Here is a 69,365-nt window from a genome sequence, read left to right as displayed (position 1 = left end):
GATGTCTGGTTCCACTGAAGCTTGTGTTCGCTACTTCTATGGACTCTGATGGCTGGTTCTCCAGTCATCAACTCGTGGCCACTGGTGTCTCTCTGGACAGTGGACAGGCTGTGCATGCCCATCACAGGCATCCAGACTTCACTTGGTGGTTCTTATTTGAATCATTGAAAGGTTTCGAAAGCCAAGCCCAGGCTTTTGTGACCTGGTTCACTTTGGGAGCAGCCTCTTCAAAGAGTTCTACTAGGAGTTCCCTGAGGTCCAGTAGTTAGGACTTGATGCTTTCCCTGCCGGGGCCTCAGGTTCAATCCCTGGCCAGGGAACTAAGATTCTGCAAGCCATGTGATGCAGCTAGAAAAACAAACAAAAAGCAAAGAGTTCTACTAGAAGTTTAAGGTCATGACGTTATTTTTCTGCTAGAATTTGGTTAGGCCTTTAGAGCGTTTTGTACAGGAATTCACCCCTCTTTAGGTAAAGTGTCAGTTGAGGTATGCGTTTGTTTGGCACAAGAATTCACCATCCTGTCAGATGCCTTCTCTGCTGTCTGAGTGCAGGTACAGGGTGACCCTGTGTGTTTCTTGGGGACTGAATCCCAAGCCATTCCCTTCAGCCCAGGAGCAAGACGGGAGCAGCTTAGACTGCTCGCTGAAGACTGCTGTGGGAGCACCCGATGGCCTGGTGTTAGGGCTTGGTGCTCTCACCGCTATGGCCTGGGTTCAGTGTCTGGTCAGGGAGCTGATACCCTGCACTCGTGGTGCAGCCTGCTGCAGGACAGCGGCAGTGGGAAATAATCGTCTTACCCTTGCATCAAAGGTAGCTGTGGTAGACCGAAAAAAATGCCCCCCCCAAGATGTCCACCTCCGAGTCCTTGGACCCTTACATGGAACAAGAGACTGCAGATAAGATTGAGTTAAGGATCTTGAAACGCGATGATTATCCTGGATTATCTGATGGACCCAGTATAATCACAAGGGTCCGCATAAGAGGCAGCAGAGCAAGAATCAGAGAAAAGAGTTTTGACTACAGAAGCAGGGGTCAGAGTGAGGCAGCCACCACCCGAGGAATGGGTGACCTCTCCGTGTTGGAAAAGGCAGGGAGCAGATTCTCCCCTCGAGTCTCCGCCAAGCGTCAGCCCCACGGACTCGTTTTCGGCTTCTGACCTGTGAGACAGATCTGTGCTGTGTTAGGCCACTAAGTGTTCGTACCAGACTCAGGACTCTCTCTGTAGTTGTGACTCTGGATGTAAGAGCAGCCCACACCGCGGAGCCAGGCGAGGGGCGCAGAGCTGGGCAGAGGTGAGGATCACCTACATGAGGACGCCCTCAAGAGACCAGTTTGATCGGAAACAAAGGCTGAGAGGGCAACACCAAAGGGCGGGCCAGCGGGTAGGTGTGAGTTCAGGAAATGGGACCAAGTGCCAGATTTTAGAACTAGGCTATGCCCTTGGATACCATGTGGAGGTAAATTTAGAAAGAAATGAAAGAATTTTGCTGCTGTAAGCAGCAGTAGAGTTTCCAAGACTCATTCTTTTAAGAGGTGATAGAAATAAAATATAAGTAGTTGTGGAATAATTTGCCTCAAAGTTAGAGTGAAAGAGCCATTATAAATATTTTGGAGACATAGCCCTCATCTCTTGGGTGGATGACCAAAACCTCTAATTGGTTCATTGAGCCTTGGTTTTGACCCAGTATGGTAATTTGTGAGCTCTTAGGAGGCCAGAATTACTATTCTAATCCTCGTGTGAGCCAGGGAACCTTGGACTGTGACCATTTTGTAATGTCTGCTTTTAGTCATAAAGGAGACTGTTGGAGTCCCAAACCAGAATTTGAAAAAAGAACGAATAGAGCTATGTTTAAAAAGGGAAAAGAAACCCTTTTAACCAGTTAATTCACTTTGAAAAAACATTGAGGATCAGTTGTATCTCTTCTTTTGCAAGCTGAGAATAGAATTTCCTGCAGTGTATTATTAAAATTCCATTATAGCAAAACAGGACGACCTTTTGTTGTTTTTAATAATCGCATTAGACCTGCAGGATGCTAAATCTGATGAGAGAAGAGTGGCATTGTAAAACAAAAAACTTTCAAAACTTGCGGCCATGCTCCCGTTTAAAAGCATGCCACAGGGAAGTGTGTGAGTGCAGGCACACGTGCTCCCCTGTACCCCACATCCCAGCACGAGGAGTTTCCATAGTGTGTCACAACGAATACTGAAATAACAGTGTTGAAGGGCTTGCCTTTGAAAGAGGCTCGGATTCCCATGCTGCCTCTGTTTTCTGGCTGTGCAAGCTTAGACCCTCTCTGAGCTCTTTAGTTTGCTATCTGTGAAGGATTGATTTTAACAATCTGAAGGCTTGTTCAAGCCCCAGAGGGCCTCAGTGCTTCATTTTGTCAGAGAAAGTGGATAACACTGGTTCCCCCTCACCCATGGCACTGCACCCATTTATTATGTGTCTGCGCTGGAGCCTTCTGCTGGGACTAGGGGAGGAGGACATTCCTAGTGTCCAGCCTCACACCCCACCCCACCCCCCGGCCATTGCAGGCTCCTCCTCTGTGGGAAGACACCCCACCTCCAAGAGAGGGGGAGCCTACGCTCTTTGCTTTCTCTGACCTCCTGTGGACTGTGGAAAAGCTAATTGCGGTGGCCTTCCTTCCCCTGAACACCCATACACCCTTTTGGTGTGGGTTTGTTTTTTTGATGGCCATACCACCACCATAATGTGGTGGGATCTTAGTTCTCCAACCAAGGACTGAATCTGGGCCACAGCAATGAAAACCCAGAATCCTAGAAATCCCATGGACAGAGGAGCCTGGTGGGCTACAGTCCATGGGGGTCGCAAAACTAGGACACAGCTTAGCGACCAAACAACAAAGGCCCCCAGGAAACTCCCCAATTTCGTTCTCATAGGCAGGAGGATACAGGAGTTCTGTTTGTCTTGTCCCAGCATTTGGTTGAGGGGGGGAGGTTCCTCTGTTTATTGAGACTTGATATTTAAGGGAAAAGCATTCACCTTTTCTTCCCAAATTTTGTTCTCTTTTCAGATTGATTCGTGGTGCAAAGATAATAGCTACGTGATTGCTGGTTATTATCAAGCTAATGAACGAGTAAAGGATGCCAGGTATATCCATGCAAAACCCCTTGAAACCCCTCAGTGGGCTCCGGGTGCAGAATCTGTCAGAACAGAGTCCCTCCATGCTTGTAGATAGTACTCCAGGGGTACTGGGGCACAGTCTGTGGGAACAGTGCCCCTCTGTGCTGTTGATAGTATTCCAGGAGGACTGGGGTACGGGTCATTCCAAACACCAGTCATTCTAAACACTCATGTGAACGTTGGGATTCTGTCCTGTGTTGTCTTTATTTTGCTAAATGGGAATTCTTAAAACGAAAGCAACAGTCAAGGGCCTCCTGTTCAGTCCCCCCTCTGCTGTGCCTTGCTTCCCATTCCCAAACTGGGATTGATGTAAGGCAGAGCACCAGGCAAGAACTCTACTCTTTTTTGGAGTAAAAAAAAAAGCAACTTTTAGGTTTGGTGTTCTTTGGGTCTGCTGCTTTGACAAAAGCATGGTGTTTGCTACTTCTCACATATAATAGGTCTCATTTTCTTTTATCCAGCTAGTTGCCCCCACGGTGGTTCTCACTAATGAGCAAAGCTGAGATCTTTGCTTTGTTTCTACGTCAATGTCCTAGCAGAAAAACTGATGACATCCTGACGTTAGGGTAATTTGAGGTGGGCTTAATAAGCTGGTTGTCTCCAGAGGTGTGAACCGTATGTCAGAGAAAGGAGGGTGGTGCAATTACCCAGAGCTGGTGACAAAAGCTGGCACCTGCCCTGCCTGAGGAAGGAAGATGGGTCGGGTCAGGAAGTCGTGTCTCCCTTCCCACCCTCCCACCCCCGCCCCGAGAAGAACAGTGTCCTTTGGTCAAGGGATGTGGCCAGCAGCCAGCCTGATGTGATCTCACGGAGAGAGTCCCAGAGGAGTCGGCACCCTGAGCAGCCAGAGGCATGAGCTGGGTCACCCTGAAGCTTTCCTCATGTGGCCAGGCAGAGCTGACGGGCTCCAGTGTCCAGGCAGTCAGGGGGTGCAGTGAAGGGCCCCAGACCAAATGCCTCCCGGAGTCATGTCCACGCGCCCAGCATAGGCAAGTGGTGGGACTCAGTAGCATTTGGGGAAATAATGCAGTAAGCCAATGGAGCACTTCCAGACATATGAACTGTTTTATCCTAGAGGACTGGGCCCAGTCGGGACTGAGGGCGACAGGGTCCCCAGCACAGCGTGGGCTCAGAGCGGCTTCTGTGCCAGCCTCTCTGTGGACGACATGCAGAGCTGTTCTCTGATTCCTGATTCTTCAGCTTTTCCCGAGACATCTCTGACTGTCTGGCCCCTGCATCCGTGCATGCCTCTGGTTTCTGCTCAGTGCGTTTCTTACCAGCCCCTCCTTCGAGTCCTCCTGCCTCCCTGTGTTGATGAGCTGGAGCCTGTTCACGGCGGGCATCAGTCTTGGTCCTTCTACACGAAGGAAGCTGCCAGAGTGTGAATCCCCTGCCCCAGGCCAAGCTCTGTGCTGAGCTGAGCCTCGGACTCCTGGCCCTTGCCCTCAAGTTGCTGCACTGAACTTGAAAGACACTGGAACCCAGGCCTGTGGTGCAGGCCCTGGAGCCCGTGCTGTGCGGGTGGTGCAGGGGCTGTGGGAGCAGGAGGTGCTCCACCCACGGCCGCGACCGGGGAGCCTTGGGAGGGTGCAGACAGATGAGCCGGCGGCTGCGGGACCCCAGCCCTCGAGACCCCTGTGCAGCATTGCCTTCACTCTAAGGGCTTTCCAGGCTGACCTGGGGGATGAGAATCCCTGGGGCCCTTTCTCTATTGCATTGTTTTTTGTTTCATTTTTCTTAATACGATGCTGCAGATAATTACACATCTCTGTAAATTTTTCAATTTTAAAGGTAAAAATAGAAGACTTGGCTAAATTTATTTTTATAAATCATTAAGCCTGCTTTTTTCACCTCAATCACAACGAAAGGGTCGTAACTATATAGTGTGTTTCTTTCTGGTTCAGTCCTTGCTTCAGAAAGCTGAGACTGATTGCACAGAGGGAAAGAAGCACAAAAAGACAAGGGCCCCTGCTCTGCCCTGAGCTCCACACGGTCCTCAACAAGTCACTGCAGCGGGATCACAGTCCCCAAAAGCTACTTAAACGGGTGTGACCCCACCCGGCGGGGTAGCTCACTGGTGCTGTTGGTCTTTGTGTCGTTGCTGTTTACTCTGCCACAGGCAGACAGTGTTGCCCAGTGTCAGCTAAAACTTGGTAACCTCGCTGGTTCTTCTCTCGCAGTCCAAACCAGGTAGCAGAAAAGGTGGCCTCCAGAATCGCCGAGGGCTTCAGTGACACGGCTCTCATCATGGTGAGTCACTGTCGCTCGCTCCAGAGTCCTGTGTGTGGGGACAGCTGCTGAGCAGCCTCTTGCTGACGGGAGCTTTGTCTATGAGCGGTTTCCTTTCTGCAGGTACTTACTTCATTAGGCCGTGGCCGCCTCCGGCCATCTTCTTCCAACTGCAGGCTTCAAGTTGCTGAGTCAGGGCTGCTGTAGTCATGGCACACGGTGTCCAGAGGTGGGGGTCTTTCAGCTCCAGTGGATCTCAAAGTGGGATCCCCATGCTGACAGTATCAGTACCACCCGGGAATCTATTGGAAATGCAAGTTCTGGGGGCCTAGGAATCTATGTCTCCATAAGCTTCCAGATGATTCCAGTGTACGCTCAAGTCTGAGATGCATTGAATTAGGTTAACCAGCACAGCTGAGGGAGCAGGGAGGGACAGAGCTCATGTCAGGAGCCCTGTTCCTCTCAGTTCAGATGGAATTCTAACAGGGAAGGCAGCGTAACGTTTGGAAGCTTCGAGTTTGGGAGAAAGCAGGCAAGTACTCAGTGTTTCTCTCCCGTGATGCGGGGTGAGCCTGGGCTGTGTTGGTGTGCACTCTGAGGCGGGGTTTCTGCCATAGTGGGCAGTGTTGAGCCCGTCCCTGACCATCCCTGTGGAGTCCTCCCCGTGGGAGAGCCCCAGGGAGGGACCTGTAGGCTACTGCAGAGGTCCTGGCTCTGTTCACGAGTGCACCCTTTGTCTCGTTGCAGGTAGACAACACTAAATTCACGATGGACTGTGTGGTCCCCACGATCCATGTGTATGAACACCATGAAAACAAATGGCGCTGCAGAGACCCGCACTAGTGAGTGCCTGTTCCCAGGGGGTGGCCCGTGTGCCGCGTGTGCTGGGGCCAATCCTGGCATGCTGCTCCCACGGGAAAGCTGACCCCCAGCTTCTGGGTTTTTAAGCTACATGTTCTCTAGAGAAGTGTGCACACCTCATACAGCAGTCACCGGTGTTCCTCAGCCCCCGGAGGACAGGCCTGTAGGGTTTCCAAGCAGTGGAGACAGCCTGTCACTCACGGATCTCCCCTCCCAATCCCAGGCCACCTTTCCCTAAGCCAGGCTTGTGTGGTTTATTTGCAGTCAGTCATCTACCTCCAGCTTTTTCAGAATTTCATTTGAAGGTTATCTCTTCCATGTTTCATATCCTTTATATGCATCTTCATGTGTTTAGATGTGTTTGCTAGAGTTCACCCTTGGCTTACTTTATACTACTCTGCACGCGGCTGGTTTCCTGTTTACTCTATTGAAAAGCCACGCGTTTTGAGTAAGAGGCTGACTTCTCCTGTCTCACCTCATAGTGATTACTGTGAAGACTGGCCAGAGGCCCAGAGGATCTCGGCATCGCTCCTGGACAGCCGGTCCTACGAAACACTCGTGGATTTTGATAACCACCTGGATGACATTCGGAATGACTGGACAAATCCAGAGATCAATAAAGCTGTTCTGCACTTGTGTTAGGGAGGGGTTTCAGTGACTGGTCTCTGGGTATTTCCACTACACTGAAGAAGAAAAGTTATTTTTAAATGTAAATAAAATATCACAGCCGGTGTGGAAAGCTGACAGTTTTCAGAAGTGGCGTGTGCCTTGAGAGAGGGCAGAATGTCCATCAGTCACCTGTCTAATGCAGAGTCTCTAGACCAGGTACAGACCGTCCCATTCGACCACCCTGTGAAGCCTTCCCAGTTGTACGTGGCTGTAATTCTTCAAATCAAAGCTATTTCTGCTTGTCCAAGATTGTTCCTATTAAACAATTTTAACTAACCTTTTATAATCTGGAGAGAATACTTTTTAAGGCATATGAACTGTCTTTAAAAAAAAAAAAAAAGCCCAGATCTTATACCCAAAAGAGAGTGTTTGTGAGTTTTCATCCTGTTTGAGTTAACATCGTCCAGCCTGGGGATCAGGCCCGTGCCTGGTGTGCCTGTGCCAAGATGTGTCTGAGAGCCGTATGCTGGTGTCCACAGCCGGGAGGCTCCCCTAGCTGCCGCGCCTCTTCACATGGGAATAATGCTGCTGGTGCCTGGGAAACCTTCACCGTCAAAGGGTAAAAACAAACACATTGGGAAGGCAGCTTGAGTGGGAGCACTGTGTGATGCTCCTCAACCAGACAGATGGGAAACCCACAGAACTGAAGAAAAAGGGGACCGGTGTGCTAAGGTTGTCTTAAACAGGCAAGAGTCGGTCCTGACTCCTGATCAGCTTGCATGATTACCCAAGTGGCTCTAATTTATTTCTTCACAGCAATTATTTCTTTTCGTATATGAAGCCACACAAGCTGAACAAAACATAGGCTCCTGGAGTTTTACAGCGCCCAGTCTGTAATCGTTAACGCTTGAAACAGTTAAGCTTTTTAACCCCATTGTAGGAAATTGATGGAGAAAGGACTCCATCGCGTTTATTCTTTTTCATATGAATTATCCCATGCAGAGTGCAGAGATCTGTACCTTTGCCACTATTGTTTTTTGGATCATGTGAAGGAAGCCTGTGACAATTGGGTTATCTGTTGAAAAGGCTTATGATGCAGCATTTCCCTGTTTTATCAAGCAGGAAACCTTCCAGCATTGCTTACAATAGATGTGCTTCCTTTGGTCCACCAGAGTCTCTCCCTGCCTTCAAATCCCGCTCACCCTCGGCTCTGTAAGGCGACCATGTGTCACGCGGGGAACGCAAACGCAGGGCTGGCGTGCCGACGCACTGCACCTTCTCTTCGCCTCAGCAGCTGCGGCCAGCACGGGTGGAGTGCAGCGGGCAGTCTTGTCCAGATGGGTCTGGGTTTTATTTTGAAAAGGAGAAGAGTCAGTCTCTAGCATTTGCCACAGAAAAGGCTGTCTTTTCGTGAAATTAGAATGAGCATGTGCTGCCTCCAGGTCAAGGTCAAAGGTAACTGGCAGAGCTATTTGAAGCCAAAGGTATGGCCAAGTCTAGTTTGGAAGCATTGCACAGATGGTCTTATTGTCCCTCATTTTTACCTCTCTCTGCAATTCTTGTTCTTGGTTCCACCAGCTTCCCAGGAATGTGTTCTGTTCTCCAGTTCGGATTTCAGCCTAGAACCAGGTGCCCTCTCTATAGCAGAGTCAGGCTCATGTTTTCAAAAGAAAACATAATAAATACTCCAAAGAGAAGAATGTATCTGTGAAGAAACAAAAGTTTCCAAAGTGCAGACGATTGCTTCTGGATGCTTGTGAAAACAGCGAAGCCCCCAGGCCTTGGGCCGGGCTCCCCTCTGACTTCTCTCCAGGCCTGGCTGTGTGGCCTCTGGGCCTCCAGTCTCCCGGCCCTTAGAACAGTCATCGTTTTTACCCACCCAGGATGAGAGTGAGAGCCCATCAGATAGCCACTGAAATGGAGTCGTACTGTGATTTCCCTAGAAAAGATTTAGAGAAGCAACACAAATTATATTGTACATTGAAGAGAGTCTTGTCAGTGAGAACGTTCCTAAGTGAGTCCTGCTTCAGTCTGAAGGGGCTGGAGGGGAAGGGGTGGGAAATGTGTAGAGACATCCCCTTAGAACCAGCCATGTGCTTAAAATTCTGGTGGAGTTTTTTCTCTGTTCCATACATCCATCCATCATGAAGTGAATGGGACAAATGAATTAATGGTTTGCCTAAAAATGCCGTCCAAGTCTAGTAGTTGCTTTTAAGAATTGAATGTGAAAAGGTAGGCTGTGACTTCCTAAATGACAAAAAGGAAAGTGCACACTAAGGAAAAATTGACTTAAGCTTTCCAGGGATCTGGTATTTTTAAGCTTCCTCAGTGTGAAAAGTTCTGTATAGTTAGCTTGGACTCTGGCTTATTTTTCTGATTGATGTGCTTGCAAAACTGTTGTTCTCTCTTAGAGTAATTTTCAGCTTTTCTGACTTACCGTCTTTGTTTTGCCTTCAAAAGAAAAATATTGGCTTCCCAAACTGCCCCTTTTTAGTATTATATTTATCTTAACAAAGTAGCTACTTTATGACATCCTGGTAAGTGAAAGGAAGAAAAAGAGCCATGAGCATTAATCTCCATACCCTGCAGACATTTTTAGCAATTTTAATGAAGAGAACTGAATTTAAAAATAGACTTTCATTTTACTAATTGACATTTCTTTAGCCTTTCCATCAACTCAGTGCCTCTTAAGCACTGGATTCTTTCCTTCAGTTCAGTAGAAAGCCTGGCGGCAAAGACTGGTTTGTGTTCCCCCTGCCAGCTTTCAGACAAAGTGAAGGTGTCTTGGTCATGTCCAACTTTGTGACCCCATGGACTATAGCCCACCAGGCTCCTCTGTTCATGGGACTCTCCAGGCAAGAATACTGGAGTGGGTAGCCATTCCTTTCTTCAGGGGATCTTCCCGACGCAGGAATCAAACTGGGGTCTCCTGCATTGCAGGCCGATTCTTTACCAGCTGAGCCACCAGGGACGCCTTTAGCTGTCAGATAGGTGGTGTGTGAATCTGACTGCGTTCCCATACACCTCAGAATCTGGGGGATACCAGATGTTTGTATTCTTGTAATGCTGACTTGTTGTTACTACTTACAGTGTTTAAGATCTTGAATAGGATGCAAAATCTGATCAAGGTTTGCATTTCTCTGAAATGAATCCCCATTCTTCTAGGAGCCTTTTTTTCCCCCGTAAAGATTAACTTCTTGGGATCGAGTCCAGCTTTAGAACTGCCAAAAACTGTGTTCTCCTTGGCCTCCTGCTTTCTCAGTAGTGTGTCAGGTGCCAGCGTGGAGGAAACCTTCGGCTTGAGCTTGCGTTGCCATATAAAGCGGAGTAGCATCCTGTATTTAGTGCTGTCTGAAAAAAGTTCCAGATCCCATCAGGACGGCCATGGCAAATAACCCCATTTCAGAATACAGGCGCACATCGGAGACATGGTGGGTTTGGATTCAGATCACTGAAACACAGCAGTAAAGTGAGTCGCGTGAATGCTTTGGTTTCCTGGCACACACAGCAGTTCGCTTACACTGTACTGTAGTCTGTTAGGTGTGCAACAGCGTTGCATCTGAGAAAGCAATATACATACCTTCATTTTAAAGTAATTCTTAGCTCAAACATGCTAACCATCATCTGGGCCTTCAGAGAGTCATCATCTTTGCTCAGTGTTGGTGACTACTGATTGATCAGGGTGGTGGCTGCTGAAGGCTGGGGTTCTTGTGGCAATTTCTTAAAATGAGACAGCAGTGAAGTTTGCTGTGTGGATTGACTTGTGAACAGTTTCTTTGTAGCATGCACTGCTGTCTGATAGCATTTGACCCACAATAGAACTTCTTTCAAAAATTGGAGTCATTTGTCTCAAACCTGCTTTATTGACTAAGTTGATGTTGTAGTCTAAACCCTTTGTTGTCATTTCAGCAGTCTTAACATCTTTATAGGAGTAGATTCCATCTCACGAAACCACTTCCGTGTCCTTCCATAAGGAGCAGCTCCTCCTGCATTCAAGTTTGATCATGAAGTTGCAGCAATTCAGCCACATCTTCAGGCTCCACTCCTAGGTCCAGATCTCTTGCTGTTCTCCCCACATCTGCAGTTACTTCCTCTGCTGAACCCTTGAACTCTTCTGGGTCATTCATGAGGGCTGGAATCACCTTCCAGACTCCTGTGTATGTTGATATTTTGAGCTTTTCCCAAGAATCACAGATGCTTTTAATGGCATCTAGAATGGTGACTCCTTTCCAGAAGGTTTCAATCCACTTTACCCAGATCCATCAGAGGAATCACTCACTACCTATGGCAGTTGGAGCCTTACTCTCTTGAAGAAGACTTAAAAAGTCAAAATGACACTTGGATCCATGGGCTACAGAATGGCTGCTGTGTTGCTGCTGCTGCTAAGTCGCTTCAGTCATGTCCGACTTTGTTACCCCATAGACGAGAGCCCACCAGCCTCCGCCGTCCCTGGGATTCTCCAGGCAAGAACACTGGAGTGGGTTGCCATTTCCTTCTCCAGTGGATGAAAGTGAAAAGTGAAAGTGAAGTCGCTCAGTCGTGTCTGACTCTTCGCGGACCCCATGGACTGCAGCCTACCAGGCTCCTCCATCCATGGGATTTTCTAGGTAAGAGTACTGGAGTGGGGTGCCATTGCCTTCTCCAGGATGCTGTGTTAGCAGGTGTGAAAACCATTAATCTCATTGTCCGTCTGCATCAGAGTTGTTGGGTGACTAGGTGCATTGTCATTGAGCAGCAGTCTTTTGAAAAGAATCTTTCTGAGCCTCGGGTTACAACAGTGGGATTAAAAATACTCAGTAAACTGTGTCAACAGATGTGCTGTCATCCAGGCTTTGTTCTGTTTATAGCGCACAGGCAGAGTAGACTTAGCATCATTCTTCAGAGCCTGGGATTTTCGAAATGAGCACTGGTTTCAACTTAAAATCACTGTAATATTAGGTATTAGCCCCTAACAAGAGGGTTAGTTTGTCCTTTGAAGCTTTGAAACCGGTCATTGACTTCTCAATCCTAAAGGAGATCAACCCTGAATATTCACTGGAAGGACTGATGCTGAAGCTGAGGCTCCAGAACTTTGGCCACCTGATGCAAAGAACTGATTCATTGGAAAAGACCCTGATGCCGGAAAAGACTGAGGGCAGGAGGAGAAGAGGGGGTAGCAGAGGATGAGACGGTTAGATTATATCACCAACTCAATGGGCATGAATTTGAGCAAACTCCAGGAGACCGTGAAGGACAGGGGAGCCTGGCATGCTGCAGTCTATGGGGTCGCAAACAACTGGACATGACTTAGCAACTGAACAACAACAACAACAAATCAACTTCTCTCTAGTTATGAAAGTCCTAGATGACATCTCCGATTAGAAGGCTTCATCACCTACATGGAGCATCTGTTGTTCACTGCAGCTGCCTTCATATGTGATCTGAGCTGGAATTCTGGAGAACTCACTGCAGCTTCTCCATCAGCACTTGCTGCTTCAGCTATCACTTTCGTGCTCTGGAGGCAGCTTCTTTCCTTCAGCCTCCTGAACCATCTCTGCTGCTTGACACTTCAACAGTTTCCTCACCTCTCAGCCTTCGCAGGATTGGGGAGAGTAGGGGCCTTGCTCTGCATTAGGCTTTGGCTTCACAGAATGTGGCTGGCCTGATCTTCTACCCAGACTGCTCACACTTTCTCCGTATCAGCAGTGAGGCTGTTTCGTCTTCTCATCAATGTGTGTCCTGAAGCAGTGCTTTCAGTTTCATGCAGGAACTTTTCCTTTGCATTCACAGCTCGGGTAACTTAAATACAGCAGGCCTCTGGCTCTGCTTTCAGCGTCTCTTTCTAAGCCTGATCGTATCCAGGTTTTGATTTAAAATGAGACGTGAGACTTTTCCTTTCTCTTGAACACTTAGAGCCTGTTGCAAGGTTATTAATTTCAATATTACGTCTCAGGGAATACAGGGGCCCAAGGAGAGAGAGAGACAGGTCAGTGGAACAGTAAGAACACAGTTTATCCATTAAGTTCGCTGTCATAGGGCTGTGGTTTGTGGTGCCCTGAAACAATTAACAATAGTAAGATCACTGATCACAGATCACCGTAACAAATATAACAACAGTAGAAAAGTTTGAAATATTGTGAAACTTACCAACATGTAACACAAAGTGAGCAAATGCTATTTGGAAAAGGGTGTCGAGAGACTCGCTCAACACAGGTGCCAGAGACCTGCAATCTTTTGGAAAATACAGTGTCTGCAGAGCGTGATGAAAGGGGATCTGCCTGTGCTCGTGAAGCTCTATGGGCAAGGCTTCTGCCCAGCACAGCCACAGGTGTTGGGGAGTCTGCCCCAGCTGCAAGGCAGGACATGCACGCAAGCTTGCCAAGACCCCTGGGTGACCCTGCGCGCTGAGGGTCTCGTGACATGTTTAGAGTGGACCTGGCTGTCACCCACCAGCTTCCCTTCTCCGCTACGCTGACCTCACTTCTGAAGAGGTGGTCGTTCCTCAGATGTTGTAAAAAACTAACCTTCCTGTTGCCTCAGGTCTTCCGGCGGCAGCAGTGTGGGTGGGTCCAGCGGGCCGCTCTCTAGCTCTACGGTCGTGGGCAGGTCACCTCTTGTGTCTCATCAGAAAAAGGAGAGTGATGGCGCCTCTTGCAGGGACGTTGTGAAGACAGAGGGGCTGGCACGTGTGCTCTCAGCAGAATGTGTTTGGGCTGCAGTCCTGGAGCCTGCTGTTTCCTGGGCCGACCCCCAAGGCAAAGGACCATGTGTGTGCGTGTGGTTGTGTCTCCTGCTTTGGGATGTGGGTTCTTTACCACTGGTGCCACCTAGGAAGCAGAGGACTACTTAGTCCTTTGCTAAGAAAGATCTATTAATAAGTGCTTATTCGTAGTAGACACTCAGCACTTATTGAATGAATGAGTGAATAAAAAAGCATTTGTTCTCAGAAATGACAGCAGCTTACCTTTCTTTAACCCTTTGTTCACATTCTTGTTTCCAGCCCTGGATGCAGCAGGATGACGTGGTCTGCATTTTGCGGGTGGGGAACCAAGGCCTGCACCAGAAGCGACTGCCTGAGGCCTCCCACGGCTGGGTCAGGGGGTGTGGGCCTGTCCTGGAGATGAGAAGCAGGGAAGCCATGCCCCTCCTCTTCTGCATGCTGCCCGGCCTCACTCCTGCTCCCGCCCCAGACCTAACGCGCTTTCCTTCTCACTACAGTGACTGTGCGTCCACAGCAGGAGGTCGGAAGACCAGAAGAGGCTCCCGTTCTACCCCCTGTTCACAAAGACAGGTGGGGCGCTGTGACATCGCCAGGGGCCCCTGAGGCCTTTGGTGTCCTGGGTCCTGGGATGCAAAGGAGTGGGAAACACGGAAGGCCTACATTTGAGGGGTAAAAGGCGTAATTGTAAGTAAGACATTAGAAAATGTATGGAGATTCCCAGGCTCAAGCCCTGAGAGTTCAAATTCACTGAGATTCTGGACCCAAAAGTCAGTGTTTAGCTGGTGATTCAGGTCATACTTTTAAAAAAGCCCTAGTCTCTGACCAAAACCCATACATTATTATGAAGAATTTGAGACCTTCAGAACTGAAGTGACCACCCCAGTACACACAGCCAGTGCCAGAACATTCGGACCACCAGGCCAACACTGGGAAGTTGGTAATTCTGCAGGTCAGCAGCTCCAGCATCTGGATTCTGTAGGATTCGCCCTGGCAGGACTCAGGTCTCCTAGGTGAACTCCGTTTCAGCCAGAAGCTCTTTGATTTTTTTTTCTTTTTAAAAATACTTTGTGCCCAGAATGCATGTGTGTGCTGTAAACATCTGAGCAATGGGAAGCAAGCAGGTTGATGCCTAGCTCATAGCTTCTGAGCCATCTCACAGCCCTGGACTGAGGACGGCAGGGCAAGAATAACATCCCACAATTTCTCTGCTTCCCAAAGTGTCTTACACCTAGGAGGACCTATTGATTATTTTTAAGTTGTACCTTGAACCCGTCAGTACTTCCCACTCTCAGGAGGTGGCTCTGTAGCAAGAGCCCTCCATGCAGCTGCCTCCTATGTCCGCAAGGCCCTGACCTAGTCCCCATGTGTGTAGGGCCTGCCTCCAGAGACCTGTTGTAAAGTCAGACAGAGGTATGAACTGAAAAAAGCAGAGTCATCTGAAATCTCCCCATCTGCTGAATATTCTTTCCTCCAAGTGTTGGGATTCCTTATTTTTGGATTCTGAAGTCTTATATTTAAATTTGCTGAAAGAAATGTGATTGATATTTTCTGGATTATGAAATCATTTCCAGAACCATTAAGTTCACCCTTTTATAATCACATCCGATGTTCTCTGTGTTCCCATTTCAGACATACTTGGCAAGAGGTTTTTGGTTTTTGTTATTTTTTAATAAAACTTATTGAAGACTAACATATAGACCAAAAAGCAGACAAATCACAAATATGTAACTCAGTGATTTTTCACAAAGTGGTCAAGATGGGCAGGTTCAGGTTCTTGTAACCACCACCAAGCTCCAGCACCCAGGAGCCCCTCACGCCTAAACCCAGGGTAACTCTCCCCCTGGTTTTTGGACTTCATATGATTGAAGGTGTGCAGCATGTGTCCTAGCTGTCTGTGGGATTCGTTCACATGTGCAGCAGTGTTTCACACATTTTCCTTGCTGTGTGTCATTTCACTGTATCATCGAACCCCAGTCTCTCCATTTTTCTGTAGATGGATATTTGGGGTTCTTCCAGATTCAAGCTGACAGCAGATCTTGGTGCAGTAAGTGTCCTTGTATGTGCCCTTTCGTGCACGTGTGTACATGTTTCAGGATCGTGTGTCGAAGTTGGGATGTGCATGTTCAGCTTCTTAGGGGACGTTGCTAGTGGAACACCTGCCCTCACTTCCGCTGTGTCTTTAACAGCTCTGTGTTGTCGGTCCTCTCAGTGGTAGGTATTTGATGGTGTGTAGGGGCTTCCTTGGCGGTTCAGACAGTGAAGAAGCTGCCTGCAATACAGGAGACACGGGTTTGATCCCTAGGTCCGGAAGATCCCCTGGAGAAGGCAATGCTATCCACTTCAGTATCTTGCCTGGAAAATTAAATGGAGAGAGGAGCCTGGTGGGCTACAGTCCACGGTGTCACAATGAGTTGGACACAACTGAGCAACTAACACTTTTCACTTTCAGCGGTATATCATGGATTATTGGTTTGAATATGAAAAGCAAAATAATAAGATAGATGGAGGATATACACATGTCCTCAGGCAGAGATTTTTAAACAGGACACATAAAGAAGCGATCAGTTATACTATATTAAAATCAGGAACTTCTGTTCAATAAGAAAAAAACCACAACTGTGAAAAGATCACAGCACCAGAGAAGATGTTTATAATATGACCACCCAACAAAGATTTCAGTATATCTATCCAAATATATTTTTAAAATTAGGCGAAAACAAAACAAAAATTTTGGCCAATTTTTGAAAAATGACAACCCAACTGATCAGGTGTTCCCCCAAAGAAGATATCCAAGTAACCAGTAAATGTTGAAAACATGCTCAACTAACGTCATCAAAGGAGAAGCAAATTGAAAACAGGAGAGTGTTCTCAAGGGAGGAAAACGTGAAGAAGCAGAATCCCTTCCCAGCCTCGCCTAGCTCACTGTCCCCGCCCTCCCAGAATGGTCTCACGTGACCTGACGGCATCCGGCACCCAAAGCAGCAGCTGGGCTGGGGTATTCTTGCGACTCAGCTCTCTTACTCGGCCTCCGCGTGCAGGGAGCAGCAGTGCTTGATCTGAGGAGCTCAGCTGTACCTCTCTCCCCGCCCGCTTAGGACGTGACCCTCGACGAGACTTCTAAGGAAGATGACCATCTATCGACTGTCCTGTCACCTGCTGCCTCTAAGGCTCTGGCTTCCCACTTCGTCCAGCCCCGCAGCTCAGAGCTAGTCCTTCCAGAATCGCATTGTTCTGTTAATCACCCCTAATGTCTGGAATTTACTCAGCAGGCCTCTGAGGAGCTCAAAGCCATTTGCTGATCCTGCTGGTAAAATGGCTGTCCCTCAGCAGCCAAGCTCTCTGCTAAATTACTTCTAGGGAAGGAAGCCATTCTCAAAACTCTAGGAGACTCGGGGTGCCTTAACAAGCAGGCGCTGACCCCGCCGGAGCCCCAGGAGGAAAGCACAGCTCCTCCGGGCATTCCGGGCATTGCAAGATCATCCAGGAGGGACAGTAGTCTCCGTAATTATGGGAGTGGTTACCCAGGTGGGCTGACAAACCTGCAGACACAGCCCCACGCCAGGGAGCACTCACATGTGAGGAGAGGGAAACTGAGGCAGGCCAGAACCTGGCGAGGGGAGCAGGCTGGCAGCAGAGAAGAAGGAAGTGCATTTTGGTTGGGGAACTGGAGGAGCAAAGCAGGTGGAGAGAAACCTGGGATGCAGAGGAACTGAAGTCTTTCTCCATTTTTGGCAAGGGGTCCCCCGGTGTTCTTCCCAATATGTCTACCAAGCCTTTGAGACCAGCCCTGTGTGGGCACGGCCTCAGACACCCTGTGGACCCTGCTGCTTCGCTGGGCCTACAGGAAGATGGGGGCTGGGTGCTCAGAGCTGCCTCTGCACCTGGCAGCCTCTAACCCAGCTGACCCCTGGTCCTTCCCTCACGCAGCCCTCTGGACGCTGTGTGGGGAGCAGAAGGCAGCGGCCTGCGGGCCCTGGCCACAGGCCCTTCAGTGCAGGTGCACAGATACAGGAGGAGCTTAGTTCCTAGGGAGGGCGGCCCCTCTAAGGAAATGCGGGAAGTGGGAGACAGAGCAGGGCGGGGTAGCCAGGACACCGTGGCAGGGGTTGACCAGCCCCCCAGAGTGTGAGCAGGTCGGGACAGCTGTCCCTGGCCAATACCACCCCGTGGCTCGGCTATTCCCTACAATTCCCTCCCCCGTCCTTGTGGGTCCAGAGATTGGGTGGTGATCAGAGACTGGCCGTAGGTGCGGGAACCCTCAGCTTGGGGGCCTGGGTGACAGCTGATTCATCTTGTCCTTTCCATTCATGCCTCTCATGTACCTGAGTATCCAGACCAGGCTGTGAGCCCCCTGTCCAGTGTCAAGAAGGTGTGGGTGCTGTCTGTACAGGCTCCACAGGGAGCCGTGTTCAGAAAGAGGAGGAAGAGAGCCTCCCTGGTGGCTCGCTGGTGAAGAATCTGCCTGCCAGTGGGGGAGTATGGTTGGATCCCTGGGCTAGGAAGATCCCACATATTGCAGAGCAGCAAAGCCTGGGCACCACAACCACTGAGCCTGTGCTCTAGAGCCTGGGAACCACAACTACAGGCCCACGTGCTGGAACTGCTGAAGCCCACACGCCCCAGAGCCTGTGCTCGGCAACGGGAGAAGCCACGGCAGTGAGAAGCCCGGGCACCGCAACTAGAGAAAGACCCTGCACAGCCAAAACTAAATAAACAAAGTTTTTAAAAAAGAAAGAGGAAGAATATTCCAGTGAATCGTGGAAAGGGAGGTGTTCCTCTGTGCACACAGGTCAGTCTCCTCTGTGCCAGTGAGCAAGGGACCCCTGTGATCAGTGAGAACGGGGATGCAAGTGCCCACGCCCACCCACTGCCCACCCTGCCTAGTTCTCCTGTGAAAGGCCTCTGATGATGCTAGCTTCCTGAGCCACCTGGGAGCACCTGTCAGACCCCCAGAAACAGACACTGCCGGGAGAGACCTGGAGCCACGCATCTCTGACCTGCTCCTCTAGCAGAGCCTGTCTCTCGGTGTGCTTGGGCTGGAGACTGACGGTCACTGACTAAGCCTGCGTGTGTGCGTGCTCAGTCGTGCTACTGCTGCTGCTGCTAAGTCACTTCAGTCGTGTCTGACTCTGTGCGACCCCATAGACGGCAGCCCACCAGGCTCCCCTGTCCCTGGGTCCAGGCAAGAACACTGGAGTGGGTCGCCATTTCCTTCTCCAATGCAGGAAAGTGAAAGTGAAGTTGCTTAGTCGTATCCAACTCTTAGCGACCCCATGGACTGCAGCCTACCAGGCTCCTCCGTCCATGGGATTTTCCAGGCAAGAGTACTGGAGTGGGGTGCCATTGCCTTCTCCAGCTCAGTCCCTCAGTCATGTACAATTCTTTGCAGCCCCGTGGACTATAGCCCACCAGCCTCCTCTGTCCATGGGATTCTCCAGGCAAGAATACTGGAGTGGAATGGGTTGCCATTCCCTTCTGCAGGGGATCTTCCCAACCCAGGGATCGAACCCAGGTCTCCTGCCTGGCAGGCAGATTCTTTACCATCTGAGTCACCTGGCCTGGAGCTGAATAAATCTTGTTATTTATTGTCTCCTCTCCACAGGGAGCTGTTGGCTAGGACCAGACCTCTCAGCACCCCCAGTCCAGCTGTGACTCCTGTTTGCTGAGTCCCAGGGAAGGCATGCACAGGGCTGTGCGGGTCCCACTTCACCTCAGCTCACCTCTCCAGCCTGCAGAGAGATGGCCTCTGCCCTCGCAGGGCCAGGAGGACCCCATGTTTGTGATGACACACTCAGCTTCCATCAGCCCGATGGCTTGTCTGGGCCACAGGACAAGCAAAGCCTCCCCCATCAACCGAAGAGGGGGTGAGGTTGTAGGCCCTTCCCTGAGACCTGCCCACCCCACCAAAGCACCTCGCCACCCAGGCTCTGGCTGGAGACAGAACCCCCAAACTGTGGGCTCCTTCCGTCAGATGTTGCCTGTGGCAGGAAGGACGCATGGGCACCAGTTTGCCAGCTGGGGGCCTGGCCAGGCCTGCAGTGACGCCCAGCGTTCAGCCGGCTGCTGGCCCCAGGGACCTAGGCCCCAGCATGGAAGAGCCTGGGCTTAGAGCTGTGGGTGTCCTCACCGGCCCCTGTGCAGCTGCCTGGGCTGGGCTTCCCACCGTGAGCCCAGGGGCGAGGGGAGCAGCGGGGCTGGGCTGGGGCCCCGACGGCCTTTGGCGTGTGTGGCGGCAGCAGACCTGTGGGAGCTGGGACAAGGCTGGGAGCACATCACCATGGTCGTTTCCCTCTTGGCCTCCAGCTGCGCCTCGAGGCTCCCTCCTTCTCCAGGGGCCCCGGCTGCAGCTCCGCCTCCAGTCCGCCCCCCGCCCCACCCCCCACACACCGTGTGGTTTAGAGCAGCCCTGTTACAGTATTACAACGTGCTGTGGGCTGGAAAGGGCCAAGCCGAGCTGTCGACATCGACATCGTAGTGGAGCCCTCAGTCTGCGCTGGGCCAAACCGGGGGCCTTGAGGCTCCCAGGAGACCCCCAGTTCCCCAGCCCGATCTGCCACAAAAGGCCTCTGGTGTTCCCATCGGGACGACTGTTTCTCAGTGTGGACGTGGGTACTCCATGCATACCAGAACACACTGGTGCCCTCTACACCCGATTCCCTTTCCTCTGCCTCCCAGGCACCCAGCTTTGCGTTCTAGGAACATTCCTTACCCCCGGCGAGGGGGAGGGAGGGGGCAGTTCTGTTTTCCGGAGCTGAGCCGGGGAAGGTGCTGGCAGAAGGGAGGCCTGTCCTCCCTTCCCAGAACTGGGGTGAGCGGGTGGCTCTGGGTGGGCTTCTCAGGTCCGAGCAAGCGTCCTCGCCTAGGACCCGTCAGCTTCCTGGAAGGGCCTGGGCGCTCTGCCAGGCTGGTCTTAACCCAGCCACACTCTCGGCCACGTGTGAAGCCCTCGCTGCTTTCCACCTGCAGGTCCGCAGTCACCTGCTCTGTCTGGCCTGCTGCGTCGCGAGCTGGGCTCAGGGCTGCTTTCTTGTCCTGAGGCTGCTTGACGGCTGTCCCATGGGGGTGTCGCTGGGACCACACTCTCTCCCACCACCACCACGGTTGGGGCCCCCGCCTGCCGCGGGGGTGCACGGGGTGCTGCGTTCTGCTCACAATGAGGACTCGTGCAGTGACAGTGGGCCTGGACCCCCGTCCTCTCAGGGCATCAGGCCAGACATCCCTGTAGAGCCAGTGCAGTGACGGCTGTGCCCAGCACACCCAGACTCAGGTGGCTCACCCCAGGCCTGAACGCCAGACCTTGCCCTTCTGCCTTATGAACCACTTCTGTCATCCCCCCGCTGTCACCCGAGGGTCACCCGCGGGTCACCCGCTAGGACCCACGGCTGCCTTCCCAGGAGAGCCGTCCTCCCCTTCCTCCCTTCCTCCTGCCACGGTTCGGATCCTCCTCCACGTGGGTCTCTGTCTGCTGCACGGGCTCCAGCTGGCCCATCCCTCTGTCCTCAAGGCCAGAAACTGGGGATGTGAGCCAGGGATTAATGGCAGAGAGTAAGCTTCCGAAAGCCACGGGGACTGTTGGAAGGCCTGAGCTTAGAGATAATTTCCCTTCTCTGTGAAGGCCAGGCATTTAGTCCGACGGGCAGAGTCAGGAGACAGTCAGCCTGCGGGGGACGGGCAGCAGCCACAGCCCGGATGGCCACCCGAAACAAGCGAGCAATGGTCCCCAGGCTGAGACGAGAGATGGCCACTGACCTTTCCTCCTAGAGGTAAGAGCTGGGCCCAGGGGGCCTCACACAGAGCCCCTGCGGACCCTGGGAAGGCTTGGGAGCCCCTCTCCATCCTTGCTGTGGAAATCTCCCGTCAATGCCCAGCGACTCGCCACACTCTTTCCTGTCCTCTCCTCCTCAGTGGTAAGAACCCCTTCTTAGCGCAGCATGCACTCCTGGCTTTTTTACTGTGAAGATTTCGGAGGTTTATATGAGTGAAGGAGGGGGCTGCTGCTTCTCACTCCCACCCCTCACCAAACCAAAGCCCATGCTGGTTTTGGTCAAATGAGGTATTAAAATTGACGCAGGAAAAGCATGCCCACTTTCTTCTCACCGTCAGCTGGCAGCGCCTGGGGGCAGGAGGATGTTTGCAGCACAAGTTTTCGTGGAGGAGAGCTTGCTGCCAGGAGAGCATTTCATTTCCGAGCATCTCAGGTTTTGCCTTCAGGCTGCGGGGAGGCTGTGACCCCCTCACTACCCTGCCCAGGTAGCCAGGGGTTCCAGGGAGTTGCCCCAGGGCAACTCAAAGGAGGATTTGGACTCAAAACTTCCTGTCTGCTCTGACCCCATCCTGTTGAAGATTTTTGTAGCTGGGGGACGTACAGATGGGCCTGCTGGTGGCCAGATCCTCAGTGTGTTTAATAAGCAAATGAAACATGGTGTGCCTAGAGGGTCCCCAAAAGTCAGTGGGGTCACTTTGGTCTTCCAGGTCCATGCCGGGGAGAGGGCTCAGTAACAGGGCTCCGCTGTGGGCCGTCCACAGCCAGGGACCTCCTGCCTCTCCAGGAATCTACCTGGTTCCTAGGGGGTGATTTGGCACCTGCAGCTATGAAAAATAATTTTCAGTCTCTGGAGGAGGAAAGAGTTAGCACTGGTCAGGCACAGCGAACTAAAGGGGTCAAAGTGCCAGGTCTGAACCCGACATTCCAATCCCAGCCGTACCACACACTAGCTGGGGATGCTGGAACTTACTCCACTCCTCTGCCTCGGCGTCCTTGTCTGTAAAATGCGGGTGAGGACTCCTGCCCTCTACCTCGTGTCACTAAGTTGGTTCATCCGTGTCTGGCGAACTTTCACGACCATTCCTGATTAAGAGCTGCTGTTACCAGACGCTGGCCATGAGAAAGTGGCCGCAGTTTCACCCACATCGGTTCAGTGACATGGGTACTATTAGCCCGTCTTTCAGGTGTGGGAACTGAAGCACAGAGAAGACGGGTGGCTTTCTCAAGGCTGCTCATTCACTCATTCATTATTTTTAATTCAGAGAGATTTTAATATGAAATATTTCAAGTAGGGAAAAGTACGGAGAATCCTTTAACATGCACTTACGTCCTACCGTTTGCTGTATTTGCTGAATCTTTTAACAGATAAGGTGTTGAGCTAAGAGCCCCCTCTGTCATCCTCTCCTATTCCATCTTTTTCTCCCTGCTTCCCGAACCGACCACTCGTCTGAAGCTGGTACCTCCCGCTAGATAGACCTACTGTGTACACTTAGGGACGGCTTTCTCTTTTCCAAAACGCTACAGTCAACTTCACGTCATACAGTTTTGCTTTCTGCCACTTGGTATACTTTTGAGTGTTTCCATGCAGTCATGCGCAGACCCGGCTCACCTACAAGAGCTGCTGCATGGCCTCCAGCGGACGAACAGGTCATGACGACACCCCACAGCACTTCTATGCCTTCTGACCGGCCATCAGAACCTTTCCAAGTTCGCTGTTCACACAAGATACTACAGGGAACACCCTCTCCACGACCACCACCCGCCCCCGGTGCTCCCTCATGCAGTCGTTCCAGGACCCTTTCGTGGGGTAGCTGGCTAGCTTGGGTGAGCTTCCCTAGATGCTGCCCAGCTGCCCTCCAGTCATCCCACTCCAAGCCCTGAGCAGCTGTCTGTCCAGGACCAGCACTTTTCAAGTGTTCAGTGGGTGTGGAGTGGCACCTCCTTGTGGTTAATTCACTAAGTACTCACCAACAGCCGGAGCTGGCCGGGCGTTGTGGTGCATGGCTACCAAGTGTCACCGCAGGGACCAGGAGCCCAGGGAGGGAACTCTAAACAGCGTCCCTGGTCCTGTAGCTCTTACCAAGCTCTGATTCAGAGTCGGTCGTTTGCAAGTGCACACCCCCTCCCCGTGAGCAGTGATCTCCTCCAGCCGCCGGTCTGGGTGTTCCTGTTTTGGCCTCTCTAGATCCCAGCTGTCCCATATGGCAGCGGGCAGCCGTGTATGGGTCCTGAGGACTTGAAACGGGCCTGCACCAAGTGGAGATGTGCTTCGAGTGTAAGATACACACCACCTTTGGGAGCATTAGCCCAGAAAGAAAGAGCCTGTCTTATTAATAATTTTTATATTGACTGCATGTCAAAGTGATATTTTTGGATAAATCAGGTTAAATGAAATATGCTACTGAAATGAAATTCACCTGTTTCTTTTTACTTTTTTTAAAAAAAAACAAGGCCACTAGGCGATCATAAATGGCACCTGTGGCTTGAAGTAGATTTCTTTTGGATAGAAAGAGCCCGAGACTGTATCAGGCTGGAACCTTGTGGCAGGTGCCTGGGGAAGGTTTGATGGGTGGATGAGTGAGCGACCCGGCACTGTGAGAACAGAACAATGGGACGTCTGGGCCCCTGTGGCCCAGTCCTGATGTTCTCAAGATGGTGTAGAGCAGCAGGTCCCCTGCTCCAGAGCCCTGACACCCTTCCTTCCTGCCTTCTTCTCCTGTCCCAGGGGAGTGAGCGAGAGGCCACAGGAGCCGGCCGCCTGCAGAGAGGCTGCCTGAGCAGGCCCTCCTGGAAATCCCCACACTAAGCAGGGAAACAGCCCTGCAGAGCAGCTCAGGCCACTTCAGGGTCAGCCCTCTCCCAGCTGCTGCCCCCACCCTGCTGGCACTGTCCCTGAATGTTCCTCCAAAGCCCCCGGGAGGCCAGGACCACGCTGAGGGTTCCGGGCCAGCACTCTGGCTGCCCAAGGCCTCCTGGAAGAACACAGAGCTGCTCTTGGCCCCCAGGCATGCCGCCCGGGGCCCTACTCACCATGGCGCCTGCTTTGATGCCTTGAGAAAGGTTAACTTTGAAGCTGCCTGTCTGGGCGGCCGAGCTGCCCAGGGCTTGATAAAAGAGCCCAAAGGCTCCGGCCTGCAGCGTTCTGTGGAGTTACCCCAGCAGATGGGGAGCCTGGGCTGAACGGCTGGGGAATCCCACCCCCCTTTCCAAAGATGTGTGGAAACCTGACCGATTTGGAATCTTTGGGAAGAAGCAGAGTTGACTTAAGCTAAGGTTTTGGGTAACCTAGTCTGACCCACAGGCACAACGCTTGGACATGTTTTAGTGGTTGTAGGTAGGAAATATTTTAACAACAGTTTGATTCTTTTCTCTGTGACAAATGGTGACCGTTACGTCTGAGCCTGGACAGTGACCGGCAGTGCCCTCAGGCTCTGTTGGGCAGGGAGGACTGTTTGACCCTCCACCACCCGCCCGTCCCCAGCAGCCATACCTCCTGGGCCTTCCTTCCCCTTCCTAGTCCCAGGCTCCTCACCAGCTCGTGCTCTGGTGCCATCAGGGCACCGGCCTCATGCATCCTTTCCCTGACTCACTTCCCCCAGCCCATCTACGTCCCCTTTGGACTGCTTCTCCTAAGCTGAGCCAGGAAGGCCCAGCTCATTCAAGTAAGCAGAAGGGCAGCGCTTTGGGCCAGGTCTTGCCTCTGGCCTCTGGATGGACTTTGGCACAGGGCTGTGGGGTGTGCACAGTTGAGGTCCCCAGTGTGTGCATGGGTGTGCTTAATCTCTCCGTCATGTTTGACTCTGCGACCCTGTGGACTGTAGCCTGCCAGGCTCCTCTGTCCATAGGGTTCTCCAGACAAGAATACTGCAGTGGGTTGAGACTGCCTCCTCCAGGAGCTCTTCCTGACCCAGGGATCGAACCTTAGTCTCCTTCATTGCAGGTGGATTCTTTACCACTGTGCTACCTGGGAAGCCCGGTGTCCCCAGACATGGCCTCAAATAAATGGTGCTGTTGTTTTTATAAGGACAAATAGGTTTACGAACAGGAATATCTCCCAAAAGCCACAAACTCCCTACTGGTCACAAAGTACCAGTCTTTTTTTATCTTCAATATGGTTCCTAGGTCTGCCATTTCCCTGAACCTGGCAAGATCAGAATTCATTCAACAAAGCAATTCATCCACAAGATTCCTTGACTCCTTCTGCCCTTACCACATCCCCCTGGTCTCAGATTGGTGCCTACTCCTCCCCTCTTAAAAACCACCCCATACCCATGACCCCATACCCATGACCCCATACCCATGACCCCATACCCATGACCTCAATCCCAGCCCAGGTTGCGACTCCACATCTGCCACGGGACGTCCCATCTCAGAGCCTGGAGGACTGATGAGAAATCCCACCCACACCCAACATAAAACACCTCTGGTTCAGAACATTTTTCAAATAATTCTTTCAGTTTGGCATTTGAAGTTGTTTGGCTATAACTAACATATTAAATTTAACAAGCACCGTCAAGCCCACTCAGGAATGCTCCCGAAGCTAAACTTCAGTCTGCCTTCAAAGCACTGGAACTTTTGTGAAGCCCAGATTTAGCACCAAAGAACGTGTCCTTGTCTCAAACTTCCCTTAGGCTCTGTTTTGCAGATTTCCCTATACTTTAAAACCCGTGGATTTTTTTCCCTTTAACTTTTGAACCGGGTAATCCATTCTCCTGATTCAGGTTTCAAAGGGGCTCAAGGGAAGGGAATAAAAAGCCCCTGGGCCTCTGGCCCCAGCCCACTCCCTCCCTCCAAGGCAGCCCAGCACTGGATTCTGCAGAACCCTCCAGAGTCAGTCCAGCACATGCGTGCACCCGTGCTCAGTAAACGAAGTCGTGTCCGACTCTTTGCGACCCCAGTAGCCCTCCAGGCTCCTATGTCCACACGAACAAATCCAAGGCCGTATTCCCCTCCGCAAGGAGGACTAAATGTTTGTGCACACTTCTGCCGCTTGCTGTCTTCCACTTGGGGATCTCTCCCCATCAGGACATGAAGGGTTTCATCATTCTTGCCACTGCAGTCTTGTTTGTTTTCACTGGTGGGTTTTTTTCTTCTCACTCTGGGACAATTTGGGAGATCATGGGAGCCCACCGGCCCCAGTGCCCCTGCCCCATCTCTCTGATTGCACTCTCTCTCCCGCCCCATGCCCCAGCCACGCTCGCCCACCCCACTGGAGGCTGGAGCCAGCCATGCAGCCTCTCTGATCCCCCCACTGCCCGGCCACGACGACACCTCCATGACCAGCTGCTGCCAAACTCTGAGCCCTCCACAGCCCCTGGTCTAGCCGCCTCTGACCCCGCCTTGGCTCTCAGGCACTCACCCCCTGGACTCCTCTGGCCGGCCTCCCGAGGCAGGGCTGCCCTGCTGTCAGTCCCACCCTGCCACAGTGCCTCAGGGACAACTTGATACCTTGCCCCTGGACCCTGCCATCTGCCCCTGAACCCCTGAACTTCGCCCCTGACCCCATCATGCTTGTCTCTGCACACATTCCCCCGCTCCCTGCCCCTGTGCTGCTGTGTGCTTCCCAAGCTGCTGGCCCCCTTGTGAGATGCTCCAAACGTGAGGAGCTGAAGGAAGGCAGGACTGCCCTTCTTCCAGTCCATCTCCATCGTGAGTGTGGGCTGGAAACCACAGGGGCTTGCTCCCTCACTGCCAGCCGCCTGCCTGCGAGGGCGAGGTGCTCTCCAAGGTGCCTCCCTCCTCCTCCACCTCCCTCTCCAGTCGCTCCTGATTTCTGTCTTCCCTCCTCTCCCCACACCCTCCCGCCCTTCATTTCCAGGGCGCACCCTTTGCTCCTGTGCGCAGGTGCTCCAGCTCCCCCAAGAGGGTCCCAGGCTCCCCTTTCTCTCTGCTGCAGACCCAGCCCCAGGCTGGTGGTGCGGCTTATCCACCTCCACTCTTTCCAAAAGCCCCAGAGCCCAAGAAACCTCTGCCCCTGCAGCAGGCTGTCATCCATCCAAGCATCTGGTCATTCCAGGGCCTGGCCCCTGGGGATACCTGCCTCTTCCTCCCTCGATCTTGTGGCCACGCCTCCCAGGAGGTATAGGAGGTGTTAATGGCAACTGGGGTTGTTGTCGTATTATAGCTTTCACGAGGTGTAACTCACATGCCATAAAACTCACCTGCTTTGCAGGCACAACTCCAGCAGTTTTAGTAAATTTACAGATCCTTGTGACTATTGCAGTCCCTCTTCAGCCCCAGCCCTTGCAACCCAATTTACTTTCTGTCTCTATCTGGACACTTCACATACATGGAATCATTCTCTGTGTGGCCTTCTGTGTCTGGCTTGCTGTGGATTGTTGCCACCTTTTGGTTTTGTGACTAGTGCTGCTGCTGTGCACAAATGTGCACAAGTCTTCATGCACACTTTCATTTCTCTTAGGTTGCTGTTCAGTCGCTCAGTTGTGTCCAACCCTTTGCAACCCTATGGACTGCAGCACGCCAGGCTTCCTTGTCCTTCATCATCTCCTGGAGTTTGCTCAAACTCATGTTCATTGAGTCAGTGACGCCATCCAACCATCTCATCCTCTGTCGACCCCTTCTCCTCCTGCCTTCAATGTTTCCCAGCATCAGGATCTTTCCTAATGAGTCAGCTCTTCGCATGAGGTGGCCAAAGTATTGGAGCTTCAGCTTCAGCATCAGTCCTTCCAGGGAATATTCAGGGTTGATTTCCTTCAGGATTGACTGGTTTTATCTCCTTGCAGTCTAAGGGACTCTCAAGAGTCTTCTCCAGCACCACAGTTTGAAAGCGTCAATCCTTTGGCACTCAGCCTTCTTTATGATCCAACTCTCACATCCATACGTGACTTCAGGAAAAAACACAGCTTTGACTAGACAAACCTTTGTAGGCTAAGTAATGTCCCTGCTTTTTAATCCTCTGTCTAGTTTGTCATTGCTTCTCTTCCGAGGAGCAAGTGTCTTTTAATTTCATGGCTGCAATTCTCTTGGGTAGAGACCTCAAAGGGGAAGTGATGGGCTGGTGAATGAATGTTCGTCTTTCTAAGAATCTGCCAAACTGAATTCCAAAGTGGCAGCATCACTTTACACTCCCGGCAATAATTTAAGAGTTTCTCCACATCCTCACCAACATTTGCTATCTTCTTTTTACCTTATTTTGTTTGATTAGAGCCATCTGAGTACATGAGAAGTGGTATCTCATTGTGGTTTTGACTTGCATTTCCCTTAAGACTAATGAGATTGAGCTTCTCGTCATGTGTGTCTTGGCCATTTTTATATCTTCTTTGGTGAAATATCTATTCTAGTCTTTTTAAAACTTTTTAAAATTTCAATGTCAGTTGTTAATTAGGTTATTTGCCCTCTTGTTGATTTCTGAGAGTCCTTTGTGTATTCAGTCCCATGCAAATGCAAATATGTTCTCCTCACATTCCATTTCCTTAAAGGTGTCTTTTGAAGTTTTTTATTTTAATGAAGTGGCCATCGGCTTTTGCGACTCTGCCTCTATCGGTAGACACTGCTCTGGGGCCCGGCACAGTGCAGAAACCAGGCTCTGTCACCAGCCCAAGACCTGGGCAGGCAACAGCACCTCTCTGGGCATCAGTCACCTCGTCTGCACAAAGGGGGCACTTTGGTACCTACCTCAGAAGGCTGCTCAAAGTTGTGCTTGAAACCGTGCCTGGTGCCCAACTACCTCGAAACCAAACTCACTTACAGACTGTGGGTCTTTCGGGGAATTTACATTCATCCTCACTTTGCATCCTTATTGCAGCCGTCGGAGCAGGTGCTACTCACCCCATTTGAGGGTGAAAAACAGAGACTCAGGAAAGCTGAGTGGCTTGTTTAAGGTCCCACAGCCTGTGAGGGGCTCACAGAGGCATTGCCCCACTTGAGGGATCCAGGATTGCTGCCTCGCCACCCGAAGGCTGCTCCCAGAGGCAGGCTGAGGCTCCCTCCCCCAACCCAGCAAGTCTAGGCCAACAGTGTCCCCAGGGTCACCAAACCAGCACGGCCAGGCACTGGCCAGCAGGATGAGGGACTCATCACACTGCCCCAAAGCCAAGCCCTCTGCCCTGGGGGGAATCAAAGCTGCTAAGACACAGTGTGGCCAGCGGGACACTGGGGGACCCCAGGCATCGGGGAGCCCCAAGGAGGGCCAGGCTCAGCCTGGGGTGTGGACGGGGGTATCTCAGCCTCTTCCAGGTTGGGGTTAAGCCCCAGGCCCCTTCTGACGACCTCTGGAGTTACAAAGCAAGTCTGTGGGGCTGTGGTGATCTTCTTGGGCAGATAGGCCTAAAGACCAGGGTGTCCCCGCCTGCATGGCCCATGTCCTCCTTACCTGGGAGCTGTCTCCCCAGGGCCTGTGTTTCTTTTGGGACTTAGGGAATTTTGAAACACACATGGAGAGAGAATAACACAACCAGTCCCCACTTACCTGTCACCCAGATCCAACAGTGGTCACTGCAGGGCCACTCTCATCTGTTCTCCCATCCACTGAGTACATTCCACATATCCTATCATGCCATTCCCAAATCCCACAGTACAAGTGTGGGCACACGCATGTGCACAGAAGTTTCCCCAGAAAGAGAGGAACCACCCGCTTTGCACTGGGGCTCCTGGTGGGTCCTGGTGAGGAAGGCCCCTTGGCAGCCAGACGTCCTCGGTCCAGGCCATTTCACCTCTCTGAGCCTCGGTTTCCTCATCTGTACAATGGGACTGCAGTACTTACTACCTGGCAAGATGGCCTTGGAGATTAACCAAGACTGCAGACCGTCTGTGGGTGCACAGGGAGATAGCAGAACAGAAACAGCATGGCGGGGAGGGCCAACCCCAACATCAGGAGGTGGGGGAGAGAATGGGATGGAGGAGTTACATCCAGATCTTCCACTGTCTGAAACAACAAATTCTTAGGGTGGGGGGAGGGTGGTTAAAAACCTCAAGCAAATGTAGCAAGTTATATATGTACATTTTCTCGTGTTCTCTGCTTTTTTGGACACTTGGAGAAGTTTATAAATCTAATTCAGGAAATTAAAGTTGCAATCAGATCACTTATCTGCTTGACACTTACTAGGAGCCTGGCTCAGTCACCTGCTGCTGCTACTGCTGCTAAGTCGCTTCAGTTGTGTCCGACTCTATGCGACCCCATAGACTGGACTATGCAGCCCCCAGGCTCCGCTGTCCCTGGGATTCTCCAGGCAAGAACACTGGAGTAGGCTGCCATTTCCTTCTGCAATACATGAAAGTGAAAAGTGAAAGTGAAGTCGCTCAGTTCAGTTCCGTTCAGTCGCTCAGTCGTGTCTGACTCTTTGCGACCCCATGAATCGCAGCACGCCAGGCCTCCCTGTCCGTCACCAACTCCTGGAGTTCACTCAGACTCAAGTCCATCGAGTTGGTGATGCCACCCAGCCATCTCATCCTCTGTCGTCCCCTTCTCCTCCTGCCTCCAATCCCTCCCAGCATCAGAGTCTTTTCCAATGAGTCAACTCTTTGCATCAGGTGGCCAAAGTACTGGAGTTTCCGCTTTAGCATCATTCCTTCCAAAGAAATCCCAGGGCTGATCTCCTTCAGAATGGACTGGTTGGATCTCCTTGCAGTCCAAGGGACTCTCAAGAGTCTTCTCCAACACCACAGTTCAAAAGCATCAATTCTTCGGTGCTCAGCCTTCTTCACAGTCCAACTCTCACATCCATACATGACCACAGGAAAAACCATAGCCTTGACTAGACGGACCTTAGTCGGCAAAGTAATGTCTCTGCTTTTGAATATACTATCTAGGTTGGTCATAACTTTTCTTCCAAGGAGTAAGTGTCTTTTAATTACATGGCTGCAATCACCATCTGCAGTGATTTTGGAGCCCCCCAAAATAAAGTCTGACACTGTTTCCACTGTTTCCCCATCTATTTCCCATGAAGTGATGGGACCGGATGCCATTATCTTTCTATTCTGAATGCTGAGCTTTACCGTGTCCAACTCTTAGCGACCCCATGGACTGCAGCGCACTAGGCTCCTCCGTCCATGAGATTTTCCAGGCAGGAGTACTGGAGTAGGGTGCCATTGCCTTCTCCACAGTTACCTACTGCTATGTAACTGCCACGTAACAAACATCTCCAGACTGAAAACAGCAGTGGCTTAAGAGAGCCACCTTTGTATATTTTCTCCCAACTCTGTGGGCTGCCAGGGCTCGGCCAGGTGGTTCCTGGGCAGCTCATGACACCAGCTGGGGCTGCTGTGACCAGGTGGGGACTTGACTGGGTTGGATGTCTGGCCTGGCCCACATGGCAGGTACTGGGGGCTGGGCATCGGCTGGGAGCTCGGCTGGAGCTCTGCCAGATGGTCTACACCCAGGCGGTCTACACCCGGGCTGGCCCTGTGGCTTGGGTGTCTCAGCATGGTGGTGGGGTTCAGAGAGGGAGCCTTCCTGAGAGCAAGTCTTCCCGGATGAAGGAAGAAGCCACCCAGGCTGAGTGCCAGGACAGGTATCACATCGCTTCTCTCGTCCTCCTCTGGCAGTGCAATCTCAGGGCCACAGAGTTAAGGAGGGGGAATCAATGTCACCCTTCAGTGTGTGTGGGGGGTGGGGGCAGGGGGGAGGAAGATCTTGCAGCCGTCTTTAACTTCCCATTGTGATCAACAAACGATTGTTGAATACAAAACTGAATTCCACAGACATGCTTCAAGCAGGAAATTAGCTCCTGGTGAGGACTGGGGGGTTGTGAATGGAACAGTCTCTCCCCTCCCCAAGCAGCACTGCTCCCCCGCCTCCTTGACAGCTTGTGGAGACCCTCTGGGCCCCAAACCCTCCAACACAGCATGTGACTAGTGGTGCTCTAGCGGTGAGGGGAGGTCACACCATGGTGACGAGGAAGGCCTGGCTTCTCAGACCCGCTCATGGGCTGCTAGGAGGCCAGTCTGCAGGGTGCCCTCTCTCCCACCTGCTGCCCTGGCTGGAGGCTCCCAAGCACCCTGTCCACAGGTGTCCTGGGCTGAAGACCCCCGCTGAGCCCTGGGCTACCCCATGTCCTTCCAGGCGTAGGAGGTATTCGGAGCAACCACTGTCTTCTCGCCTTGCCTCCTCCTCTGGTCCCCTCCCTGGCGTGGGCCCCACGCCACCTCCACCATCATTGTCCCCCACACCACCCTTTGCTGACAGCTAGAAAGGGCATAGGCGGGCGAGGCTGTGCAGACAGAACCACCCCCACCCTGCTCTGGCAACCTCTCCGAGTCACTCCCTCCCCAGCAGCTCCGCGGGCTTGGCATTTGGGCAGATGGCTCCCTTTAGGAATGCGTATGGTCCCCCTTCCCCAGAAATTGTCTGAGGACTTTCAGTTCTTCATCGGTTCTCCCAACTCCTGATGCGTTCCATGAGTGTGTCTGGAGTCCCTGACCTGAGCTGGGCCCTGCCCCAGGCCGAGGAAGTGAGGCTGGCAGGGCAGACTGGTCCCTGCCCTTGGGAGCTTCCCTGCCAGGGCTACCTGGTCATTGCATCCACCAACCCACAGCAGCCCACAGTGCACTTGGCAGACGGACACCTGCTCAGAGCCTTGGGAGTCTGGAAGAGCTAACTGGACAAGGGAGGTGGAAAGATCTCATGAGGAGGAGCCATTCTACACAGCTGGCCCCTTTTCCCTGAGCAGAAAACCAGACCAGCTTCCTTGGCACTTTACCTGGTTGCCAAGAAAATGATGTCCAAGTGGGTGCTCTTTCTTTTAAAAAACAAAAGCTCACTTTATCTTTGAAAATTTCAAACACATACAAAAGTAGAATAGCATAATAAGCCTTCACGTACGCATCACTTAGCTTCAACAATTAGCAACATTTTCCATTGTTTTCATCTCCACCAGCCCCTCCCGTCCTCACTCTGCCACCTTTTTATTTTCCTTGTCTTTGTTTTTTTTTTTTTTGGCCGTACCTCGAGGCTTGTGGTATCTTAGTGCCCAGACCAAGGACCGAACCCATGGTGCAAGTGCAGAGCCCTAACCGCTGGACAGCTGGCGAATTCCCGTTATTTCCCTTGTCTTTGAAAAACCTCATCTTTATACTAATTCATTCACAAATACTTTTTCACACGGATCACTAACAGATAAGGGCTTTAAAAACACAATGATACCACTATCACATCTCTTAATATTGGCAGCAATTTCTTAATATTATCTAACACACAGACTGTGTTCAATTTTTATTATCTTGCAAATATCTTTTTCTAGTTGGCTTGTTCACATCAGGACCCATCCAGGCTTTGCACAGATTTGGAGTAGGTTCATCTCTGTCTGAAATGTCTGTCCTTCCAAGTGGGCTTGGATGCTCAAGTGGAGATTCTCTACTGCAGGGGCCCCCAACCTCTGGGATCTAATGCCTGATAATCTGAGGTGGGGCTAACATAATAATAATAATAATGGAAATAAAGTTGCACAATAAATATCGTGCCCTTGAATCATCCTGAAACCATCCCCACCCCCGTCCGTGGAAAAATTGCCTTCCACAAAACCAGTTCCTGATGCCAAAAAGGTTAGGGACAGCTGCTCTATGGTATCAGTCAATTACCGTCACCTGGGAGTTTTTACAAAACACCCCCACCTGGGCCCTACCTGGACCAATTAGGTCAGGATCCCTGGGGTGAACCAGGACCTGAGTGTTTGTTTCATTCATTTGTATTTATTTATGTATCAGTTAAGCTCCACCCACCCCACCCCGCCTTGGGGATCCTGGCCTGCTGCCAGGGTTAGGAATCCCTGGAATACTCTTAGGGGTTCTCACTAGCAGTTGTGCCCCCGGGGTGTCCCCTGGCAATGTCTGGAGATGCTTTTGGTTGTCACCACTTGGGCAGGGGGCTATGCTACTAGCATTTAGTGGATGGCGGCCAGGACATCCTGCAGCCCCCATGGCACAGAGTTAACCAGCCCGGAACATCAAAGGGCTGACATTGAGAAACTCTGATACTGGAGCACCAACCTCACCGGTCTCAAGGGGCAGAGGCCTCCTGGGGAAGGAAGAAAATTAAACTGGATTCTTTCCATTCCTCATCTCAGCCCCTTACAGTTGATGAAATGCATCCCCCTGGGCCTCCTTTCATTAGCCCTGCGTCCCCTCCCCCGGTGCTGCGTGAGGCTAAACTCTCCCGGGAGACTGGCCGCTCCCATCTCTGGTTGGGGCAGGAATGCACCTCTCACCTGCTGGGTGACCTCTGTCCTTCCCTCTGCCTCAGGCCTCACTCCTGGGAAATGGAGAGAGCAGGGCTGTCCCGAACCAGTGGAGACCTCCGGCCACCTGCACAGTTACCCCGTTCACTGCAGTACCCAGTGCCCAACACAGAGCCGGTGCTCAAAACGTGTTTGTAGAAATGAATGGCTCTCCATTTCTCCTTGTGGAAACCGGGGCACAGAGAAAGCGGGTCTCACAACCAGCTTTTGGCCTCCTCAAGGCTTTTCAGCCTTGTCCTTGCTTCTGTGTGAAGAATGTGGGTGCCTGCCTCCCCTAGGGGTTCCCCGCTCCTTTGTTGCCACCATCTCAGGAGACGATGGGGAGCAGGGCTGTCCCACAGCTCCCCAGGGAGGAACAAGGGCACAGGACCCTCGCAGCCCACCTTCCCTCCCGAGGCTGGGGTGGGGGCCATCCTCCCCCACCTTCCTCTGTTTATGGGGAGGCATGATACATGTCCTATCATTTGGGACTGGATATGGTCCGGGTACCCAACATTTTGCAATATTTTTAGGAATGACTCAAAAGAGAACACAGCTGGAGTGCCAACTCAATGTCCTGCGTCCACTGAAGGCCTGTCATTGTCCTGCTCAGAGGCTCAGTTTCCCTTCCTCTGTTCCCAGAAGGACACAGACCACAGGGCGTGGAGACCTTTCGATCATTAGACAGAGCCGGCCCGACAGGCTGGTGACAATGACGTGAAAAACACTTGGTGGGGGTGGCTTTGTCCCTCCTGGCACGGTAGGAGCCTGTGGAGGCCTCCTGTCTGTGGGAGGCTTCCGGAGAAACCCATCTGGGTACAAGGCCCGTGCATCCACAGGCAGGGAACTGGGCAATTCCTATCAGCTGGGCATCCTCAAAAAACCTGCCACCCCCAGCCGGCCACACTGCTAGCTCAGTCCCACAAGTGGGGTGCAGAAGCATGTGCGGAGAGCCAGAGGGCCAAACGCTAACAGCGGGGCAGCTGTCCCTTTGATCACGCGGGTCATCCGAAGCCCCGGAGGCCAGCGACTAGATGGGTGGGAGTGGGGGAGGGGCGCGTGGCTAGCACGTCCCCAGGGCCCGGGGCTGGCGGGGAGATGGTGGAGCCTCCATTCTCCCCCCTCCCCTTCGCGGCTCGGCGGTGGGGCTCACTCAAGCACGGCCATTAGGTGTGGGGGAACTCCAAGGTCCCACTTCCACCACCCAGGGCTGGGGATGCACAGCCGCAGGGGGCCTGGCACCCAGCCTCGGGGAGAGTCCCGCGGCCCGAACTTTCCCCGGGATCCCCCTTCAGCCGCCCCCACCGGTCGGGCGAGAGGCGGCTAAGGAGAGCGGAGTGAGTCCGCGACGCCGGAGGCGCGGGCGCTGGGCGCGCCCCCGGCTCACTCCCCAGGGAGGCGGCGGGCGGCCCCGCTCCGCCCCAGCGCCGGGCCGGTGCGATCCGGCGCCCGCGGGCGGGGCGGGGCTGCAGTCGGCACCGCCCCCGGGGTCCGGGGAGGGGACGCGGGAGGCGTGCGCGCGGCGGCGGCGGCAGCGGGTGCCGGGATCGCCGGTCGGGGCGGAGCGGGGCCCCAGCGCACTGCCCGGCTCGGGCCATGACCCCCGCTGCTCTCTCTTGTAGACTTGTCGCCGCGGCCCCTCGAGCCCGGCCGTCGCCGCTACGGGCGCCCGGGCGGGCCCCACAGTGAGCCCATCAGGAAGTGGTAAGTGCCCCGCGCCGCGCGCCCCGGTGTGCCCGGCGCTGCCCACCCCACTCCACCCCTCCCTTCCCTTCTGGAAGATACAGCTGTTTCCCAAAGCCGCAGCCCCGCCGAGGAGCGTCCACGCCCCAACAGCTCCCGCCGCGGGAGGGCCATCCCTGAGGAGGACGGGCCCCCACCCCGGGGTGGGGTGCGGTAGGGGACCCTCGCGGGCTCGAGCGTCCCCCCCCCCGCTAGTTCTTGCAGACTTTTCTGCGGAGACGCAGGTTTGGGGAAAGTTGGGCCCCCTCTGGCCATGTTGCAACTTACAGCGGGCGCGTGGGGAGGTGTGTCCCCGCCCGTGGAAGCCGCCGGCCCCCCAGTCTCCACCTGCCACCCCACGCGGTCACGAGTTCCTGGGGAATGGGCCAGACCGCCATTCCTGAAAGCTGGAGAGGAGCCCGGCCGGGGGGTGGGGGCAGGAGGCCTGGAGAGGAACCATTTCCCCTCTATCGAGTATTTCAGAATGTATTATTTATGAACCGCCTCACTTAGGGGCCCCCTTCGCTCCCAGGGCATCAAAGCAGGTTTGCAACCGCAAAGGGCGACCACTGTGAACGCGCTCGCCCCTTGCCTGGCCCGCTGAGCTCAGCGGAACTGGGGGGAGGCACTCCTTACTCAGGTGGACCCACAGTCTGGCTCGGCGCCCCCCCCTTGGTGGGCGGGGTCAAGGCAGAAGGGGCCTCTCTCAGACCTACCCGGGCTGTTAGGCCGCGGTGGAATCCGAAAAGTCGGTGCTGGCTGAGCCTCCTTAGCCTCCTGAGAACGAGGAGGAAGAGGCAGGGAAGGCAGCCTGGTGAGGGCCCTCCTGTAATTGGTGCAGCTTTTGTGAAACAAACACCCCATCTTACAGATGAGAAAACTGAGGATCTCGGAGGCGCATCTGGATTGGCAGGCTGGGGGCGGGGGGGCTTCCTGCAGCGCCCCCAGGGGTGCTGGGGGGCAGCCGCTGTCCCAGGCTGGGTCAACTCCAGAAAGCAGCACCTTACCTGTGCAGGCCACACCCACCATGGGCTCCCTGTCCCCACCCTGGATAGGAGGGAGTCGGTGTATTTATGGAAAGACTTAATCCCTCTGCAGGCCCCAAGGAGGTGGAAAGCTCCGCCAGCCTAATCTCCTCTCCCTGGAAGCCTTTCCCTTGGCAGGTGGGTTGCCCTGGGTGGGCCCTGAGCCCCGGGTTGAGATCACCTCTGGAACTTCCCCTCCATGGCCCTGGAAGGAGAGCAGCACCGCTTCATGTTGACTGAGCCCTGCGTGCTGGTACCCATCACCTGCATTTTCCGTTTTCCTTCTCTCACCTAATACTGTTGTCATCCCTGTTTTACAGATGAGGGCACAGAGGCTCGTAAAGATCAAGTGACTGATCCAAGGTCACACACAGGGGCGGGCGGGTAAGTGGCGAGGCCTAGCCTTGAACCCTAGCCCTCAGAGTGTAGAATCAAACAGTGTAGGCAGACCTTCCCCGGTGAAAATAATGTGTTGTATATTTACAGTAATGTGTGCACCCAGGAGCCCACTCATAGCCGACGCAGCCATAGCCTCCCGTCCGAGCCTGTAGGGGATTGTGTGTGTCCCACAGACAGTGCCACACTGTGGTTACTTTTTATTTGGGTGCAGAGAAAGCAGTTTAGTTTTCTGTTTGCGCTGCAAACCTGAAGGGGATGAGCTGGCCAGCAGGAAAGCTAAGGGCTAATAGTTTGCGACTCCTAACTTCAAGGCTGCTGTAAAAAGGATGACTTGTTTTCTAATTAGCCCCATGATTAGTTAACTGTTAGCCTAACTTCTGTAGAATACCCCTTATTTTTAAACATTTTTACTGATGTGTAACATATGGAAAGTTGCGCACATTGTACGTGTTGAGTTTGACCTCAGGCTCAGAGGGCCAGGTATCATGCTCACATTCACATGGCCAGTCACTGGAAGACCACAGCTTGACCCCGGGAAGCCCAAGACCGTGCCCCGTGACAGCAAGGCGGGTGCAGGCTTTAGTGGGCACCTTGCCTTCCCCCCCAAGCCCATCATCTTTCTCTTCCTGTGGGTGAGCAGCTGTGGGCCAGGCAAGTGCCCCCTGCGGGTCTGTGGCCTAAAGCCCAGGAGAGGCTCATGTTTGTATTCTGTGTACTAGAAAGGGAGGCATGTTAACGCTTGTAGCATCTGTTCCCAGCGCAGTCCCTTTGGCTGCTATTGTAGGAATTCTAATCCTGTTGCGAAAGGAAAGTACCTCTTTTTTTAAAAAAAAAAGAAGGAAACCATGATGTGTCTTAGGCCTGCTGGGAGCCCCCTTGGCCAGTCTGTCAGCAGGCCTTCCCTGTGTTTGCAGTCAGGGGACCTGCCCAAGAGCTGGTCCCGGGCTCCCCCAGCTGGGAGGGGAACCTGATTCCATCTGGTCTGGTGGGTCCACCCACCTAGGCAAACTGTCACATTCTTCAGCTATGAGTCTCCACCCTTGCCCTCTCCTCCGTCCTCCTGCGAGGTCTTGGTTAAGGGAGTGAAGGCTCTGTGTCCCTGTCAAGTCACGAGCTCCACGGGGCTCTTCCGATTCCGTCTGGGAGGTGACTCTAGAGACCGTGATCAGGCTGTTAGCCTGACTCTGCCTTTCACTGACTCCCTGTCTAGGCCTCCATGGGCCTCATCTGGGAAGCCCAGGTGGCCACCTCCATGTAGGGTTGCTAGGTTTAGCAAATAAAAATAACGGCTGCCCCGTTCCATGTGAACTGCAGAAAAATGATGGAGAATGTTCAGCAGGAGTCTGTCCCGTACAGGAGCTGGGCATCCTGTATTTTATTTGGCAGTTTATTTCTCTGACCGCTCCCAGTTCCAGAGATCTGATTCATCCCTGGAGGGGTTTACTTCATCCCCTACAGCCCAACCTCCGTGATCCCCAAAAGCAGAAACCGAAGGAAAGCTAATAGCAGATCCCTTGTGCCCTGAGTGGTTCTGATGTGTTCCACAGGCAGTGCTACGTCTTTATTACTTTACACTTTGTGCAGAGAACACGTTAGTTTACTGTTCTCTTTGCATCAGGAACTGCAGGGAGCGGGCTGGCGAGCACTTCCCTGCTGCGGGCTGATAGTTTGGGGCTCTTATCTGCAAGGCAGCTATAAAGATAGGAACAGACATTTTGGCCAAGGGTGTCCTCTGCCCTGGAGCTGCCCAGGCTTCAGAGGGGCCATGAGGGGCCATTTGGTGTGCAAAGTGGCCGACATCCATCTCTCTGGCCACTGCTCAGGGGAGAGGCAGACCCCTGCAGGAGGAAGTAAGTTTTTATCTCTCACTGCCCATCCGTGTCACCAGAGAGGGTTCTGTCACGGCCGTTTGGCAGTAGGAAGATTCTTATGCCCAAGTGCAAGAAAGGACCTGTTTTAACTCAAGCTGTTGTGCAAATAATTAACAGCCTGATATTTTGAAGGGAACATAAACAGAACCTGATTCGATATGAAAGGGTGGTTTTTCACACTCCTGCGAATGTGTGAAAAAGAGAGTACATTTATACCTAAACGCGGTTCTCTTGGGCCTGACGGCTTGCCTACCTTCTTGCCAAGCTAGGGGGCCCCCTCCCATGGAATCTCTCCGGGAATAGACCTCAGCGTGTAGAATGATAGACATAGAAGCCATGGGGTGCAACTGACCTGGCTTTGAGCTCTGGCCTCCCAGAGCTGCTACCGGACCGCCCAGAGCTCCACTCCTTCATCTGTAAGTCACAGATGCGATGATGTTATCTCGCTGGGTGTTGTCAGGTTTAGGAATTTTTGTAATGAACTCAGCCTCTTGAAAGCATTAGCTTGACATCTGTGTCAGTGGTGAGGATGAAGTTTAGGGGGACATAGCCCGCTCCCCACAGTCAGATGTCTGTATGGCTTCCATTTGGACAGATAAACATCCCGTCTATCAGGACCGTCTCCCGCAAAGGCACCTGCCATCTCTGCTGGGGGCAGCCCCAATCACTGAGGGAGTGGAGTGGGTGGGGCGCTGTCCACAGTCCTACATAAACCACCCTGGGGAGTGCCTCTTCCTTCTGCTGTAACTGGCTACACCTCGGACTTGGGGACCGCATGGCAGGCTCCCACACAGCGTCCCCACAGGCTGCTGAAGGGTGACACCATGACGCTGACAGATGATGATGATGGTGACGATGGCTCCAGGCCCTGTCCTGGAGGCTGGGTCAGGATGCCTGTTCTATAACTGAGGACTTGGAGCCGGAGGGGCGGGGGTGGGGAAGGAGGGCGGTGAAGCATCAGCGTCTCAGGCTCAGAGAGGAAAAGGACTTGGCCAAAGGTCACACAGCCTGTACAGACTCCTGGTTCCTCTCAGCCCCTCCCAAGGCCACTTCATTCCTCCTGCCCTTGTGGGGCGTTACAGCAACGTGCATGGGGATGAGAAAGGTCGGTTGGTGAAAACTGCGTTTGGAAGTTTTAGAAACCAGAAATAGAATCATTCCACCTAGCCCTGACCTCACCACGTGACATTTGCCTGACCCTCGCACAGCTCCCCGTCCCCTGGTGTCCACTGGATCCAGGCTGCAAGCTCCTCCTCACTCCTTACCTTCCTTCCTTTTTTCCCTGAATGTTTGGAGATAGGTATTTCTCAAGTCACAGGACAGCTTTAGCGACAAAACCTATCCATTCAGGACAGTTTTCTGGGAGGAGCAGGGAACCAGAGCGCCTTCCCCCAGCCAGAGCCGCCGCCCCTGGCCACCCCTCCAGCCACACCGGAGACGGGGTAGGGGAGTTGGACGTGATGTTCCCACTGCATTCTGGCTCTGCCGGGGCAGGGGGCGGGGGGTGTTCTGTGGAGTCTGGGTAAATAACTGCTCTCTGCTTTACCTTGCTGAATGCTTCCCTTGAATAGTTTCCAGTTTCAGAAAAGTTCCTAGAACAGTAGGAGCTAACGTATATCCTTCACCGGAAGTGAGCGTGTAGCCACAGTTGCTTCATTGGTGTGGATTTCTGGCCAGACTCTGAGAGTGAATCTGCAGAAATGATGGCCCGGGACCCTAAACACCCCAGTGTGTGTGTCCTCAGAGCTGGGACCACCTCTTACAAAATGCAGCCCAGCGATCAGAATCACAAAACTCGACCACAGCCCCATGCTGTCACCTCCTGGACAAGTGTCTTTCTTTTGACCATTTTACTAGTTTTCAAACTAGAGACAGAAGCATGTCGTGAACGCCCGTGTCCCAGCGTCAGCAGCAGACAAGGCAGCGCCCCGCACCCTCCACGCCTCTGCTGCTGTTTCTCTGTTGGGCTTTACGGCAGCGTCCTGCCGTCGCTTCGTCAGTGTGGACTTCAGTGTGGATCACTGTCGTGTAGCCCTAGGGTGGGATGTGTCGTGTAAGCTGTTGGGTTGGGCGGTGGCCAGCGTGTACCCCAGACAGAACAGAAGAGCGTGGACTGTGAGATCAGAGTTCACTGCATGGCTGAGATGTGCTGTGGCCAGCGGGGGCCCTGGGAGGTTGCTGTGGTCCTGACCTCAGGGCCACAGACCCCTGGGCAAGAGGCCCATGAGACAGACGGGAGGGGAGCTCTGGGGTTGAAAGCGTAGGCTTGGAATCCCTACCCCACCACCTGCTCCCCATACAACCCTTCTGCAGGTTAACTAACTTCCTGGTGCCTCAGTTTCCCCATTAGCAAAGTGGGGGTCGGAACGGCTCCAGTGTCACCAAGCTGTCGTGAGGCTTAAACAGCCGTGAATGGAGGCACTCTGGAGGGCGCTGGGCACAGAGTGGGTGCTCGAGAGAGGCGCCCATCCCTACCCCACAGGCCTTCTCTGGGGCTCTCCCTTCCTCCAGCACCGCACACCCCCACCCAAGGAAGGGTACACACTCCTGGCAGCTCATCCCACCCATTAGAATCGCCCCGCCCCTACCTCCAGAGCTTTGGATAAGCCCAGTCCAGACTGCAGCCCAGGCCAATGGGGAGCCTTTGGGAGAGGGACCTCCTGCCAGGCTCTGATTCCCAGCTCTGGGCCTGCTCCAAGTAGGAAGCGTCCTTTACACGCAGCCGTCCTGACTCTGTTCCCATCCGTGTCTGACTGTCCCTCTTGCCCTCTTCCTCCCCAGTCAATCCCCTGCCCGCCCACAAGTCCAGCCTGGCTAAAATTGAAGCCTTTGCCCTGGCCACTCCTCCAGACTGACCCCTCCTGGGGTCCTACCATCTCACCAGCTTGTACATCACCCCAGCTTCCAGCAGCTTCTCCCCTGCACCCTGGCTGCCCCGCCTTCTCCAGTGCTCAGACTCCACGGTTTCTGACCCGGAGCTGAGCATCTGAGTCCCATGGGGCCTTGTTACAACATCGATTCCAGCTCAGTGCACCCAGGTGGGGCTGAGAGGACGCACTGTTAATGAGCTCCTGGGGGTGCCGAGGCTGCTATGAGCAAGGCCTGGAGGGGGACTGGCCTGCACAGCCCGCTAGAATGCAGAAGCTACTACATGTGCTCAGGAAAACCCCTGCACTATGTAACCAGCCTCCAGAGACCCCACAGTGCGGCTCAGCCTGGGCCCTTCTGTGGCCTGTTCCTCTGGTCCTCGCATGTCCTCTGGGCCTTTGCACATTCTGTTCCTTCAGCCTGGGGGTTTCCCGCTTGGCTGGCTCCTGTCTTTGGGGCCATGGTCCCCAGGCCTCCCAGGCTGGGACCGGAACCTTCCTCTGGCCTCCTGGCCTCAGACGGCACTACTGCACCCTTACTCAGGTGCAGGGTCCCATTCGGCCTTATATCCACCTGTGTCTGGTCTCCCAAGATCAGATGCCAGGATGGGAAATGTGTAAGAAGTATATTGAGGAAAGTAGGGAAGGGGGCTGGGAGGCCCGGACCCAAGCAATGAGGGAGGAGGAGACAGGAGGATGGGTGGGGGCAGCCATGGACAGTTGGCCAAGCCAGAGTCAGCCGTCAGGGTGCCTATCTCAGATCCCAGCCTCCCATCCAGGCTTGCACCGCAGGGGTGGCGGAGACCTGTAGGGTGCTGCTCACAGCCACCCCCCGGCCCCTGGTGTCTCCCTGCGAGTGCAGGAGTCCCCATCCTCAGCTTCTCAGAGCCCCGAGCACCCCCCTGCAGAGCTTCACAGACCCCTGAGGGGGGCCCTCGTGGGGGTCAGGGCAGTCCTAGGTTGGAACCCCAACTCCACTCCTAGTAAGCTGTGTAGCCTCAGGGAGCCACCACCACCTCTCTGAGCCTTGATTTTCTCATCCATAAAGTGGGGACAGTGATAGCACCTCCTAGGGTTGTAACAGAGTCAAATGTCAGGAGACTGTGAGCCGCTGCCTGTTTCTCCAGCAGCTCCTCAGAACACCCGCCTTGCAGGGAGATGGTGGGAGATTTTAACCCCCACGGACTGGGGACTGGGCTCCTTTCAGCCGTTAGGACGCAAAAGAATTTGCATTTTAGGAGAGGAGGCCTCGTTTGAACAGAAGGCACACCACACCCATCACGGGGCTCAGGGCCACCCTGCAGCCCCACCTGGGGCCCTCTCATCCCTGAAACAGCCACACGGTGGCCCCTCAAAGGCAGGGCAGGTGCTTCGGGTTCTGCCCCATACCCCTGGCCAGACCTCTCCTGCACTCCTTGGCCGCCGCACTGGGCCTCCCTCCAGTGTGTTCAGCTTTGAGATGCCTGAAAGTTTTTTCCACCAGCACACAGCAAATTCAGCCCAGATGTAGCCAGCAGGCGCCGTGACCTCGGCCGCGGTTTCTCTCTGCTGCTGCTTCCTGTTGTGCACCCATCAGGCCGGGTGGGGGCCTGGCCACGCGTGGCCGATACAAACAAGCCTCTCCTCTCTCCCCAGGCTGCAGAGGCGCCGACATGGGGCTGAAGCTGACCTGCCTGAAAGGTAAGCGGGTGGCTCTCTCCCTCCAGCTCTTAAGGGGCGGGGGGACGCCCGGGGGGAGGTGGAGTGAGGCCTGAGACAGGGCAGACCCTGAGACCCCGGCGGTGCTGCCCTGGACTGGGAGGGGGCACTCCACTAAAGGCAGCACCAAGACACAGCAGGCGCCGTGTAAGTGTGTGCTCTGACTCTGAGTGCTCCTCCAGTCCTTTCTTCCCCTGGAGCTGAGTGTTGGGGGGGGACGTTGTAGTGCCCCCCCCCCCAACGCCTCTGTTGCACCTCTCAGAGGATGCACTCCAGGCCGTGCAGGGTCAGAGGTAAGGGGCCCTGCAGGACGGTGCCAGGCATGCATGGGGCGGGGTCGGGGGGTTTGCTGTCCACCCTGAGGGCCTGTTACCACAACACAGGTGGTGAGCTAGGTAGTCCCACCTGCTAGGGGCTGGGCAAGGAGGGCTAGGAGAGGGGCAGGGCCAGCAGGGGGAAAGTTCCAGGATGCAGAATCATTGAGGGGCGTTGTAGGTGTTGGTCGAGGCAGCCCAGACCTCTTTCTTCTGCTCTGGACCTTTCCATTCACTGTCTGGACATCCCAGGGGCCCCTCAGACCAACGGGGCCCACAGGAAGCTCGTTATTGGGGGACAAATGCTCCCCCCATCTCCCCAGCCTAACATCTGGGAGTCACCCTGACGGCTTCTTGCCCATGTACAACATGCCCGCCAGCCCTGATTCCCCTCCTGCAGGCTCCCGCTCCATCCTTCTGTGACAGGGAGTCCTCGGGAGGTACTGGAGGGTCCCTGCAGGGGGTAGGGACCAGACTTCAGGTCCTGGGCTGGGATGTGGCCCTCAGTGGGGGCAGGGTACATCCATCTTGATGAACAGCTCCTCCAAGACCATGGGCCAGTGGGCAGCAGCGGTCCCCATGGAGGAATCAGGGGAGGTGCTTGCTGAGCAGGTGTCCAGGAGAGTAGGGTCCTGTGGTTGGGTCCAGAGACTGAAGCCTTGGGGCTCAAGAACGCTCTTCCCTTAGACCGTGCTGGGCACAGAACAGGCGTTCAGGACAAGCTTTCTGTTCTGGTTGTTAGTTGTGGTAAAATAGACATAGCATAAAGCTCCTCCTGTTAACCATCTCTCAGCATACAGCCCAGGGGCATTAAGCGCATTCAAGTTGCTGTACAAGCGTCATCGCCATCACCGCCAGGGCTCCTCCGTCTTTTCCAGCTGAAACTCTGTCCACATTAAACACGAACCCTCCCTCCCTCTCTCCAGAGCCCTGACCCCCACCACCTACTTTCTGTCTCTCTGAAAGTGCCCCCTGTGCGCCTCCCGGAAGCGGAATTGTATGGCCTCTGCCCTTTTGTGTCTGGCTTCTTTCAAACTCAGCATGACGGTGAAGCTTCGTCCGTGTCGCAGCAGGCGTGTTGGGACCGCCTTCCTTTTCGAGGCTGAATACTATTCCGTGGTGTGTGGGCCACGTTTGGTTTGTTCACCCCTCAATGGACGCTGGGCTGCCTGCAGGTTTGGCTGTTGCGCCGTCTTTGACAAACCAAGATGCTGGAGGGGCCTCCGGGAACCAGCTGCCTCCCTGCCTGCGGCGGGGGGTCGGCCAGGGGAGGAGATCCAACAGCCTCAGGTGCTGAGAAGCCCTGGGAGGCGCCCCCTATCCCACCCCCGCCAGCAGGACTGAAGCCTGGGCGGCAGCCTGAGTGCTCCCGGGCTGGGAGCTTTTAGAAGGGCCCCAGAGGAGCTAAGTGCTGGGAGGAGTGTGGGAGCGGGGGGTGCTCATGCATTTTTCATTGCTGGCTCTCCGGGCCCACCCATCACCCTCTCCCACCCCCAGCCGCATCTAGCCTTGGTCTCTGGAGATGACGAGGCCCACACAGGCTTGGGTGTGACGCAGGACATGGGATGGGGGTGGGGCAGGGCATAGGAAGCCCTCTCCCTGGGCTTGACGAAGACCACCCAGGTCCCCCACCAGCCCAGGGGCCTGGACCCTCCCCCTGTCGGAGCCTCATTCTTACAGCAGACTGCTGAGGGCTGGGTCCTGCACCCCTGACATCTGTGGTCGTCCACGTGTGTCCTTTGCTGCCCACAGGGGCAGGTCCACCTGGTTGTCGGTACTAGGATATGTAGTCTGGGCACCGTCTTGTGTTTCGTTTCAGTTCAGTCCAGTCGCTCAGTCATGTCTGACTGTTTGGGACCCCAGGGACTGCAGCACGCCAAGCCTCCCTGTCCATTACCAACTCCCAGAGCTTACTCAAACTCATGTCCATTGAGTCGGTGATGCCATCCAACCATCTCATCCTCTGTCGTCCCCCTCTCCTCCCGCTTCAGTCCTTCCCAGCATCTCATGTTTATTTTTTATTTCACATCGAGTGCGAGGGCTGTGTTTCTCCAGGCTGTGTCACTTATACGGTGCTTGAATGCCTCTGTCCAGTTCTGCCAAGAATAGGTCTTTGGGTCATTTCCGGCATGCTGCTTTTGTGATGTAACTTTGAGTATCTCTGCCCTAAGTACTGGTATATTTTGCTGCCCTGGTTCTTCGCTGTGGCACATGTGATCTTTCAGCTGCGGTTTGCGTGATGTAGTTCCCTGACCAGGATGTGAACGCAGGCCCCCTGCATTGGGAGTGCAGACCACCAGGGAAGTTCCCTCTTTGTGAATTTTTTTTAAAATTATAATTTATTTGGGATAAATTCCAGAAATCAAGATGATCTGGTCAAATAATAAGGGTAAATGGTGGCATCTTCCTGGGGGCTTGGCCCTGGACAAGGCCCTGGTCTGTGCATTCTGAGTGGAACTGTGGCTCAGCCATCCCTCCTCCCACTGTGAAGTGGGCACTTCTGGGATCCCCAGTTTCCAGATGAGAAAGCTGAGAAACAGGGAAGTCACGTACTTGCCCGGGGCCACGCAGCACAGACCCAGGTGGGATTTGAACCCAGGCAGGCTGTCCCAGAGGCCTGGCTGTAGCCACCACTGGCATGGCCTCAGAGGAAAGCCTTTTAATTCAACTCTTGAAGTGGCCACACTCACCCAAACCTTTATTCACATGGTCTCACATCTTCACATGAGTCCTAAACTTAGTTCATCTTAACATTAGCTCAGGTGGTAGCTTAAGTTAACTCAAACGGTGTCTTTAAGTTTCCACTGTAACAGATCATCACAGACGGGGGCGGGGGTGGGGGTGGGGCGGGGGTCAGTGGTTCAAACCACAGAAGTCTCTTCATGTTCTCTCCCAGTTCTGGAGGCCTGAAGTCTGAAACCAGAGTGGGCCATGTTCCCTCTGGGGGCTCCAGAGGTGGGGTCTTTCCTGCGTCTGCAGCTCCTGGGGGCTCCAGGCGTCCTTGGCTTGTGGCCACTTCCCTCCAGCCTCCTCCCCTGTGTGTCCCTGGGCCCTTTCTCTTAGAAAGACATCCCTCTGCTTTTGTCTTACGAAAACACCAGTCTTTGGACTTAAAGTGAAAGGTCAAAGTGAAGTTGCTCAGTCGTGTTCAACTCTTTGCGACTCCATGGACTGTATCGGACGGAATTTTCCAGGCAAGAGTACTGGAGTGGGATTGCCATTTCCGTCTCCAGGGGATCTTCCTGACCCAGGGATCAAACCCAGGTCTCCTGTATTGCAGGCAAAGGCTTTACCTCTGAGCCCAGTCTTAAATACAGGATGATTGTATCACAAGGTCCTTCACTAATTACGTCTGCAAAGAACTTATTTCCAAATAAGGTCAGAGTTTGCAGTTCTGGGTGGGCGTGGATGGGGGGGGGACTCTCCTCAAACCCACCACATGTCACTTCACCTCTGAGCCTCCCGCGTTGGGGACAAGAAGGCAGTTCTCTGTTTTAGTTTTAGAATTTGCTCATTGCCTGTCTGGCGATAAAGACGCGGCTCAAGGTGGGCGATCACAAGAGTGTGATGTCTGAGGGCTGTGCCAAAGTCCTTGTGTTTCTGGTTCCAATGGAGCCTGGGGACACTTTGAATGGGCTCCGCGTGCTCAAGGCCCAGCCATATCAGCCGTGACCTGTGGGAATGGTCCATTGTCCCAAGAGCACATCCCTAGCTCCTTCTAATGTAAAGGCTGGTGTGCCCTGGGCATCCCCCAGTCACTCACCTCGTCCTCACTATATCTGGACAGCGTAGCTAACTTTACAAATGGGAAGACTGAGGCACAGAGACCAGGGCTCAAGGCCCCAGGGCGAGTCGTCAGGGCTTGGCCCAGCAGATGGCACATGAGGGTGGTGAGGGGTTTCCCTGATTCGTGAGCAGTTCTGTCCTGGTCAGCCTTGAGGGTGGGGCACCACCAGGAATCAGCATGGTGGGGCCCTGTGGTTTTCAGCGGGGATCCCCAACCTGCAGTCTCAGCATCACCTGGGAACCAAACAGAGGTGAGAATTCTGAGACCCACTTGGACCTGCCGTGTCAGGAGCTCCGGCATTTCTCACACTCTCTGAGGGCTGCCAGGATGTGCTCAAGGTGGAGAACCACTGGCGAGGTGACTCTGGAGTCAGAGAGATTGGGTTCAAATCCCAGTCCGGCCTCCAACCACTTCACATGCCCAAGCCTCAGTTTCCCCATCTGTGAAATGGAGTGATGAGTGGCAGCATCTCCTGACCAGGTGTCAAGAATGATCTGAGATGAGTGCTAGAGATGGTGCCCCCGGGGTTCCTGGCCCTTCACGCCTTCCTACTCTGGAGGAGCTGTAGCTACAGCTGTGTGGGGATCTTGCTGGGGAGGGGGGGCGTGGGTAGGTAGGGTGGGGGGAGTTATCTACAGGTGTGGCCTTTCCCATTGGGGTCTCCTCGGGGGCCTGGTGTGGTCTCTGGGACTCCCCAGAGTTTGCTGGCTTGAGCGCCAGCCGACTCCATCATCACCATGGAGATGGGATCCAGAAGATGGGGCTGGTCCCAGGGGACTGTCCTTCTGGGGCAAAAGGGCCAGGGGATGGAGACTTGTCCAGGTTTGTTGTTTGGTTCATTTGTTATAATAGGCTTTATTTTTTAGAATAGTTTTAGATTTATATTAACAGAAAAATTGTGAAGCGAGTACATGGTTGTCTACACCCCACAGCCAGTTTTTCGTGTAGTCAGCATCTTACATGAGTGTGGTATGTTCTTTATGACCAGCGAACTGATACTGGTCCATTATTTTAACTAAAGTGCATACTTTATTCTATTTCCCAGTTTTCACCTGGGTCTGTCCGTGGATCTGATCCGGGACCCACTGGGCTGAGCCAGTTTCTCAGAAGCTCCTTCTGTTTGTGACCTTGACCATCCTGAGGAGTACGGTCAGGTGCTGTGCAGGTTGGGTTTGGCTGATGTTGGTAGGTGTTTATAGTCTCTTTTGTGGAGAATGTGGTGATGGTGAGGGTGGAGATGAGACACAGGTGCAGCCCCCAGGCCACTGGGACCCCTGACTGCCCAGATGTCCTTCCTGGCTCCCTGTGGCGGCTCAGAACCTCTGCTCCCAGTAACCCAGGTTTGGGCGGCTGGGAGCTGGCAGTTACAATAATGCCCATTTTTCTGATTGGCGTTTAGAGGCCCAAGACTAGCCTCAGATCACAGCAGAGAAAAAAAAGACATCACCCTACAGAGCCCCCTTCCAGTGTGAGCATGTGGTTCCAGCTGTCCTGCAGCAGGGTCCAGAGTTGGTGGAGAGAGTCTTCATCTTGCAGTGCACGGAACAGTATTCTGGTCAGAGAGAGCAGCAAATGCAAAGCCTCAGAGACAGGAACAGACTTGGTGAGCTGTCAAGTGTGGTTGGAACTGGAGGTAGGGGCAGGGGCCAGGCGGAGAAGCTGAGGCCCTGGAGCAGGCAGGGCCGTGAGAGTGAAGGTATTAGGAGGCACTGGAATCACTCGAGGGTGGAGACCTCATCCTCTGTGTAACATCAGACTCACTCGAGAGGCTCACGGGAGGGGGTGGCCCTGGGCCGCTGATCAGGGCAGGGATTCTTTTTTTCTTTCCTTTAATAATTGTGTTTATTTATTTTTGGTTGTGCTGGGTCCTCATTGCTGCCTGAGCTTTTTTCTAGCTGCAGAGAGTGGGGCCTACTCTCTAGTTGCGGTGCCCGGGCTGCTCACTGCAGTGGTTTTTCTTGCTGTGGAGCATGGGGCATGTGGGTTTGCTAGTTACAGCGAGCATGGGGCATGTGGGTTTGGTAGTTACAGCGCACGGTTCAGCAGCTGTGGCCTCCGGGCTCCAGAGCGCAGGCTCAGTGGTTGTGGTACATGGGCTTAGTGGCCCCGAGGCATGTGGGATCTTCCCGGACCAGGGATCGAACCCGTGTCCCCTGCACTGGCATGTGAATTCTTTACCACTGAGCCACCAGGGAAGCCCAGGGATTCAGTTTGGATGAAGCTATGCAGCCTGGGGTGAGAACCACTGTCCGGGGCCCATGCCCTTGCTATTCAGGGGACCCTGTGGTGTAGACTGACTACCCAGAGGTGACAAGGACCAAGTGAGCTTGGCTGGGCTTCAGGGAGGCAGGCTTCAACCCAGGGCTTCTCCTGGAACCTCCTGTACAGATCTCTGCCCAGGAGACAGGGGCTCGGGGGGCTTGGAGCACCCCCCACCCACCGCCTACTCAGAGGAGGGGTGGGCAGTCGCAGCCGGTCGTGAATGCCGAGGCAGATGGGGCTTAGTCCATCTCCGCCCCGTCCCAGGGGCGAGCTGGCAGCCCTCTTGGCTCAGAGCAGGGATTTACCCCTGGTCAGGCTTAAGCTAAACCCAGCACCTGCTGTCCTCCCAAAGGAGGGGGCAGAACCCAAGTCTCACGGCAGGTGGGAGTGGAGAGTCGCTGTCTCTAACTGGGGCCCACACAGGATTAATCTGGATCTCCTCCTTGCACCCGGGGCTCCACAGGGGCAGGAATCACGCTGCCTTCTTCATCCCTGGAGCCCTGTTCCCGGCTGTGGGTCAGCACCCAGTAGGGACACAATCGACATTGGTAGAAAGAGTACACCTTTGAATTTAACTGAGATGCAGAGACCCTCCCAGGACCAGCCCTGACTGGCCAGGGCAGCTGTGCCATCTGATCCCCTCGCCCAGGTCAGCGGTCCACTCCTGCCCCGCACTACCCCACCTCTTCTGTTATCCACTTGGTGAGGCTTTGAGGAGACTCACTCATGATGCCCTGCTTACAGGTAGGGCTCCTGAGGCCTCAGGTGGGAAAGCTACCTGGCCCGGGTCACACAGCAGCCGTGCGGGGGCCCCAAGGGCCTCTGGATCCTGACCAGGCACCTGGACATGAGCCCCCCGACCCCAGCTCTGTGCCCGTAGTTCCCTCTGGGCCGGGCCTGGGTGAGGTGCTCTAGAAGTGCTTGAGGGCTGAAGGAGGCTGGAGAGGGCAGGAGGGAGGGGGCTGGACTCGCTGCCTGGTGCTGGCGGCTCTTGGGGGCAGGGGGCCTTGTGCTGCCCCCAGGGAAGGGAGTGCTCACCAGCTGTCGGCTGCCGGCACATGCATGGTCTGGGAGGCTGACCTCTCTCCATCCTGGGCTGTGGTTCCCAAGCCTCCCAGTAGGGGTAGGATGTGACCCTGGGCCACGTCCACCTCTAACCCATCCTTCCCCACCCACCCCCATCCTTCTGCTTCTGCCTCACAGACCTCACGGTGCCCAAGGCAGGTGAGTGTGAAGCTCAGAGATGGGTCAGTGGGTCCAAGTCTCACGTGACCTGGCTAAAGGTCTTCAATCCCCTGAATCAGTGCTTTTTGTTTTTAACTACAAAGCAGGCACAGGGCCTCCAGGTGGCGCTGGCCAACGCAGGAGACATAAGGGATGCTGGTTCAATTCCTGGGTCGGGAAGGTCCTCTGGAGGAGGGCATGGCAACCCACTCCAGTATTCTTGCCTGGAGAATCCCACGGACAGAGGAGCCTGGCGGGCCACAGTCCGTGCGGGAGCAAACAGCCAGACGTGATTGAAGCGACTTAGCACGCGCACGTGTAGCAGGTGCGGTTAGACCCTGGCCGCGGCGGGCTGTGGCTGGGGCGGAAGGAGGATTGTGGGGCGCCGTGAGTGTGCATAAGTGGCTGCTGGGGGCTGTTGTTATTACTGAGATGACCCGTGTGCTTTCTTCCCTTCCGAATGTCTTTGGAGTTTTCTTTATGACCGTGGGCCAGGCCCCCGTGGCCAGACCAACAGTGAGTGGTCCTGGTGTCCGGAGCGGTCACTGACTTGCCCAGGAGTCCAGCACACAAAAGGACAGCTGTGTTCTGTCTCTCCCAGGGGGCCACACAGACCTATGCCCTAGGGAGCGCTTGTGGTGTCAGCACCCACCGTGGGCAGCTGGCAGCCGGGCCGGCCAGGGGCAGGTTGCGCTTTCATGCATCTGTAGCTGAACCTCTGCCAGTTCCATGGGAGGTCAGGAGCCGAGATGACCATGTAGGGTTGTCCTGGATGGAGGGGAGCAGGCCTTTTATATGGCCATCTACTGGGGGGGGCTGGCCTAAGAGCTGGTGCCTCCTTTGCTTGCCTTCCCCCCCCAAACCCCACCCGACAGTTTTCTTAGGCTGTGGGTAGGTGCTGCATGGGGCTGGGCTGTGAGCCCTCAGTGGGCAGCGCTATGGGCCACTGGAGACCAGCCTGGCCCGCAGGGTGAATCTGGGCTGCACAGCCCAGCATCTGTACTCAGACCGAAGGCTCAGACCAGGTGCCGTGGGACAGGCGCTGACACCCGTCACAGCCACTGGCCACCGCCAGCCCCTGCTCCTCTAGACATGCTGTGATGGCCCAGCCAAGGGCTGCCCCCGGTGGGTCAGAAGGGTGAGCCGTGAGGGGAGCACTCTGCAGCTGCAGAAGGACCTGCAGCTCCGAGTGGGAGGGGAGCTGTGTCCAGCATGAGCCGTGAAGTGAAAGGAACACTGCCACCACCTGTGTTGTGTGCTTCCTCGCTCAATTGTGTCCGACTCTTGCAACCCTGTAGACCGTCACCTGCCAGGCTCCTCTGTCCATGGAATTCTCCAGGCAAGAATGCTGGAGTGGGTTGCCATGAAGGAATATGCCTGTGATCATATGATCTACAGATACATAGACTATTCTGGAAGAAGACAGTAATCATGGCTGTCTCCAGGTGAAGAGGTGAAAGAGAGCTGGGGGGCGGGAGAGTGAGGTGACGGCAGGACTTGGATGGACCTGAGTCTCTCCCAGGAGCCCATGTCCCTGACCTGGGGACACCAGCTCGACCTCATCCCCTGGATGCTGTGAGGTGGACTCCCTGCAACCACACACTGGGCCACACTCCTGAGTGGCTCAAGGAGAAAGGAGTGTTCCTCGTGGCCGTCCCATCCCCTTCTTACCTCTCCAGGCCTACACTCCTAATCCTCCCCCAGCCCCTCACTGTCTTTTCGCTGTCTTACTGCGTCACCTTGATCAGACCTCTCCTGCAGCAGGAATGCCTCACCACCCCCACCTTCCTCCCATTCCACCTCCTAAATCTGTGTCAATCCCTCAGAAATTTTTTTATTTCTCTTTTAATTATTTTATGTTTTTGGATATGTAAAACACCTGCATGGCACAGAATATAAAATGGACAAAAGGATTAACGCAGTAAAAACCAGCCTGTTCTCCCTGCTTTCCCAGCCACCTGCCAGAGGCAGCCTCCCAGTCCTCCGTGGGCTCTGCTGTCCGGCTGCCCGTCTGCACCCATCTTAGGCCTCGGCTGCCCACAGCTGGGGGACACCTCCTTGTCCTCAGGACCCAGGCTCCCCCAGGGGCTCCTCAGTTTTCCCTGAGTAACACCAGTCACCTCCTTCCTCTGAGACTAACTGGAATTTTCTTGCTTAATTGCACAGTAATAACCACAATATTCTATTAATAGCAGTGATGACTATTCATAGCAGCAGTAACAGTATGGCCCCGCTAAGCACCTGCTGTTGGCCAGGCTGCCCCAGACAACTTCTGCCTAACCTCATGTTTCCTTACGAGCATCCTGCAGGTTACGGGCTAGTATCTAGAGCACAAGTTCGAATCTTTATTCTGGCAAGGGGCCGACAACATGTATAGTGTCTTTGCAGCTAAGGAAACACAGGCTCAGAGAGGTCAAGAAGCCTTGCTGAGCCCACACAGCTGGCGAAGGGCAGTCTGGGGAGGCCAGTCCTGCTGGCTCAGGCCATCCTTAAGCCCCTTCTCATGGCTCCAGCCACACAGATGTGCAGCAGGGCCACTTGAGACAAAGGAGCCAGTCACCCTCAGTGCCCACTCTGTCTGCAATGCACAGATATTGCCTCAGTCAGTAGTGGTGCTGACCGTGGTTCTTAGCTCTTGGGGAGAGCTGCCAGATTTAGGAAGAAAAAACAAAAAATGTGGGATGACTTTGAAATAAACAAGGACTAGTTATCTAGGATAAGTATATCCCTCATATAGCATGGGCCGTAACTCTGAAAAACTGGTTTGTCCTGAGTCTTATCTGGAAACCCTACCCCCAGGGGACACTTGGCAGTGTCTGGAGACACCCTTTGTTGCCACAAATTCGGGAGCTACAGCATCTAGGGACCAGGATGCTGCTCTGCCCTGTCCAGTGCTCAGGACGGCCCCACCACAGAGTGTCCTGGCCCCAGACGTCAGCAGTGCTGAGGCTGGGGACCCCGAGTTGCACCCATGACATACCACCCACGGCCCAGGCAGGCATCGAGGGCTTTGCAGATTTTCTTTGACCTCAAGTCTCCATCATGCTCTGAGGGCAGGCCTACTCTTGAGTCCATTTTAGAGGCCAGTAGACCAAGGGCCAGGCTTCCCTGGTGGCCCAGCGGTAAAGAATCTGCCTGCAATGCAGGAGACGCAGATTCCATCTCTGGGTTGGGAAGATCTCCTGGAGAAGGAAATGGCAACTCACTCCAGTATTCTTGCCTGGAAAATCCCCATGGACAGAGGAGCCTGGCGGGCTACAGTCCATGGGATCACAAAGACTCAGACAGGACTGAGCGGCTCAGCACAGCGCAGGGAGGCAAACACACTCCCCACTTTGCAGCGCCTTTCTCTGTGGCTCCTCCTCCCGAGTTCTCTCTCCAGGAGCTCATCCCTGACGCAAGCTGGGGCTTTTTCCTTAATTAAAAAGAGATTTAAAGCATCCACTGCCATCTCCACTGGGCCGAGCTGCCGAGAAAAGGTAAAACCCCGCCCGCCTGCCCTGGCCTCATTTGTAATAATGCAAGGCTTTCCCCTTAATTGGAATTAAAAAAAAAAAAAGATTAAGTGCATCTGGAACCCTTAGAAGCATTTGTCCATTTGTTTTTTGAAAGATCAGCACTAAATCCAGACGCCTGGTCAAGTCTGAGGAATTAGTGCCAGCCCCAGCCTCTGCCTGGCCCCAGGGCCTTTGCGTATGCTGCCACTGACCGACGAGCCCTCCCCACCATCTCTGTGGCCACCTTGGGGAATCCTTTTCCGATTCCCACCGTCTCTTCCAGCTCTGCTGTCCCCTCCACCCTGCCATCTGTTCTTTCCTCCTCCCATCACTGATCCAGACTCTGCCAAGGTGAACTCGCTTCCCAGCCTCCAGGAGGACAGGCTCTGTGTCAAATCCCCTGTGACTTCACTATGCCTCTGTGTGTCCATCTAGAAGGTAGGCTTCATCAGGAGGACCGAATCATGAATCCCCGCAAAGTGCTCGCACAGCCCCCAGCCTCCTGTGAGCACCGTCATCACAGCCCAGCCACCTTGGCCCCTCCCAACAATGGCCTGGATCAGAGGGCCCTCCTTATTTTTTCCAGCCTCCTATGAAATCTCTGGGGTCCCAGTTTGCTGCCAGGGGCTGGATCAAGAGGTGGAGGAAGGCAGTGGAGCAGGGGAGAGGAGCAGAGAAACATCTGTTGAGACTCTCTTGTTCTCTGCCACGTCCCCAGTGCTTGGAACGATGCCCAGCACACAGTAGGTGCACAATAGCTCTATAGACCGAGCTGGGGGGGTTATTCCTGAGCTGCAGGGGAGGAACATATCCCCTCCCTCTGCGGGTGAGCAGGTCAGACTTGGGGAGTCACAGCGGGAAGCAGGACCTAGAATCAGACTGGGTTTCTCCTCCTTCCCGAGCCTGGGGCCCTGCCAGCCCAGTAGGAAATAGGGTCTTGTTTGAGTGTTCAGCTAGAACCAGGAACATCTTGTCAGAGTCACTCCAAACAGCTGTGTGACTGCAGAGACGAGGCCTTGGCCTGCACTTAGAGGGCGAGGGGTGCTCAGCATTGGCTGAATTAGTGAGTAAGTGCAAAGGTTAGAATCTCGTGCTGTTAGTAACTGCTTGTGCTATTGAGCGTGCACTGCAAAGCTGCCTCTGTGGTTTCCTCACCTGCCGCGTGCACCTTACCGTCAGACCGCTTGGCTAGAGGGAGGGGCTTCCGTGTGGCTCGTCATCCTCTCAGCGCCCCCTGGAGGTGGGGACTGTGAAGTACCCCCATTTCTGCAGGTGGAGCTACTACCAGGTGGGTTGAAGCCCAGCCGTACGTTCTGGCTTCCAGCTGCACTGTGCGTCCAGCAGGGCCTCTGTGTGAGATAGTGCCTTGGGGAAGCGTGGGTGCAGTAGCAGGGATGTGGTCCCAGGCAGGGTCTGGGAGCTTTCTCTTAGGGTGCTGATCAAGCGCCATTAAAAAAACAACCAGCAGAGGGCGCCCTTAAGCCACAATACCTTTGTTGGGGCAGCACCTGCTCTTGGATCCTGCCGGGGTCATTCTGGGGCCTCTGGGTGGCTTAGGGACCAGGGACAGTGCTGTGTTCCCCGTGCCTGGGAGGGGGTGGGCATCCTGAACAGAGGATAGGCCTGGCTTAGGATAGGTCTGGAGGATGAGAAGTGGTGGCTGATGACAGAAAGAGTGAGTTGGGTCCTCAGGTCTGGAGCCACCTGGCCTCTGCATGCCCTCAGGCATGCCGCCTCCCTTCTCCGAGCCTTGGTTTTCTCGCTGGAGAATGGCCATGGCCCTGGCATCCACGAGGGATGGTGTGCGGATTAATGTGGGCTCGGCCCAGACAGAGCCTAACCTGGGGGCCGCTCAATCGAGGGTTTCGGGGCAGGCGGCAGCAGTCTGCCCCTCCCGCAGTGTTTGTCCCAGGCCACTGCTCCCATGCTGGGCAGCCAAATGCCCCACGCTCAGCCTTCTGTACCTACAAGATGGGTAGCATAGTTCCATTTTTCCAGCCCTGGATTCTAGACTTGGAGAGAAAAAACATGTGTTCCCAGGCACCCTGACTCAGGGGGGCCCTGCCCAGCTCTCAGACTCACACAGGAGCTTTTGAAAGTTCTGGTGGCCCCCCTGCCTTGGATTGTTTTTCAAACCTCCCAGGTGGCTTAGGAAGCCAAGATGGAAAACCACTGCCCAGGAGCGGGTCAGGGGCAACGGCGGAACTGGGTTTCAGAGTTCACTCACAGAGCCCCAGCGTTTCCTCCGCGGGAGGCAGGCAGCTGCCACCAGGAGGCCAGGGAGGTCTGACCTGGCTTGCTCTGTGTCCAGCTTGACTCATGTCCTGGGAAAGCGTGTACTCCAGAGCAGAGCCAGGTCATGGTGGGTGACAGCCACCAGCCAGGAAGGCTTCCTACGCATGCTCCCCGTCACACCCCTAAATCGAAATATCGGACGGCTCTGGGGCCCTGGGGTTCTCTCTGCCTTTCCCTCTGGGGGCCTGGGCCCCTGGAATCCCAGCCAGGCCCTTCCCCTCAGGAAATGGGCTCCTAATGACCCGAGACGGGCACATAATTAACAAATAACCATTCTGGCTTTAGCACAAATGAGCTGCTTGTCTGGGGCAGGGTTGGCATTTGTGTTTAATCCCCAAAGTCGGCTTTATCTCCCCAGAACTGCTCCCGAGAGCTCAGCCACTCCTGCTCTGGAAGGCCCAGAGGGCTGAGAGGGGCTGGAGTCCTGGCCCCCTCCCTCCTTGCCTCCTCTCCCGCCTCCTCCTCCTTCCTCTCACTTTTCCTTCCCTCCTCCTCTCTCTCTCTCCTACCGCCCTCCTCCTCTCCTCCATCCTCTCCCCACTCTCATCCTCTGCCTTTCTTCTTCCCCCCTCCCCTCCCCCCTCCTCCTCCTCCCCTCCCCTCCTCTTCCCCTCCCCTCCCCCTCTCATCCTCTGCCTTTCTTTCTTCTTCCTCCCCCTCCCCTCCCCTCCTCCTCTCTCTCCCTCCTCCTTATCCTCCTCCCCCTCTTCCCCTCCCTCTTCTCTGCCTCCAGCATCTCTCCAGGGCCCACCAAGAGTGACCTGATGCTTCCTGATTAAGAATGTGGGCTTTGTCACCGTGCTCCCAGAACATGTTAAAATGCAGATGTGGGCCCTGGGAGGAGCGGCTTTCCTCCATTAGCATTTTCTTTTAGAACTTTGGAAGACTCACTGAGGAAGGGGCCTTGGAGGCTGAGCAGGGAGGCTCCCTTCAGTTACAGACAGCAGTAATCAGAGCTCAATTTTGTGGCCATGCTCCCTGAGACACCCTTTGGGGATGATTCTGGAGGAAGCTAGCAGGGACCAGCACCCTCTTGGCCCCAGCTCACTGGGCAAGGGCTTCTGAGGAATTCATTCATTCTGTTCATTTCCTCATGCCCACCACCTGTCACTTCCCAGCAGCAGCCAGATTTGGGATTTGGGTTTGGGTTTTGGCATTAATGAGCCTCGGGCTTTTGAAGTTCTGTTGTTGCCTATTAGGACGTCAGGCATGTCCCTGATCCAAACTTCCCAGCTCCTGGATATTACAGAGCTGACAGAGGCAAACCACAGCCCTTGGACCAAAGCTGACTGCTCCTCGTGTTTTTCTCAATAAAAATGTCTTGGCACACAGCCCCACCCACCCATTTACGTATTGTCTGAGGCTGCACTTGCGTTCAATGGCAAACCTGAGAAGTTGCAACAGAGACTTTGTCGCCCCCAAAGTAAAACATATTTACCGTCAGGTCCTTTTCAGATAGTTTTCCTGGCTCTGTTACAGGATCCTGGTTGCAAGGAGCAGCAGCTTTTGGAATCAGACTGACTCCGGTCTGGGTTCAGATCCTGCCCGGCCACCTGCTGGCTGCTCACCACTGTGCAAGCTCCTACGGTCTCTGGCCCTCGGTCTCGCATCCGAGCTCACCCCTCCCGGTGTGGCCTTGAAGACTGTAGGAGGAGGTATCTGGCATGTGGCAGGTGATCCCTAAACGCCAACTGCTGCAGTGATAGCAGGAGGGCTTCCTGCAAGTGGCTCCTTTGTACCTGTTTACCATTCTGGGCTTCTGCGTGAGACGGCGGGAAGAAACAGCTCTAAGGTTTTAAGGAAGGTTGGCAGCGGCCTTGGTGGGTGCTCCTGAGTGGCTCGTCGTCTGATGGAGGGGACGTGGCCCCTTTCTACAAAACTAACCAGCCTGGTAGATTTAGCGGGGGCCGCAGGGACTCTCCAGGAAGGAAACAGGACTGGGATTTCAAGGACAGGCAAGCTGTGCTGACTACCGTATCAGTCACCTACTGCTGCATAAGAAACGACCCCCTGAACCTAGTGGCTTGAGGATTTATTATCTCACAGTTTCTGTGGGTCCGAGATTCGGGGACAGTTTAGCTGGGAGGTTGTGTCACAGAGGGTCTCAGAGGTTACAGTCAAGCTGTAGGCTGAGCCCTGGTCTCGTCTGAAGGCTTGCCTGGGCTGGAGGACCATGCCCTAGGTGGCTTCCTCCCGTGCCGTTGGCCCACCAGCTGGGCTCCCCGTCAGGCCACTTGAGCGTCCTCACACGTGACAGCTGGCTCCCTGAGAGCGAGAGCAGGCAGGAGCAGGGTCCTGCATGACCTGGCCATGGAAATCACACGTCACCCCTTCTATCTTCATCTCTGCGTTGGAATCCACCCTAGGGTCCATCCCCCACTGGAGAGGAGGGGAATCAGACTCCACCCGTCAGGGACATCGTTGAGGACCACCACACTGACCCGGCAGGGGTGATTAAGGAGTGCTGTCCCAGTGGGGGTCGGGGAAGCCCTGAGCTAACGCGGTCCAGTCTGGGGCTGTTTGGGGAGGAAAAACAAAGAGGCAGGGCATGGCGACAAAGATCTGAATACTGAGCTCAGCGGTGCCTGAAGTTGCTTTTGATTTGAAATTGAAAGCACCCCTGTGTGCTCTGTCCCAGGCAGGATGCTAGGTTCTAAGGACGCATGGGCCAACAAGTAGGGGCTGTCCTTCACACGCTCACAGTAAAGGCAGACGGGACTGATTGTTTCGAGATTGGCACCGGAAGGCTGAAGGAGCGGGGTCAGATACCCAGGGCAGCTTCCCCGTAGGAGAGCCTGTTATGCTGGGGTTTGAAGGGTCAGGAGGAGCTCACCACCCTCCCAAAGCAACAGAGAGCGCTCCAGGCAGGAGCAGCCTGTGTGACGGCGCAAAGCGCTGGGGAGCCCAGGGTGTTTGGGAAACTGTGAGCAGTTCAAGGGGTGTGGGCAGGTGGCAGGGAAAGTGAAAGTCGCTCAGGCGTGTCCAACTCTTTGCGACCCCATGGACTATACGGCTATGACCAACCTAGGCAGCATATTAAAAAACAGAGACATTACTTTACCAACAGCGGTCCATCTAGTCAAAGCTATGGTTTCTCCAGCAGTCATGTATGGATGTGAGAGTTGGACTATAGAGAAAGCTGAGTGCTGAGGAGTTGATGCTTTTGAATTGTAGTTTAGGAGAAGACTCTTGGGAGTCCCTTGGACTTCAAGGAAATCCAACCAGTCCATCCTAAAAGAAATCAGTCCTGAATATTCATTGGAAGGACTGATGCTGAAGCTGAAACTCCAATCCTTTGGCCACCTGATGCGAAGAACTGACTCATTGGAAAAGACCCTGATGTTGGGAAAGAGTGAAGGCGGGAGAAGGGGACAGCAGAGGATGAGATGGTTAGATGGCATCATGACTCGATGGACATGAGTTGAGGAAGCTCCAGGAGTTGGTGATGGACAGGGAAGCCTGGTGTGCTGCAGTCCATGGGGTCGCAAAGAGTCGGACACGACTGAGCAGCTGAAGTGAACTGGACTATGCCGTCCATGGGATTCTGAATACTGGAGTGGGCAGCCATTCCCTTCTCCAGGGGATCTTCCCAACCCAGGGATCGAACCCAGGTCTCCCACATTGCAGGCGAATCTTTATGAGCTGAGCTACCAGGGAAGTCCAGGTGGTAGGCTTCAAATCAAGCTTGGGGCAGACTGTGGAGGCTGACTTTAATTTACGATCAGTCTTTCCCAGAAGGTATTTCATGACTCATGGTTTTGTGAGATGTTAACAGGTGTTCCTCCAAAAACAGAATCCAGGGTTATTTAAGTTCAGGAACCCCGGGGTGAAGCACAATGACAGCAGCTTCCTCGGTGCAGGACTTCTCAGAGCCTTTAATGCTCCAACAGGCAGGGGATCTCCACGAGAAAGATAGAGTAGATGGGATTCCCAGACTCACTGGATCGTAGACCCTCCCTCCTGAGGGAGTCTGTGGAAGCAGTGTTCCAGGGAACACTCTTTGGGAAATGCTGTTTGCAGCTAGTTGCTGAGAGCTAGTGAGTGTTTGGGTATGGTCAGGTTTGCAGCTTCTGGCTGCTGTTTGGAGGGTGGGCTGGTAAGGGATCAGCCAGAAGGTGGAGAGGCTCCCTAGGAACATGAGGAGGGGGAGGAAGACTGCCACAGATGTGAAGTAAGTGGGTCTATGGACGCTTTTTTTGTTCAGTCGCTCAGTCGTGTCCAACTCTTGGCAACGCCAGGGACGACTGCATGCCAGGCTTCCCTGTCCTCCGTTATCTCCCAGAGTTTGCTCAAACTCTTGTCTATTGAGTTGGTGATGCCATCCAAACATCTCATCCTCTGTCGCCCTCTTATCCTTTGCCTTCAATCTCTTCCAGCATCAGGGTGTTTTCCATTGAGTCAGCCCTACGCATCAGATGGCCAAAATATTGGAGCTTCAGCTTCAGCATCAATCTTTCCAATGAATATTCAGGGTTGATTTCCTTTAGGATTGACTGGTTTGATCTTCTTGCAGTCCAAGGGACTCTCAAGAGTCTTCTCCAGCACCACAAAAGCATCAGTTCTTTGGCACTCAGCCTTCCTTATGGTCCAACTCTCACATCCATACAGGACTACTGGAGAAACCATAACTTTGACTAGACGGACTTTGTCGGCAAAGTGATGTGTCTGTGGTTGGTTAAGTTGGCCGGAGGGTTGGAGGGCGAGGAGATGGGGGTAAGGGGGACTGCTGCTGAGGCCCTGGTTACTGGCACAGGGTTGATGGCCTTGACTCAAGACTGGAAGAATGAGGTTGGGATTTGGCGAGAGCACCTTCATGTCAGCTGGGCATGAAGACTGGGCCGGATTACCTGAGATTATGGGAGAAAGAAGACAAGGATTGCAACAATTTAGAAGAAAGAGATTCCTTGACAAATGTAACTTACTCAAAGGGACAGAAGGAAAGAAAATCTGAATAGCCCCACCTCTTACTAAAGAACCCCAATTTGTAATCAAAAGTGTTTGCACAAAGACAGTTCCAGGCCCAGACAGTTTCTCCAGTGGATTCAGTCCACCGCTTAAGGAAGAAACAGCACTGACGTCACAGACACTCTCAGAAGATAATTTGTGGGGCACATAACTTCGTGCACGGCGCTGCCTCGTGGAGGCATGGCTTCCAGCTAAGCCTGTGGCTTTCCTCCACTCGGAGTTGTGTTTTGAGTACCTGCTCTGTGTCACAGCCCCCAATGTTAACATGAGTGACCACAGCAGAGAAAACTTATACCCTGGCCAAGTCGCGCCCGCTCGGATGGGTCCTGACGTGGGCATGCAGAGCGGTCCCCTGGGCCCTGCGTCATGGGGACCCATGGCAACGGAGAAGGGCGGCGGGCAATCCCCAGCGGCCACTGACGTCTGTCTCTCTGTCGTGTGTGTGCGTGTGTGTTCCACGGCCTGCCCTCAGGCTTAAAAATGTGCGTCAGCAGTAGCGGCAGCCACGACGAGGCCCCCGTGCTGAGCGACAAGCACCTGGACGTCCCCAACATCATCATCACGCCGCCAACCCCCACGGGCGTGGCCCTGCCCAGGGACCCCCGGAGGGCAGGTGAGGCCGCTGCTGTCAGGCTGGGGGGCTGGGGTGGGTGTCTGCTCCTGCGCTTTATTAAAAATTTACACTTGGATCTGCACACACTCCACCATGGGCCTGTGTCCCTGGCACCAGCCTCAGCAAGTTGTGGTGTATGGAATAATTAGCTCCGTAGCCTCTGCCGGCAGCTGGGTGAGTCATGGATGGGACTGCGTGGGCCTGCCAAGGTGGTAGACAGAGGTGCCTTCCCCTGTAGCTGAGGAACTGGGGCTCTGTCTTGTGATTCAGTGGACAGGGCAGGCTTGGAAACTTACCCCTCCCACCCAGGCTGGGGCTGATCTCTGGGCCTTCCAGACGCAGCTCACTGCAAGGAGCAGAGAGGGGATGGGGTGGTTCCCAGAGAGATGGTGAGAGGGAGGGGCCCAAACTACTGCCCCCTCCCCCGCAACCCCCAGTCCCTCTGTGGATACAGCTGGAGCTGGCGGAGGGGGGCCGTTTATTCACGAACAGGTTTATTGAATCAGGCCTGTTGCTGGGTGCGGAGGCTGCTGTTGCGAACAGTCATCATAAGTGATGATGGTGGTTGTTTTCCCTTGAGGCCTCATAGTAACTCTGAGTTAGGTCCAGTTCTTAGAGACACCGCCCTTATCTCTGATTTATAGTTGGGAAAACTGAGGTCCAGAGAGGGGCAGTGACTCCCCCAAGGACACACAGCAAGGTGAGAGAAGAGCCGGGTTTCAGAGGGCTTGCCGTGGGTAACCGAGGCCCAGGCCCTGCCGTGATACCCCCTTCCCTCTCGGAGCCTCAGTGGCCTCATCTGTAAGATGGGATCATAACCGCCTTCCCTGCTCCCAGGGCTAATGTGAGCACAGGGGAGACTCACAGTTCCTCCTCAAGGTCTGTGGGGTACAGGCCCAGAGCCCTGAGCACCCATGGGGTCCCAGTGCAGAGGGACTGCACAGGGGGCCCCTCGCGTCCTGTCTGGTGGCAGAGGTGAGGCCTGGCCTCCACCTTTCCCCATTTAGAGAGGGAGCTGGAGGAGGAAGGGCGGAGCCCTTGGAGTCACAGAACCCTGCGTGTGGGAACAAGGCCCCAGCTCCCCCGTGTCACAGAGAGCAGTCGTGCCTTGGAGGCTGTGAGAGTTGGTGACGAGGAAGGTTGGGGCCCGAGCCCACAGCCCGCATGGTGCCTGTGTGGCCAGTCTCCTCACCAGCGACACGTTTAGGGCAGGGGGACAGCCTGGCAGGCCTGGGTGGCACGTCCAGTGGGGCTGTGGGCTCCCAGCGCTAAAAGATCCCCGGGGCTTCCCCCATAGCAAGGGATGGGTGAGAACCTCGCCCTGCCCTGACCACCCTGCTCACTGGGGGTCACATCCCCTCTCAGGGCCTCACTTTCCCACCTGGAACTGGAGGGTGGGTGTGTTGACCTCCTGCCAAGCCTTGGGCATGCAGGCATCTCCAGGCAGGTGCTCAGAAGTGGCTGAGCCATGGGGTGTGTGTGTGTGGGGGGTGCAATCCCAGGGGCCTCAGCCTGAGATCTGGAGCAGCTTGGGGCTTGGGGTGGCCAGAGGACAGGGGGAGAGACAGTGAGACCCATGTCACTGGGGTTCCCTCTTCGAATCGGCTGACACCACCGCCCTGCGTGCGCAGAGCTTGGGGGATACGATGAAGCAACATGCCCTGAGGCGCCGGCCCTGGAGCTCCTGGGGAAAGGGGCCTGGTTCGGGGGCCCATCCGGATGTGGACTCCCCCTCTGTCTCCTAGTCTGGCTGGACGAGTCGGGGTCATGCCCGGAGGATGGAGACCTTGACCCTGAGGCCTGAGACGGCGGCACAGGTTGGGTTTGCCTGCCCCGGCTCCTGCTCTGGCCGCCCCCCTCTCCGCGTGTCCAGGGCCCTGGGATGCTCTGCTGAGGACGCTGGCTGGGAGGACGCAGCGATTCCAGCGCTGGACCAGAGGCGTGGGGAGAGGAGTGAGCAGTCAGCCCCACCTGCTTCCAGAGCGACACTGCCCAGGCCCCGTGGGGTGGACCGGACCTCCAACGCCTCCGCGTTCTCACCGACCCCGGGCATGGTGACCGGTGCTGTCTGGGAGAGGCTCCCTTCTGGCCAGATGGACTCCCAGCGCCCAGGGCCGTGCAGACGGGCACCCTGGAGGTGCACACACACACACAAGGACTTCTTGCACAGGACTGGCTCCATTTTTTACAAGTTGTCTTAAAGGCATCAAAACTGTCCAGAAAGTGACTTATAAGTTCTTTTTTGCATTGTAAATAAAGATCCCCTGTAATGAGCTGCAGACTCTGCTCCTTGGGCAGGCAGAGGAGATGGATCACGTTCAGTACAGAGGTAGGTTTAAGAGAACTGCTTATCACGAAGGGGCTGGTCTGGCTGGTTATGGGCTTTCAGGTGGTCTTGGCCCCTCGGTTGGCCCTCCTCATTCTGTGGCCAGTAGCGCCCAGAGTGCATTCTCACTGCAGACACTCAGAGCACAAGCTCCCTGCAGGAGCGTTCTCATCTTCCACACGTGGAGCAAGCAAGCCACACAGACACACCCCACGTGGCTGAGCTGGGCAGTCACATGGCACAGGAAGGGACAGACATGTCTATAATGGGAGGGAGTGACAGGCTGGGAATAACCATCTAGTCTTCTGGTATAGACGCTGTGGTTACCCCCATTTTACAGATGCGGCCCCTGAGAAACTTAGAGCCCAAGGTCGTCACAGAGTGAGAACTTGAACCCAGACCCTGCATTCTTACCATCCGCACAAAGCTGCCGCTCAGCAATATTTCTTGTTGATTGTCCCTTTCTCCCTGGATACTCGGCGCCCCTTATATCCCCCTGGAGGTGATGTGGACACTTTGCCCCCGTCCTGTCCCTCTGGGACCCAGGGGATGCTGGGTCTCAGGGCTGGGAGCTCACTCTGAGAGCTGGCTGTGTGCGCAGGCCAGGGGAGCCCACCCCCCATCTCCTGGGTACTGCTCAGAGGCCTCCAGCCCACTGTGTAACCCGCCGTGGCTAATGGGCATTTCACCCCGGGCTTGTAGTGCCCATGGCAACAGCAAGAGGGCTGTGAGGTGGAGAGCAGGTGGAGGGCTGGCCAGAGGCTTTGCAGCCCTGGGGAGCCGGTTTGGCTTTCTCGCAGGGCCAGGTGAGTCCCCCTGGTCTCCTGCAGAAAGGTCTTCCAGTCCAAGGCACCCACACCAGTCCTGGGCTCTGGGCCTCTTAAATCTGAAGGGCTCATTCCTGTTAAAGCCAGCATGGAGCATGCACCCAGCTGAGTGGGGGGGACCCTTCCTGGTGACACCTGCCCCCCAAGTCACAAGAAACCCCGTGCAATGCTCACTGCTCCTGAGGCTCTGCCTTCAAGCTAGCTCTGTCTCCTCATGAGGAAGGGGCGAGGTGGGGGGTGTGATGGCAGGGGGCAGGGCACCCCACTGCAGCCCCCCAGCATTCCTTCTTAGGAGCGTGAGAAAGAATAGGGGGAGTGGATGCCAGCAAGGGTGTCGGCCAGACCCTGTGCTGTGCTGTGTGACCTTGGAAAGCTGTTCAACCCCTCTGAATCTTGTCTTCACCTGTGAAGTGAGGAGAACACGACCTGCCACGTGGCGAGCCCACATGCATTAAGGAAAACCATCTCCGTACAATGCCCACATGGTACTTGGCGTGGAGCAGACAGTCAGTAAATGGGGGTCATGATCACGCAGGGCACCTACCTCCCTGGGCCTCCGTTTGCTCATCTGGGGAGTGGGCACAATGCAGTGGGGACCTGAGGAGTCTGGAGAGGTGAGTGTGGGGAGGGCGGTGGGAGCGGGCCACCTGGCACCGGGCCACCTGGGACCACATCCCTGGGTGTGACAGAGCCCTGTGTGTGTGCGCGAGGGCAGGGTTCCACTCCAAAACCCCCGAGGGCCTCCTCTGCTGCAGGAGCTGCTGGTCTGGGGGCTCTCCCTGCCGCCTGGTGGCACCCCTCACCCACTAGGGATGGGAGTTAGCAGATACATTCCCCACCTCCCTTGTTCCTCCTCCTGGTGCTGGTGAGGGGACTCTGAGACCCGTGCTTTGTGAAGGTGCTGTCAGCGGGGAGCTGGTTCAAAGGCAGATGCCCTTTGTTAGGGGAGGTCTGGGCTGGGCCTACTGTTGTGTCTCTAGCCAGCTCCCTGGGGGCAGTGCTGGCACTGTGAGGAGCCAGGCTTCCCTGGGAGCCCCAGGCTGGGGGGAGCTGGGCGGCGTGGGGGTGGCCTGAGCCCCAAGGGGCCAGCAGGAGAAACATGGTCCCTAACCTGAACTGGCCCTGGAGATCTCCCGCCGTCCTGGAGCATCCCGGGAGGGCCTTGTGAATAAACCGCTTCCACCTGAAGCCTTCCTTGGGGCCTGGCGCCCCGCCTGCCGCGTCCACCCCCATGCTTCCTTTGTCAGATGGGCAACCTGGAGCGAGTTACTTTGCTTCTCTGAGCCCCTGCATCGGACTTCCCTGGTGGACCAGTGGTTACAACTCCCCCTTCCAATGCAGGGGAGGTGGGTTTGACCCCTGGTTGGGGAACTAGGTCCCACATGCTGTGGGGCACAGCCAAAAGTTAAAACAAATTATTAACTGATCGACTCTGAGCCTCAGCTTCCTCCATCTTCAAAAGAAGGTGGTAACCAGGTTGTTGGGAAGATGAAACAGATGACCGTACGTACGGAACCTAGAATGTTAGCGATTATGCTGATGTTTGCAAAGCTGTGTTCGAGGAGATCCACCAGGCGAAGTCTGTGGTTGCAACCTTGTGAGCAGGTTGTTGGGTTTTCCGTGGACTTGACCCTTCATGAAAGGTCAGGCATGCTATATTGGTCAGGGAGAGGGGTTACGTCTTTGGGGTTGATCTAGAATGACAATTCTTTTCTGAGCCCAAGACATAGCTCCCTGATTCTTATTTCTTGAGTCTGTTCTTCTTTAAATACATTCCCAAGGGAAATGGTTACTAATGCTTGCAGTTTATTTTCCATTTATTTTTAATGCTAAAGCCACACATACTAATTAAAACCAGCAACAAAATAAGCTTCGTAAGTGGCTTCCCACAAAGTGTGTGTGGAGGGGTTGGTGTGTGGAGGGCAAAGGTCACGGTCAGTGTCGACCTAGGAGGTATGAATAGCTCTGGTTGCCCACGAAGCCCATTACCCCTAACCCCATGTGTCCCAGTTATGTTCCTAGGCTCCAAAAGGCAAGGCAGCAATCGCGTCCTCGACGTGGGATTCATGCTGTATGCCTCCGGGAGGGGAGGCTGGGAGGGGAGAAAAGTGTGAAAACAGATGGAAATGTAATTTTTTAATGACAGCAGCAGATGGCAAAAAGACACAAGAGTGTATTCGCACCGTGTCGGAGGCATTTGAGAGCTCCCACCCGGCTCAGCCGTGATGTGCGCCCTGCGGCTCGCGGGCTGGCTCCCCTGCCAGACTCCGGTGGCCTGCAAGCAGCAGGGAGGGACTCGCAGGCCCAGCGGTGGCGATTAGGGGGACACTGCTGGGCTGTGCGGAGCCACAGGCAGCTGGGAAAGACCTGTGGCCACTGGGTGGGGTCCAGAGGCTTCCCCGGGCCAGGCTTTCTGGAACCCTGCAGGCAGTCCATGGGCTCTGGTTTCAGACCGTCCCTCCTCTTGGTCCCCTGGGCTGTTGCCCTAGGTGCCATCACCAGCGCTCAGCTAGACGTCCGCTCCCAGCCTTCAGGTGATTCTCCTGGCGTTGGACTGGGTCCCATCCCCACTCCACCCCCCCCGGAGCTCTCTTTCTGTAAACTGCTCATCCATTCACAGCACTCCCCGACCTGCATCTCTCACCCAGTCCACTCAGGATCTGGTCAGGTTCTGGGGAGCAGCTTACACAGAGGCCCTGGAGAACCGGAGCTGTCTGTCTTTCCTGCTTCACTCACCACCGCACTCAGCAGGGAGAAGGACACCTTGAGGGCTGTCGTGAGCAGAGCCAGCCCTGCCGCCGGGCGTAGGAACCACGGCTGTCTGCACAGCTGGGCCAGACGCATCTGAGAACTTCACCTGCATCAGTCATTTCCTCCCCGCCTCCCGAGGGCTCTAGGAGGTGAAGGTCGAAAGAGGCACCAGTTAGAGAGGCTGGGCCCCACCAGTGGAATTCGCCAGTGGCCAGAAACAGCAGGGGAGCCAGGCCTGCAGGGGTCATGCTATCACCCCTGCCTTGAGACCTTAGAGGGGCCCAGGTAGTGAAGCAGTCTTTGTCCTTGGCGGGTACCATCCCAAGGCCCCTTTCAGCTGGGGTGAGGGAAGAGAGAGTTTCAGGAGGAGGTGTTTTTCCGCTCTGCATGTCCCTTCTGCTTCCATGACTGTAATTCTAGCCACCTCCCTAGCTGGGAGATGCC

General features: G+C 54.6%; 2 protein-coding genes across 7 annotated transcripts in view; both read left to right on the top strand.

The window, feature by feature from the left end:
* Window positions 1-7,190, top strand: part of EMC8 (ER membrane protein complex subunit 8) — a 12,087-nt gene extending 4,897 nt beyond the window's left edge. The window contains exons 2-5 of the mRNA XM_069552590.1: window positions 3,036-3,112; window positions 5,326-5,395; window positions 6,122-6,216; window positions 6,718-7,190. Coding sequence (XP_069408691.1) covers window positions 3,036-3,112; window positions 5,326-5,395; window positions 6,122-6,216; window positions 6,718-6,877 — 402 coding nt within the window. The 3' untranslated portion in view covers window positions 6,878-7,190. The remainder of the gene's footprint in view (window positions 1-3,035; window positions 3,113-5,325; window positions 5,396-6,121; window positions 6,217-6,717) is intronic.
* A 28,732-nt stretch (window positions 7,191-35,922) lies between these two features.
* C14H16orf74 (chromosome 14 C16orf74 homolog) lies at window positions 35,923-65,290 on the top strand. Of its 6 annotated transcripts, XM_069549685.1 has the most exons (6): window positions 35,923-36,182; window positions 37,546-37,609; window positions 43,998-44,042; window positions 58,919-59,259; window positions 61,816-63,017; window positions 64,763-65,290. In XM_069549685.1, exons 5-6 carry the CDS (start codon window positions 62,885-62,887, stop codon window positions 64,819-64,821), a joined length of 192 nt encoding a protein of 63 aa, XP_069405786.1. In that variant the 5' UTR covers window positions 35,923-36,182; window positions 37,546-37,609; window positions 43,998-44,042; window positions 58,919-59,259; window positions 61,816-62,884; the 3' UTR covers window positions 64,822-65,290. The 6 variants fall into 6 exon arrangements, with proteins under 6 accessions (XP_069405786.1, XP_069405783.1, XP_069405782.1 ...); XM_069549682.1 differs by lacking the exon at window positions 58,919-59,259 and having other exon boundaries at window positions 35,926-36,182; window positions 62,877-63,017; XM_069549684.1 differs by lacking the exon at window positions 37,546-37,609 and having other exon boundaries at window positions 35,972-36,182.
* Window positions 65,291-69,365: the final 4,075 nt, after the last annotated feature.

The sequence above is a fragment of the Ovis canadensis genome, chromosome 14, assembly GCF_042477335.2.
Source record: "Ovis canadensis isolate MfBH-ARS-UI-01 breed Bighorn chromosome 14, ARS-UI_OviCan_v2, whole genome shotgun sequence".
In the NCBI taxonomy this organism is placed as follows: domain Eukaryota; kingdom Metazoa; phylum Chordata; class Mammalia; order Artiodactyla; family Bovidae; genus Ovis; species Ovis canadensis.
This window is presented reverse-complemented; position numbering and strand designations above follow the sequence as displayed.

Excerpts from the sequence above, each read along its gene's own strand:
- C14H16orf74 (XM_069549682.1), top strand. The coding sequence starts at position 44,015 with ATGGGGCTGAAGCTGACCTGCCTGAAAG. Across the intron at positions 44,043-62,876 it reads GAAGCTGACCTGCCTGAAAG|GCTTAAAAATGTGCGTCAGC; the intron begins GTAAGCGGGTGG and ends GCCTGCCCTCAG. Across the intron at positions 63,018-64,762 it reads CAGGGACCCCCGGAGGGCAG|TCTGGCTGGACGAGTCGGGG; the intron begins GTGAGGCCGCTG and ends TCTGTCTCCTAG.